A 72089-nucleotide genomic window follows, 5' to 3' on the forward strand; every position below is an offset into this window, starting at 1 on the left:
TAATTCTCCTACAAGTGAAGCGCAGTGTGGAGTGGCTGCTGATTCAGTAGCACTGAAAACTGCTGCTGGGCTCAGCATCATTACAAAAATTCATAGGCTAAATGTATCCCCTTTGAACACAGTTAACAGCTCAAACTGCAGCGACAGAGGAATCCAAGGACTACAGAACAATGATTTTGTCCATCATTGTTGCTGCATTATATAAGAAACGTTTGTCTGAGACAAAATACAGAGGCAGAAAAATAATGCTAAAAAGCTGAACTTCAGACAAACAAGGTTAACAAAAGAGAGATGCCCCCTCGTGGTTACAGTCAAAGGTGGCAAACAAAAGACAAACAGGGAAGGAAAGAGTAAAAACTACACTCAAGGAAGAGCTAGGCAACATTAACTAGAAATAAGGCTCAGCCTAACTGGCTTCTCTCTGCACTCCAGCTGACTGTAAGAGGGAGAAGACATCATGCCAGGACCGAGGTGAAAAATGCCCCCAGTTAAAATAATCCCCAAATATGCTTATAATTGCACTAAAAGGAAGTGTTAAATATTTGCTTTTCTGTAAAACAAAATCCACTTTTTATAACCCTCCTTGAAAACTAAGACAGTATCACTAGTGAAATGAACTTAAGTGCACATGTGAAAAGATTTAGATTTTGTTACTGGGAATGCTTTTATTGACTATTAGGGATATAGTAAAACCATCCATTGTGTCTAATGAGGAATGAAAGCAGATGCTGGAAATAAAGACCTTCCAGGGTCTAAGGTTGCCTTTCCCTAGGAAAATATTTTGAAACAATATCTGAAGACTCTCAGCTTGTAAAATCAGCAGGGCTCCACTAAGAGTCAATAAAAAAGTGCCATTTCTCCCCAGGTGAAGAGCTGTTATCTGTTAGAACCGGGTGCTCCAAAAGCAGAGCAGCTGTTCTTCAGAACAGCTCCTGTGTGCCTATGGATAAATACACTCCAATGGGAGCAGCTGAGAGCATCCCAGCAGGTGCCGACTTCAACAGCCAGGGTAACTCACTTCATACTTCCAATCTGAGGGAAGAATTTTAACAGAAGCAGCTCGTCCCCTCTGCTCATCCCTGCGTTGGTAATCATCACCTCCCACGCCCACAGGTTCAGCTGCAAGGAGAGAACGATGACTTTATTCACTAGAAAGAATTATTAGTCATTTCTCATAGAGGAACCAGATTCTTATATTTTTGTGGCATTTTTCTGTTTGATTTTTTTTTCCTTTACCTGTACAAGGTTTATTTTTACATAAATTTATGCATACGTTTTTCTGGAATGGCACAGTTCTACCCAATAACATTCTAGAAAATTATTAAAGTCTTAAAGGCTTTCATAAGTTTTTGAGCAAAAAGCGTAATATATTTCCATTTACTTGCATTTTTGTCCATGTAAAGGATCCTCACAACCACAGTAATAGCCTCTGGAATTCAAAAAACCTCATAGAAAAGCTTTGATTTTACCCTCAATTTTAACAATAAAGCAAATTTCCTTTTTGTATTTAGTCCAGTTTGGCTCCATCTCCTGCCCAAAGTTACAAATTACATCTTGTAACAGTTACATAAGATTAAAAATACCAAACTCAAAGGTGCTAATCTTACAAAGTACTTGAAGAATGTTTCCTAGAGATGAAAACTATCCTAAGATGTCAGAAAGAATCAGTGATTCAGCTGGTAAGATTCACATATAGATAATTAAGAAAACGAACAGTTGAACAGCTACACTGGAGACATTCAGCAGTTATGTTACATCGGTATTTTCCAGGTGACTTTCAAGTTTGCAGTGGGAAATGCAGCCCTAGGTGGACATCCAGAAAACAAGTTGTGTTTTACTGGAAGGACAAGTATAAGCAGAAAAAAAAAAAAGTAACATTCTCGAGTATCATGTTTCTGGATCATACCACTAGTGATTTTTTCCCAGTACATTAGGGCAATAAGAGCTGCACTCCTGATACTGATGCGGAGTACAACCACCAGCCCCATGTTGCCGTGTTTCTGAGAAGCATCTACCAGAGCCACTAGGCAGATCCTGCAGTCAATACATCCAAGACCAGGTTCCCTGGGCATAAAGAGTAGTGCACCATGGAGCACCCAGGATTTCTGCAATTTCTGGGATGTCCTACAGTTCAGAGCAAGTGTATAGTTTCACTGCAATCTGCCTTAAACTTCCAGGTGGGGGAAAAAAAAAAAAAAAAAAAAAGCCATCTGTGAGAAACTCAAGGACACAGTAACTCTCAGTAAAGCTTATTTTTAAGACTAGGAAGAATTTAAAGCAGACAGAAAAGGCAACTTGTTAACGTTGAGTCGACTAGATATGAACAGTCACAAACAGAATACAACAAACATACACCTTGGAAACCTATCACTCCCACCACCGCATTTTGCAATGACTGTCACACCTTCAGATTTATGCAGCAACCTGAATCATCAACGGGTAGACAAAGAACATTTTTCTGCCACTCCTGACCCTAACCATAGCCAAAACAAGGCTAGAAAAATGGAAATCCTCCTTTAGGTTGTATATACTGGCATTTTTTCAGGACAATTCTTCCACCTCTGTACAAGGACTTTCCTTAAAAACATACAGCAGTAGACCAGGTTCTGGTCGTCCTATTCTCATGCAGTTCTCTCTCACGTAATTTATTTTCCAATAGTGAGCTGGTACAGATTTTGCTAAATAACCTACTTTACTCCATCCCTGTATGAGGCCCTCTTCAATTTTAACTACAGCTTCTAACTTAGCAACCCAAGCTCGCTGTAGGGCATCCACAGCGCCACACAAAGGCCATGTGCTTTGACATCTGGAGGAGGTGCTGTATAAGTTATTTCAGCCTTTCCCATTCTAGACCCACGCACACCAGCTTTACTGGTAACACACTCACTCAGTGAACCAGACAAAGGAACTGATGCCATTAAGCTTTTTCACTCATGTGGCTGCACAGCACAGAGGCATCAGCGCATTGAGAATGAGGATGTGGGAAGGGGTATGCTCACAGGAAAACAAGGTGTCAATTTAGAAAGTAGCCTCTCTAGAAATGCCACTTTTAAAGGACAGAATAAAAACTAGTAGCCATTTAGGTAAAAAAAAACAAACACACCACCTCCCAGCACTTACCTTGAAAAAGGATTCTGAAAATCTTCATAAATCTCCCCAAGTTTTGTGCAAGTAGTTCTAAACCTTGGTCTTTAGCAGACAAGAAATTGAAGTGATAGCTAAAGGCTCGTCTGTTCTTACCCTGCACAGTAACAACCCAGTGTTCAGTTGTGTTTCCATCAGCTTGCTACTTACACATTATCATACTGTGCTTGATACAAAACTTAATGCTAGACTCAACCCAGAGGAAAATTCTTAACACAGCTGAAATAACTCGTTATTCAGCTGCATTTAGGCTCTGGTATGATGAGCACTGTACAAAAAAAACAAAAACAAAAAACAAAACAAAACAAAAAAACACACAACAAAACCAAACCCTTCTACTTTACTAATCTACTCCCACTTTAATGAGATTATTTGATAAAATTAATGATCAGTCTCAGGTGGATTTAGTATGACACTTCTTAATAAGCACAGTAATTAGCTTCATGGCCTATGAACTGCTTATCTCTTCCAAAATTCAAACTAACAACTGGCAAGCCTAATGAATTAGCTGAGAGCACAGCCTGCTATTACCGCAGGCAAATTACATATCTGATGGTCATAGATTACAGATACTTCAAGTATGTTCTTATGTGCACTGGATCAAATGGCATGAAATCAGCGGCCTTAGGTATGAATCTGTGGCTAGGTGCTTTAGGTCCTTCTCTGGACTTTGAACTCACTTGTTTCACCTGTGAGTAATTCAGGAATGTTTTGCTCTGTAGCCATGCTAAATGCATTTTCAGAGCTGTGTATGCAGAGGACAAATTTCAAGTTCTTCGGGGTTCTCAAATATAATGTCTATTCACAGGCTAAAATTCTTTTGGCTTCAAAAGTTTGTTTAATGTTTTGTACCATACCCTCTCACTGAGAGAAGTCTACTATGTAGCTAGTGACTCCGTAGAACTATAAAGTTTTGTTTACGTCAGATACAACATCCTCCTTCTTAAGACTCCTTAAGGCTTAAGACTTACTGCAGGTAGTCATCTCCTACAGAGTTATCATTCCCTGGGGAAGTTACTCCACATCACTTTAGTACTCTTCTCTTACCCTGCCTTGTATGGCAAGTATATGTACTCCTCAGCTCAGGACACTTGTAATCAGTTCATGCTTTCCATTCCTGCACTTCCTCAAGTTCTCAGTGGGGAGCAAGGGTGCTTGCAGATGAAAACCTATCAGACTGCTTTATTCTTCTGCCTCACTGAAAGTGCGCTACACAGTAAATGCAATATACAATTTCACTGTTTCTCACTGTACTATTTAAAGTTACATAAGGTACTGTTTAAGGTTATTTTACGTTTATATATACACACTATGGCAACACCAACTGATTTTTTACAACTGCTTTGCTATCTAAAAAAAAAAAAAAAAATACGGTTCATGGTAAAACTAAAGTTTTCCAGAATAACATATCAAATTATACAATACACCTTTGCCAGAACCCTAGACGGTAGGAACATGATATTCACATTTTGACTTGTGACCATCACTTGGCTCAACTTATGCCGGTCTCGTGCTGATGGGATATGATGGAGGCATTGTTACACTGGCCAGGGTGTCAGGAAAATAGATGGGGCTGTGATTTGTCTTGATACAGTTCTAGGGTCTTTTCAGACTTCTCAGTATCTTCTGATACTTAGATTTTTTTCAGTTCAATAACCAGAACACTATGAATTTGGACAAGCACAGGTTCGGGGTGGTTTTCTGCTGGCATTGGCAATGTGCCAAAGAGGGGGAAAAGAAGTAAGACTGGCTTGAAAAAAATGCTGTGTCTTGTACTTCTGAAATATGCAGCTCCAGCATGACCAAACGGTATTTATTCCATCTCAGTGGAATCCTCTAAAGACAGATAATATAACCCAAAAACTTAATGTATACAAGTTACAGCGATAAAACCAAGTCATTTTAATTGAAGCCATTAAAAAAAACATGTGAGGCAATATAAATGATAAAATTATACTTAAGAAGGAATAGCTAGCACTTTCTGAAAAGCTTTAAAACAGCAACAGACACTTTACAAAAGATTTGAGGAAAGAATAAAATTTCCAAACTACAGGTACTGTATAAAGGTAACATTAACAATTATCTTATAAAATACAGCAACAGAGACAAAATGGACACTTAAGCTCCTCTGAAACTAAGCCTTCGGGGTCTTGGTTAAAACGTATGTTCAAAAACTATTTTAAACAAGGACTAAATACTTTGTATTTTAAATTTACAGGTCCCTGGCATAAACATAGCACTATACACATCTTCCAAACAAGCAGTAAGTACAATTTCGTTTAACCATGCGTGGTGTCATCTTCTACAAAGTCTTTGGCCATTTCTGCTGTGATCACATCAATATGACTAACCTGGTGGAACAAAAAGAAGTATACAGTTATTACAGCATCTCCTGCAGAGTAAGACAGACCTATTTCTGAAGGCTCCAGGACTCAGCAACTGACCTAAAATCTATTTCTAATCTCCTTTAAAGAACATGAGAAGGGACTTCTATAGATGTAAAATTATTTTTCAGGACGGAGAGAACTTGTATACAAGACTGTGATATAACTAGAAAGCCATCATTGAAATAAGGCAGATTCACTTTGAACTCTTGTTAAGTCAAATCTCAAATGTATAACTTGGTAAGTTTTTCAGTAAATGCTATAATTAAAATATGCTATTTACCTTGTTTCTGAATTTTACACCATAGAACTTGTCAGCTGACTCAAGCAGTTCAGGCCTAAACGTTGTTGTAATAAACTGAGCATGTTCAGCTAGTTCCATAATCATATCTAAAAAAGAACACAAGAATTCTTTATTGTAATCTTTTCCATAAAGCAGGACAGGTCTTAATATGAGACAGGTAAAGAGTTTGCTATTCCTTATTCAAAATGAGGTTTTGGTCAATAAAATGAAAAATCCCACAGATCAAGAAAGGATCTATATCAGGTTTTTAAGTATTCTCACTAACTCCAGTATCAACTCTGACAAATCCTGCCACTCAAGTCATCGGACTATTACACTTCTATGATGAACACCACAGTAAGCACTTTTCCAACAATGCAATGAGCTAAAAGTTCATTTTTAAAATCAAACTACACTTCAAAACAGGACTACTTCCACCACACTGAGTGTAGTAAGAGCATCTACCTAAAAGCACGTTCCTGAAAGCTTCAGAAGGCACAAAGTTAAATTCTAACACACGCATTGGGATATTCATAAACGTGCCTTTATGATTAAAAGCTTTTATCTTAAGCATATGGGATGAGAAGACAGACTATCACCTTCAACCACAATGAAGATGAGTTACAAAGTTACCTGAAACAGCTTTTCTGTGCTGAGCATCCAAGGCTTGGTCGATTTCATCAAACAAGTAAAATGGAGCTGGATCACATTTCTGGATAGCAAATATCAGGGCTAGTGCCACTAAGGATTTCTGTCCACCTGAAAGTTGCTGCATTTCTCTCATTTCACCCTGCTTCCCTGTGAATGATACCTAAGAAAACAACGCAACAAGATGATTTCAAACTATTAAACCACAACATCACCTCCTATTATAGTAAATAAACAGGACTGATTAAACATTGGCTTTTAAAAATATATTAAAGGCAATCTAAACAACTATTCAGAGTACTGAAACACCAATACTTTTTGTTACCCTTATGCCAACTCCAGTGAACTGGTCTACGGATGGAACGCTGCTCTGAGATCCAGATCCCCTTTCACTTTCAGTGCTGCCTTCACCTTCATCTTGGGACTGACTGCCCTCCACATCTCCTTTCTTCATGACTAAGGTGGCCTTGCCACCAGGGACTAACTTCTGGAATACTTCACTGAAATTTTTTGACACCTGAAAAAGAAACAGACAATACACCAACTAATTTTTACATAATGAAATCAAATGCAGACAACAGCTGTTTTTGCATGATCACACTAAGTACCTGCTTCAAAGCAGAGATCCACATTAATTCTTAAGCACAATTGAGAAACATATACGATACAGAGGTTGGTTTAAAAACATCTGAGCCAACTGTTCTTGAAGTATGAGAATTTTAAAATTTTTAAAGAAAATGGTAGACAATATAAAACAGCAGCAAAAGCAAGTATTATATATTTCAGTAAACTTCAGATGAGCTCTCAGTTAAGCAAATGATCTTTTAAGAGAAGACTTCACATACTTTGTAGTTAAGCTACTTTGTTAACATTAAGAATTACTTTAACTTAAATTTGGAGAATGGTTTTGTTGCAGAGTTTATTATCAGACATTCCCCTGAAAGGATTGGTTGTACGTAATACAAAGAGATTCACCAGAAAGGAGGCATTTAAAAGGTTTAAAGTAAAGCTAGAGTTGTAATAGATGAGCAGCTGTTTAAAATGCTAGCCTACTTCCTCTTCAGTATTTAAAACCCCCACAAACCTCAAGTTAGAATCATAGAATTGTCTAGGTTGGAAGAGACCCTTGGGATCATGGAGTCCAACCATCTACCCTACTCAACAAAGTTCTCCCCTACGCCATATCCCCCAACACATCTAAACGTCTCTTAAACACATCCAGGGATGGTGACTCAACCACCTCCCTGGGCAGTCTATTCCAATGCCCGACCACTCTTTCTGTGAAAAATTCTTTCCTAATGTTCAGTCTAAATCTACGCTGTTGATTTACATGATACTGCCCTCTATGATTATACAATAGATGTACTTAGTATCTGCTTCTTGACATATAGCTGCTACAATAAGGGGACAATTTTATTTCAGCACCAGTGTCTTTATACAATTGTTGCCATTTTGTTACCTGTTTGAATGTCAGCTGAATGGCCTCATATTTCCTGAGCTCAAGGACATTCATCAGCTCCATGATGGATTTGTAGCCCCTGTCCAGTTCCTCTTGTCTTTTTATTAATTTTTCCTTCTGCTCCGAGAAATTCACAAACTGATCTAAAGCTTTTTTATTAACATGACTGTATTTCTTCAGTTCTGTATTGCACTGCTCCAGTTTGCGGAATAACTATAAAAGGAAAATATTAATGCAAAGCGCCTTGCAATTCCAGCCACATTTAACACTCAAGATGTACATGACACTAGTATTTCAGGTCATGAAACACGAAACCAAGCACACTCATTACCTGCTTTAAACTTAAGGTCTGATACTTTTCAAAAGCCTCCTGTGGAAGTGAACCCAACTCTCGTATTTTCTTCATGCATTCCTCTTTCTTCTTGAGGAGCATGCCTTGCCTGTTAGTCATTTTTTCAAGTTCTTTTGTATCATGGTTAATAGCATCCATATGCTCCTTTTCCATGTTCTTCCAGCGTTCCATGCTCTTTTGAAGCTCTTTAATTCCTGCTTCTGTTTTGTCAATAGAATTATCCAAATCTGAGATATTGGGTGAGAGCACAAAAACCAGAGTGTTAAGTCTTATATGCCTGCATAAAATCAACAATTATTCAGTCAAGTATTTATGTAACAAAAAGATAATCTAAGGAAAAATATTTATTAACAAATAGAAACTTAATGTTAAGACAAAAAGCTGAAAAATCCCTCTCTTTTCTTCCCCATGAGTACATGGCTTGAAAAAAAACCTTAACAAACATACTAGTCATATTGTTAAAGTCTAAAAGAGAAAGCAAAAAAGTTTGAGCCATACAGATGCTATTTCCTATTTGACAGCAACTTAGTTTTAGATAGGTTAGACAAAATTCAAGAACAACTATACAAGCATAATCTTGTATGAAGGTTGCTTCAGAAGTACTATGCCCTGAAGCCAGAAATCTGTTGTCACCAATACATACTTACTGGTATTACCGTGTGCAATTGTGGACACTTTCTTTTATGTACAACATACTCCAAAAGATAAGTCAAACAAGATTTTGTGCAAGTTCCAAAAATCTGTCACACTATGTAACTACTACAGCATATTTGAAATTAACCATTACTTCTCATATCAAGGTCTATTTCTAAACCAAAATATGGTATGTGTGAACTTTCAAAACCTGGAGAATTTTCTTTCAGGAAAAAAAAAAAAAAAAAAAAAAAGATGCTACCAACCATCTGACCGTGCCAGTGTATCTTTCACTCGTTTGTTGATAGCCTCAAGTTCTGATGTTGTGGCAGTAAGAACTGTGCCACCTTCTGTTTCTCGAAGCTCATTCAGTTCCTATGGGACAAAGTAAATGCCACCAAGCTTCAGCATGGAGGGGAACAAAAGTATAAGCCAGACAAACAAGTTATCTTCTGCTACTCTACATACAACTATTAAATATTTTAGTAAGGTTTTAGAGAATAGTTACTTTCAAAAAAAAAATCTGTCACGACGGTGGTCCTATTTATATGTAGCCTGTGGACAGGATTTGTCAAAAATTCACATGCCTAAAATATTGTGCTGAAATTTAAGTTAAACACTTAATTCAGCTTGTATATAGGGAAGCAAAACCCATCACAGATAATGAATGCAGAGTAATAAATGAGTATTTATCAAATAATTTCTATGTTAAAGCCCTGGAAATAAACCAAAACACAGATTTCAAATGTACATTTAAGGGAAAATCCTTACTTGTTCCACTTGGTCTAAGCGTTTTCTCAGATTCTCATTGAGATATGTTTCAACTCTTGTGATAATGCCCTCTAGTTTAATCCTCTCATTCAAAAGCTGTCTGTTTTCCTGAAAAAAATAAAGTGTATTGATTGCCTTAACTGACTCCTAAACAACTTTGTCTTATTTATTCCTTGTTAAAAAAAACCAAAAAACCAAAAAAACAATCCTCACACAATTCTGTGTATTAAAATATCACACAACTCTTTGGACTGTTGCTCTAATTCTAACAGGTAAAAAAACCGAAATGGTATTTTTGCAGTTGTCTAGCATGAAAGTCAACCATATGTATCGTAAGTTTCTTAAAATGTATTAGCATCTGCATCAAATTCTTAAACCCAGTACAGCTTTAGTGTGTACACTTTAGTATTTTCTTAACATGGATTGGTTTTGTCTTGTGTATCACATGCTTAAAGGCATCGGTGTCATCCCCCCGCGCTGGTCCATCATTCCTTTCAGATGATTAACTATTTGTATTTATTGCTGTAAAGTCCAGGAACAGGAGCAAGGAAGCTGTGATGATTCCAACACAAACGGCCATGATTCTCACACAATACAGCTAGTAAAATTCACCCAGTGTTTGAGAAAAACACACAAATACACTTTGCAGATGAGAAAACTCCAAAGATACTACTGATGAAATACTAATTCAATCACACTACATTCATAATCGATTTTTCATACACAAGGAAAAAAGTTTATTGAGAAGGTACAACATCTAATAGCAAGACATTTTCATTTGCTTACTTGCTGTAGTTGTCGAATTTCATCATTAAGAGCATCCACACGTTTCTGATCTTCAAGACTGAGCTGAGACAATAAATCAGTCCCCAGTTCTGCTTTTAATGATTCTCTTGTTGACTCCATAGCATGTAAACTTGCCTCCAAGCTCTGCAAACTGCGTTGCTACAGAACAGATATTACACAGAATCATTCCTCAAAGCATTATGTAGATTTATGAGTTTCACTTTTATATTTATGTAAACATATTTTTGTGACATATTTCTAATCATCTCTTCATATGACGATGTTAACCAGAATGGAATACAGGTTTATCAGTAATATTAATGAAACAACATAAAACCAGTAACAGTTTTCAATATCCTTGTACTATACCTTAGGCATAAATGTCTTTTCAGACTGCTGCCTTTTCTCCTTCAGCATTTTCATCTCTGACAAAATACTGTCTCGAGAGGCTTTGAACTTTCTCTGCTGTGTCTCAATTTGCTGCATTTGGTTCATTAGCTGGTCAATCTCATTATTAATCCATACCATGGGCTAAGGAAAACACTGTCCTCATTTTATAAGGCATTTTATACCTACTAGTACCTTCAATTTTTATTCTGTTTGGCATATTCAGCTCCCATCAAAATAAAACCCAAGAACACCCACAAACCCAAAATATTCAGTTTTACAGAAGAAATCAAGAACCATCAACAAAGATAACTTGAGCACCCTAATCAACACCAAGAACAAACAAGGAAAGCTTCATTGAGCTGTCAATTTTACATGGCACTCAGACCAACACAGGGATACATTTGAACTTGTAAGGAAAAAACTCAGATCTTACAAAAAATAGAATAGAATACCTCATAATTTAGGGTTTAACCTCATCTCTAAGCTTTAAAGACCAAGATCAAATCTTAACAGGGACAGACTCCTAAAGCTCCTTTTTTTTTTTTTTCCCTGAAGCCTACGTGCCAGCCACTCTCTGAAGCAAACTATTGAACAAGATACACTTCTTCAATTAGTATTTTTAGTCAAGTTTCCCCAGTATATAAGTTTTACCAAAAAAAATAACAGCAGTGGTATAGAAACTATTTCTTAACTAGCTGCATTGTTCTAAAAATTATTTTGAAAAGAAGAAAATGTAGTTCAAGCGCATTAACAATCGATGTTTTAAAATATCTTATTTTCACTGGTTGTACACCAATACTCACATGCAGAGTTTTTGTTTCTGTTTTACCATTGGTTTGTTACTAAAATCTCTACAGTAACATGTAGAACCAGGTTGCGCAAGCAACAGTCAAAACAAGTGCTACAACTAATATATAACATTAAGAAAAGGTAGTCCCCTGTTTTTCATCTATTACTGTAACCGCAAAACAAAAGCTTAGTCATCATGCAGCCTTTCCCAAGAACAAAAGGATATTTTCAATGTTTCTGCGTAAGTTTTCATTGAGTTTTGCTTCAAGTTCACCGAGTTCTTCTTCTGCTTTTCTAACATCTTTTTGCAATTCAAGACGAGACTTCCTTGTGTCGTAATAACCTCCAGTCAAAGCACCACGATGGCTGACTTGATCACCTAAAAGCGTAACAGAATGAGACTATACGGAGAGTATATAGCATGCAGTTTAATGTTCAGAGCAGTTTCTACAATACAACTTAGCAGATGTTACAACTAGACAATGTCAACGTACAGAAGCACTGCATTGGTATCAGGAATCACATATGTATGTTTAGAGTAATTCGGGAAATAAACGTTTATTTCTGTATGCAATTTAAAGTGCATTTCCTTTCTCAAGACCCACAGACTGGGATGATGTCCTTTAAGCATTTGCTATTTTTTTTTTGTTGTTTTTAATTAACTTCTGAAACCATGCAGCTTGAAGGGGAAAAAAAAAAATTATATTAAGGGGAAAATGCAAGTGTCTAGCACTACCAGGTTAGAAGAAAATAAATCTCAGATCTTCTGTGAAGGAGAAAACAAAAGAGAGGCTGAGTAGTTAGCAGCATCTGTGGCTTCATAACAGCATATTCAGTAATATGCTGTTACTGAAAAATTAATAAATTTCCTCCTCAGACATCCTTAGGATTTTTTTCAGATTGACTTTAAGAGACAAAAAGATAACAATAAACCTGCAGAGAATCCATCCTCCAAGAACAGGCAATTAACAAGAGCTACTAATTATTCAGAGCACATAAAATGTCAATGTGCCTGGTACACAGAATTCACCTTGTACTTATCAGTAATTGAGGCCGTATATTCGCACCCTAAACACTGGTTTAAGTTTGTAGAAAACATCATAAGTACTCCAGGAAAGCAAATGCCTGTTATATTGGATAAAACAAATTGTATAGATACAAACCTAATCTGCTTTACAATTCTCAGGATGGAGATACATAGATACTAACTTTCAGATCATTAGAAAATTTCAACGGCTTGTGAAGAAATTCTATATTTTTTAAGCACTGTACTTAACCAAGTGTGACCTTGCATGTCTCAGTAAAGTATGCAATGATTTTTAAAAAAATTATCTTGACAACACTAACGGACCATGTTTAATGAGCCTCACATTCCAGGGATCCCATTTTTACAATAAATAATTTATAAAATTGAAACATTTACCTTCCAGAGTAATACAATCCATAGTGAAAGCTCTGGCCAGCTGGGTAGACACTTCCATGCTACGACAAATTAGAGTCTTTCCAAACACATGTTTGAAAGCTTTGTCAAATCTTGGATTGTATCTCAGTTTACTGATCATAGGAATAGCATCCTGAAGTGACAGCAATTTTAATGAGAAGAACATATTGATACAAATATTGCAAGTATATTGCAACTAATTCATACACAGAATTCAAGACAGCCCTGGAAAACTACCATCAAGAGTAAAAATAGAATATGCTCTAGCCTTTATAAAAAGAATTTCTGAAAGTTTAATGTATCTCAAATTCACTGACTATTAGCATTGGCTTCACAATCAATAAATTAGAATGAAAACTTCTGGAGGTGTATACATCATCATTTACATACAGGATGTCAAACTCTGAATTCAAAGGACAATATTGTGAATGACACTTTGGAAGTAAACAGCTGTCAGTTGGTGGAAGGATGACACGCTGACTGAACATTCCTCAGACAAATACATAAACACTTTATGAAAATCAAGTGCAAGACTTTGCAATTTTAGCTTTTAACAGCTAGGCTCGAGTCTTAAGTCAACTAAGAGTCTTCCAGGAAGCTCAACCAAGTATTAAACTGCTACTCAAACAAGTAGAATAAGTATCATACATTGGCAGTAAATTTTTTCTCCTCCAAAAATTTATTCCTTTTTGTAGAGAGCAGGACACAAACATTAACACAGTTTTATTAGTAACGCCCTGCCAAAATAAGGATCCTAGAAGTCTGATTATTTCCTATTTAGTTTTTCCGATGTTTAGCTGAGGAAAAAAGCAAAAAAAAAAAAAAAAAATCTATTTTTAAAGAACTTGTTCTACTGTGATTATTGTAGTAAGCAGTTAACATTTACACAATTAATTCACTACTAAAATTGAAATAAAACCAGACACTTTCTTGAGATGTATTTCAGAACTATTTTTTAAATCGTTGTCACAGATTTATTTATGCTTTTTTAAATATAAAACCACAAGTCATTTCCGGTAACTTTGAGAAATTGTCCATGGCTGTAATATGTCACAGCTTTTCAGCTTTTGCCCATGGCAGCATTTCAGCATAAAGAATGACAAGTCAGTAATTCAGGTAATTATCGATTATCAGGTTACAATAAAATTCTACTTCTTTTTAGGATCACCTATTCACTCGTAAAGTGAAGTTAAACTTTAAAGAGCAAATACCTGGTAGGAAAGTAAATATTTCCCTATAACAGAGTTTTTTATGTCGAGAAGCACACATTAGAAGTAATACTTAATTGCAGACATTCAACAGCAAAGCAAGTGATGGGCAACAAGCAATATACACAAAAGTTCAAAATACAAGGCTTTGTAATTATGAAGTAGAAGAAAGTTCAAAAGGAACTTTAACTCACATTAGTCTCAGGATAAGCAGTATCTCTAACATCCAGCTTGTTCAGAGGGAGAAAAGTAACTTCTCCAGGAAGGTTCATTTTGTTAAATTCCATTAGGATCTTTGTACTGACCTCATCGGAATCCACAATGTGATAAAATAACCTAATTAACAAGCCCAACAAATAAGCAAAAATCTTTACTGTGCTAAAAGCACCAACATATTTGTATGGGAACAGTAAGCATGCAAGTACCATTAACTAACATACCAAAATAAAGCTTCATTGCATTTTCTCTTCAAGTCTGTGCCTTAGAATAAGCAAGTGGATACACTCTATTCACTTTCATTAAAATGGGATCAGCCAAGAATTTTACATTCCACCCCGCAGTCACAAGAGTAGCTCAATATGCATACAGCGACACCTGCGTACACAGCCTTTCTTGGTTCAATTGCAAACCTCTGTCCTCCATACCTTTTCAATATACAACATTCAGCCCTCTTTGCATGGATTTACAGAGTTTGCATCTTAAGCCTCTGTACACAATCAAAAGAAACAGAGAACCCATTTACCTCCCTGTGCATGATTGGGATTACCATCAGAGGGACTGAAATAAGTGATCTTTCTTTTGCAAGTTGAACTACAGTTTGCTTGTTAATGCTTTTTTCAAACTATGGGGCACAACAGGATTCAGAGAGAACTGTGAAGCATTTTGAAGAGACCCTTGTTCACACAGACACAGATGTTTCAGACAAGAGACAGCATTTCAAATTGTGGTAGCATCAACATTACTACATTATAGTTTGCAAGATCATGTAACTTCTGTCCTCTTTCCTGCCTGTATGGTATTATCTATATTTCATTAGAACAAGAATTTGTATGACTAATGATGAATTGGAACAGGGGACTGATCACACAAAAAGACAATTTAAATTAATTTGAAGTGTCAGATGCTGCAGGAAGTGGTGGATCACCCAACAGGCACCAACTTCTTCTACAAGACACATTAAACACAGACTCATTAACACTCAATGTTGTTTCAGATAATTTTTAAATAGCAGGTTTTGACAGTTTAGAGACCGACCTCACCCACGAGATTTTATAGTGTAAGTGAAATAATTCTTATTGATTGTTATCACTGAAACGCGAGCATTGCTTACTGTGGATTTCTTCACACTGGAAGATCCCATCCACTTTATTCAATATAATGCAGCCTCACCACCAATCCTTCCAGTAAGCATCAGGAGTGTGAGTCCAGGGACTTTGTTGGGAGTCTTTGTGTGGTTTTGTTCTAGTTCAGTTTTTTTTTTAGGCAAGACCAAGAGCAACAATGATTAATTTTTAAATAGGCAGAATTCTTCTTAGCTCCTTCTTGAAGCAGTAGCAGTTTGAATATGTTATATAGAAGACACTTTGACCAAAAAAGGACGAGAGCTCAAGTTCAAAAAAATAAAACTTTCAGTAGCAACTGGCACCAATAACTAAATTTTAACACTGCAGCTACTTTAAGTAACACTAAAGAGTATGTAATTACCTGTTCCCTGCAGTAACTTCAACACAGGTGTAGAACGCTGGTTCGCATTCAAAGTTATTCATCACAATGCCATGATAGCCATTTAGAACATGCTGGTTTATGCCTTTTCGACGGAAGTGCTCCAAAACCTTGTTTATGCTGTCTATACCATTCAAAATGGCCTGATAAAACACAACTTGTTACTGCACTGCAATTAAAAGATGTAGAAATAATATCCATTGCACCTTTGTGAAAACTGTAACCTTTTTTGCCAAGTTCCTGCTAACTAACCTACAGCTCAAGTGGAAGATACCTAAATATTTGGAGTCTGACACTTTTCCGTTTGTTGGTGGGTTTTTTGTTTGTTTTGGTTAGTTGTTTTTTTTTAAGCAAAAAGATAGCAGAAGTTTTAGAAGTATTGTATTTCTACCTGGTCTCCTTACCTCAATTACATTGAGCTTAAAAAACTAATTTCCAAGGAGTTCTAGAGCTGTAAATATTTGAAGATTTCAGCTTACAACTATAATTTTTCCATCCTAATTATGACAGTAAGACCATAACCAAAAGAAATAAGAGTCATCTCTTTCTGATATGACCATGACTTGTCCTTTAAGAATGAGAAGAAAAGCTTCCACAAAGAATTATCAAATACAAGGTATCTTACCTTTCCTGTTGCTGCTCTGAGAAGCTGCTGTTTCTTTTCCAAATCCTCCCGCTTTGCAGCAAGAGCTTGTTGTTCAGCATTCTCTTCTCTCCATAGGTAACTAGAGAACAAAAATAATTAAAGTATTTCACATGTGAATGAAGTCTGAAGCTTTTTTTATTATTACTCTCAAAGACTGCTAATCTAACGGGAAGGCGAAGTGCAGTTCATACATGGCTATATTTAAAAAAACATACCTACATGCCATGTTAACAACTACACAGTTGGGGTCCTTCACATTAAGTGAGATTCAGACATATTTCAATTATTTACTAACTTTCTTTCGCTCTGTAGTTCATCCTTTTTATTTTTCACTTCATAGTACTTTCTGTCCAGTTCTTCAACACGAGCCTTCACTTCATTAAGATCCTGGTCCAGTTTCTAATACAAAGAAAAGAACAGTATGAAACTACAGTGCTCTGTTCAAAAACTTTTCTTTTATTCAATACTAAATAACTACTTAAAATTCAGGAACAATTCCTACAAATATTTTAACCAATTTGCAACAAACTGCAAAAACACTAAGAATACATCTTTGTAATGGAGCAGTAACAAGGTGAAGTTATCAAGTAGACTGCAAGGTAGGCATTGAATTAAACTGTGTACCTGTGTATTACAGTGAAATGGCTCACTATAAGTCATGGTAAGAAACTGAATCAAAACAGTAACTATCATATACATAACTATGTGTAATCATGTCCTGAAATAACATTTAAGGTAAGAACATACATACCAGTCTTGCATACCACGCCATACTGCTACTAATCAAAAATCTCAGCCTGCTCTCCAGCAGTATCATTATTTTACCACAGCTGCTGTCAACAGCATGCTGTTTAAGCTTGCTCAATTAAGCAAGCTTAAATAAGCTTGCTCATTTAACACTTGCCATTTTCAAAGCAGCTCAGGGCTAGCACTCAGATAATGTTTCCATAGTTATCTGTGTACAGGACTAGCTGTGTTCTCAAAACATAGCCAAGTTTTTCCAACCTCACTTTGCAAGCTCTCCAGCACATTCACCTAAGACGCCTCCTCCCCTTTGAATAAAAAGCCATACAACTCTTAGCCTAAGCATAAACTGACCTTCCTTAAAGAGAAAAAGAAAACCAAGATATGTTTCTAGAAGGAATCAAAGGCTGCCCCAAATTTAACCTCTTCAATTCTACAGAATTCCTATTGAGCAGTACAATACAATTATAAACAGACAGTGGTAAATGCCATTTCTTTCATTCACCAACTCAGAGAATCGTTACTTTGCTAATGTGGGCCCCGTCCAAACAGTATTTTAGCAGAACACCATTGTCTTTGTACAACCATATTCCTAGATTTTGTCAGACTGATCCTTGATTTTGGTAGATATATGGGACAGTGTTCTTGGACTTTGTGTATCAGTACATGCAAGGTAGCAATATCGGCACTGGATGCTCTCCCATAAGTGCAGGGGTTTTCACTCCTGTAGCTCCTAGCAAGAGTGATATTTTTGGACTGTACCGCGGTATTTGCAGTGTAAGAGCTGTTTTGAATGGAAGTTAAAAATCTAAAGGTTATGCAGATAATACTGACAGAGATTAATCTTCTAACATGGATAGAAACGCAACTTCTAACCAGCTGCAATAATGGTGCAAAGGTGCAGTGCTTGCAGCACATTTTAAAAAATCCTCTGTTTAGGGAAAATAAGAGAAGAGTGAAAACAATCAATGTAGACCTCCATAAAAACAAAAATTTGTAATCTAAATGAAACGGCCACGTTCAACATAGACAAGAATAAGGCAGATCTAAGTCTCTTCCTGAAAACTCAGGACAAACGCTTTGGGGAAAGTACCAGGAAGATAGTCAACATATAGAGTGAAGTTAGATGCACTGCTAAAGGGAGTTTGGAGTCTATCTGCAGATGTTTTCAAGAATATATTTTTAAAAGACCGCACCCAATCTGAAATATAAATAGGCACTGAAGTCTAATTGTCTAAGACTAGATTGAGCATTTAACCCTTCTCTCAAAAATACTGACAATAAGCTGAAAACTTACACTGTACTGTTCCAAATTTTTCTCCTTGTTTGCCTCTGTATCCTCTAAATCCTTGTGTATAGCTGCAATCTGCCGCTTCTTGTCATTGATGGCTTGATCTAAAGACTTCAGTTCTTTCTTTATCCACTTATCCCTTTCTTCTTTGGAAGTAAACTGGCTTCCTCGACCTTGCTTTGCATAAAGATCTGTTCTTTCCTGTGTAGCCTGTGCAAGTCTATTTTGAGAAGGAAAAGGCATTCCGTATTATAAAGAAATATTGAATTTATTAAGAGCAAGCATTAAGGATTTCTTTAAGAGTTTTCAAGAAGTGCCAAACCAGTCTCTAAGACTTAAGTACTGAATCAGTAACAAAAAGAAAAGAATCATGTTGTGAACCACAAAATCACCCAGAAAACTTCACAAAACAAAAAGTCAACAATAGCCCACAGAAGTGGTTAAGCTTAAAAATTAATTTCACCAAATACTATATCCCCCCCAACAATAAAGGAGGCTTTTTACAGACTATCTGTATGTAAGTGCATATAGCTACCCCATTCTCAAACAACAAGTACAACTCCAAGTTAATTGCACTTATGGATAGTATTGTTAGTATCTCGTAGGGTTTTTTTTAAATGCTTTGATTCCTCGTAGAATGCCACAGACCTAGCAATTCCCCTCTCCTCTTTTTCTTTTACACTGTTGAATTTCGGCTCCGTTTCTGCTAATTCTTTCTGCTTCTCCTCAATCTTCTCAAGAAGCTTTTGCCTCTCTTTTAGCAGTCTTTTCTGAAAGTCAAACAAAGCAGTATTTAAAGTTAGGTAATATCAGGAACTGGGTTATTAGATAAATACAGACTTTTAGAGAATAATTTAATTGTAAGCAATAGCATCTTGCAATCTTATCTGGTACTATGCTGTTTCAACACTTCACAGAAGTGAATTCAGTTCCAATCAAGACAGCAAAGAGGGATAAAACAAAGCATTCTCTAGAATGCTAAACTATGTAAGCAAGGAAGATCTTTATGGTCCAAACAACCAAGTTCAAATTAGGGCTACAAACAAAACCCTCCTTCCCAATACTTGCAGCAATTAAGATCAAGAGAATTACAGGTGCTTGACTTTGCAACATGCAGGATGATAAATAAAGGATCGTAACGCTGGACTCCATGTTTAAATCTGGTAGAAGACATCACAAAAAACTAAGGTATCTGCCTGGCAAACCTTAGAAAATAATGAAAGGCCGGAGTCTAAAACCAAAACTTCAATGTACAAGTATACTCCCTTGTGCCAAGGACATTTTAAGACTTCACTGCTGTTACGTACCCTTTGTTCACTGTTGCCAGCTAATTCATCCTGAAGGTCTTTAGCTTTCAGCTCTAACTTAGTCCTCTGTTTAATCTGCTCCTGTCTTTCAGCACTAAGTTGTTCTTTCTCTTCTTTCATTGCCGAAATCTTTGTCTTCAGTTCTCGAACCTGCCGTTCTATTTCCTATGCAAATTTAAGTATGTATTATTTTAAACATTGCATGCACTTTTCCATGTCTATCAAAACTCACAAGATCATTATTACATAGATCAAGAGACACTAAAAATGTGAAAAACTTCTCCCGTTTCCAAACAGGATGAAAGCATAAAATAGAACTTAAAACACTTTTAGAACACCCTTCCTTCTCCCCACCTTCCAAAAAAAAAAAAAAAAAAAAAAAAAAACACCCCACAAAGCAAAACACACTTCTGAAGAGCCCTTGTTAAAAGTATTTTTACCTCCATTTTATCTCTAGCATCTTGCTGTGCATCTCTCAGCTGTCTGGATTTCTCTCCACTTGTCTCTCGTTTGGCAGAAAGCTGTAGGGAAATATCACCAATAGCTTAAATAGCAAGATTCTGTTTCAGTAGTAGAAAGAAAATAATTAGTTAAATAAGTGAAGAACATTGACAGGATTCTATCAAGGAACACAAGGAGATATTGGCAAAAAGCACATCAACAGCTTATGTTATATTTTGTATTAGCCAAGATAGTTTACCTCATCAAGCTTAGCTCGGGTTTCATTAAGCTCCTGATTATAAATGGTGTACTCTAATGCTCTCCTCATTTTATCCCATTTCTGGTACTGAGCCAGCTCCTCTTTCTCCTCTTCTAGAGTATGCAGTCGCTCTTCAATGTATTTCAACAACTCATTGATCTTCTCTCGCTTGCCCTCTTCAGAAAAGATGACAAGACTGAAGTTCAGTTAAACACTGTAATACATTCCCACACCTTTAAAGCTACTGAATCTCCTCCAGTGATTAACTATTTGTCAACAGTTATGAAATGTGAAAAGGAGAACCCATGTACAGAAGCTCCCCCCAAAAACAGCCTAACAGCAGAACTGCTGATACTAGTTATGTAATGCAACACAAGCATGTACTCTCTTGGCTCACGCAGTTAAAATAATAATAGACCATACTACATAAACTTTAGTGTTTGCATAGCAGTAGGTATCCTGATTTTTAGATCACTGCCAGCTGACATCACTCGCGTGTTGTGAACAGTACAAATAAAACTTTAGCTAGGCTAATAGGGATATTACTAAAAGTACACATGAAGTCACTAATTAAACCTTTAAAAGTATTTAAAATTCAAGAAGGCAATATGACATGTATCATTTAACATACCATAAATAAAATCTACCTGGCAATTAGCTTTACTGAAAAGCCATAAACCTTTAGAGTTAACAGAATTACTGTGGCATAAAACATTCATTTCTTAAACTATTTTTACCTGTTTCTTTCATTAGTGAAATACTCTCTTCTTTACGTTCATCGTACACTCTGGTACCGGCTACTTCTCTTAGTAATTTCAGCCTTTGAGAGTCAGGAGCTGTGGCCATCTGGTTGATCTGAAAATTCAAGATCTACGATTTCAATATACTGCTCTGGATGTATGGCTAACCACAACAGATCAAAGATTGCACTTTTTTTGCTATACCTGCTTGCCTGAGGTTTTGGCAGGAAGATTCAGATATCTAGTATATACCATACGGCTTTCCTTTTGAGACAATTACTTTCAGATGGCAAGTATTGCTTGTAATAAATTTTGTTGGTTTTCAAAGGCTACCAGTTATTGCTAAAACTCAAGATGCTAGTATTACATAAACTGAAGAAATCATTACCTGCTCAAAATTATGTTTAGAGAAACTCAAGCTTGGGCTCTTATGTCCTGGTGTTAAACCAAATAGTTCAAACACCTCCATCAAACCACATCAAAATGCAGTGGTTATAAATCTGAGAATAATTCAGGTCATGAAACACTCATTAATCCAACGTGAAATCAGCCATACAATTAAACCTGACATAAAACTCACTTTTGTTCAAAAGAATCTCAGTGGTTGCATTCTTTTCTAAGAAGGTAACTGTTTCTAATTTGTATTATATTAAAATCAGTACATATATTTTGGCTGCAAGAGTCATGCACACCAATCCCTAATACAAAAACGCAAGTGATTTTCCAGCTGAAGCTGTCTCTTCCAAATACACACATACAGCTGCGTAGGACAATTTATCCTGATAAATGTTTGAGAGACTGTACTGCTAGGTCAGCATTTCTGCTATTACGCTCCTCGAGTCTCCTGCATTCCCCTTTTAAGTATGCTCTTTGGTAATCTTTTGGAGCTAACAGTTATCAGTGCCTCCAAGGTGTCCCACCCTATGAGCCCTTACAAGTAACCTGTCCTTTGTCTCCAGATCTGGGTGTCCTTTGAAAGCTCTGTTAAGAGTGCTTGGGTTTTGAAGACCAGTTAATATAGGCTACCTTGTGAGCCCTTTCCCTGCTGCGTGTTCACTTCTGGTGCTTCCACATGCTTCCATTCATCCTCCATTGACAGTATTGAGGATGAATGGCATGGATGACTATTGAGGATGGATGACTATTGAGGCACTGAACTGCCTCATCCTAAGGCCCAGAAATCCATGAATTGACACCGAAAGTCATAGAAATTAAGTCTGCTTTGTATTTAAGCATACAGAAAAGCACATGGTTGCAAAGATTACTATGAAAAAAACTTTTCTAAATATCAACATTACAGACATTAAAACTTTTTTCTTATAATCGACATAAACTACTAAACAAAATTTGCAAAAGCAGCATCTGCACAAACTGTTTCAAACTAAAATGGATTTAGGTTTTTGTTCACTTCTGCAATAATTGAACTAAGTTTAGCATCCAGGAAACATGATACTCTTGATAGTGATTTCTTCCACTTTGTGAAAACAAATCTTACCTTTCCTTGTTTGACAATATAGTAGGGATTACTGCGAGAAAATCCAGCACTCTCAAGAAGATTCATTACATCATTTTTCCTGAAATGTTATTGTGAATCTATTAAAAACACTTACAGTAAAAGTGACAGCTGTAAAAATTCAGTAAAGTATCACAACCGTACATCACATACTATAATCACTGTGTGCAACGCATGCTCTGTTTGAAAAGGCTTCTTTATTTGATAATAGCCAGTTCTAAAATGAAATGTCAGAATACGAATGGAAAAATATCTAAAATACTATAACCTTGGAAAGAGATTAAGAAAGAAGCACCTTGAAGCAAAGAGGAGGCAAATACAGTTAAAGATATCAAAAGAAAGGATATGAAACAACCTGAAGTCTGGTAACACTTCTATTTTAAAAAGCCCTGAAAGAAATATTATGTAAGCAGTTAAACATCATGTTAATGAATGGATTAAACTATAAATTCAAAGCCTTTGCACAAGGACTGGTGTCCTTGCTGTCAAAATACCGGTACTCAGTATTACACAACTAAATTGCTCATGGAACTCATGAGAACTAATTTATTTCGGTCTAGAGATGCAAGTGCTCTGTGTGAGAATTTTACAGAAATACTACTAGTCTCATTCAGCTAAGGAAAAGAAGTACCTACGTCACCATTTTCTTGTCTAGGAAATATTGGTCCTTCTTGGCTCCAATGACTCTGCGAAGTGAGACTTCCTCTTTATCAATCTTAGGAAAACAAAACCCAGTAAATTTAACTGCTTGCAGAAGGTACGTATAACTAATCCAGAATGTTCACGGCAGTTTTTACCCGAACTGACTCAAAAGCAGTTACTGTACTGAAGACTTCTATAACACTTGGCTACTAGAGCCTGAAGTGATCATCTATTTCTGAAGCAGCGTATCCAACTTACCGGTAATCTGTTGTCTGAATTGTCAAAAATAATTTCCACAAACGCTGAAATAACACGAGGACCTGTACCTTCCTGAGAAAGAGATATTTTGGTTAGATAATTCCCACCTTCGAAGGATTTTGAGCTTATTCATCTCTTTATCTCCCCCTTTCCCTGACAGTCCTGCTTCCCCTGTCCTTCCAAGGATTTGAGTCAAGAGCATCTATGTAAGATCAATACTTATATTTTTACTTCTGAAAATCTTGGATACACATTCACTGATGTATATTATCAGTTGAATGTATTACTTTGTAAAAAATTCTCTTTTGCCAAAGGGAATTAAAAAATGTTTAAGGATGCTTCCAAAATAGTTGGCTTAAAATATCCACAGTCCAGCAATTTACCATTTCTGTAGTAACATTCAAATGCACTAGCTTATTCTTTAGTCTTGTTATACACCTTCACTTACTTACATGCAACAAAGCCAGTCTCTGCTCCGGGCGAAGATGACTAAACTCATCACTGAGGACAAACTGAATTGCTGTAATAAAATAGTAAAGAAACAGAAGATTTATGCTTTCCTTTAGGGAGATATGCAGCAGTTTCTTTAACTTGAAATATACTGGTTTGCGGCTGTATAGTACAGTCATGCTGCTGCTAATATCTTACGTTTCTTTATTAAAAACCTTAATCTGCTGGATCTTTATCACTCAACCTGCTGTACACTAGAATTTCTCTGAAGAAGTCTCAGTCTCACAACCTTACTAGTTCACTGCATAAGTATTAACAATGCTGCACAAATAGGGATTCATGAGCTCCCTCTACAAGTACATAGCACACAGGCAAGATTAAAAACATCACTAACTTAACACTTGGCAATTTATAAAGACTACCATCACAAAGGGCACTAACACCTCTGACTAGCAACTTTACTCCTCCACTGATGCTACCACCCCACAAAATCCCCCTCATAACCGTATGTTAAAAGGTGGTATAAACTGCACCATACTGCTATAGAATCAGCTTAGAATTTAGCCACTAAGAATGTCCCCAGCAACTGCAAATATCACAATCAGTTTTCAACGTCGGTGACTCTTATAATGTGTTTCCTCCTGTAAATACTTTTTTTGCCAAAGTCTTAGAAGGCCCTTAGTAAAAGAAGCCAAATACTGGGAAAAAATCTGAAGGTAAGTATTAAACAAGTGCATTGAGATCTGCTTTTCATCACTGTCAAATAATGACCGATCTGCCACTCCTTGTTGAAGAGGAACATTTGGTAAACCAACTTCTGGCAAAAACAAAGAAACCTAGTATCATCAGCATCCCCTTATTATTAAGAAATCCACACTTACCATAAAAAAAGTTGCTTTTTCCAGATCCATTTCTTCCCACTGAAAATTAAAACACAAAGTTTTACACACCTCAAGTTGACATGAGTTAACATTGCAAAGTACATTAAATTTTACATATAAATATTCAAGAACAGAACCCAAATATAACACAGCCAAACAAAATCTCAAGGAAATGAGGAAAACGTAGTAGGTGGATCACTTAGTCATTGTCTGAGAACAAGAGAGCAGTCTTTTCCCCACTCAAACACATCACAATGACTTACGAACGAATACTATTGAAATACTATTCCACAATGAGAATAATGGTTAAACCAAGCCCATTTATTCCCATCCTTTCCTCTTTAATACTGATCTCCTGGTGGAATAAAACCAGTAAACCTAAATCAAATTCTTCTGGCCCCAGCATCAAATTTTTATATTTAACCAAAGGAAATCACTTGCCTGTACGAACTTCAGGTAGAGCATGAACTTCTTAATACTCCACTTGCTAATTCAGCAATGTTTTGTTTTAAAAAGACTGGAAGAAGTACTATTTCTATTTAAAAATATAAAGGTATAAGAACACTGCACTACACTAACATACAGTAATCTGTTCATTCTGATGTGTTTCAGCAAGGCTCAGTGTCTTATCTTGAAGATCAGCACCTACTGTATGAATTTCAAAACTGCTTCCCTTCCAGCAGCAATGAGCATCCCAGGCTTTTCATCCCTTCCTGCCTACATGCACTCCAGATTCACCTCATTCCGAAAACTACTTGGGATTGCTATGAGGTCTTTAAAAAAGGCAAAAAGTAGTGAAGCCAGATTTATTTTTTATTTCCCTTTTAACAAGACTAACACCTGGATAAAGTTTTGGCTTCCAATGAAGTGACATTACATAATAGGACATGCTATTCAGGTCATACGCATGTTTTTTCCAGTCTCAGAGTAAATCCTACCTACTAAGTTTTTATGTTTTCTATTAGGTCAGCAGTCTCAAAGTTGCTGCACAATTACTAAAACCAATGCAAACAAAAGGGCAGGACCAGGCATCCATGGGCAAAAATAAGAAGAGGCATGAGAATGGTGGACAACAACATACTGTTAAGATTAGATGTTATTTATGAAACTACGCTTTGAAATTTATATTATACTTTTTGACAGTTCACATTCTAGAAATTCATTCAAAGCTGGAAGAGGATCTTCTCTGCAGCAGTTTATAGTAGCTACTGTGCTTACTTATCAGAAATGATCACACGTAGCTACCAAAAAAAAAAAAAAAAAAAAACCAAACAAACCACAGCCAATCTCAAACAAATTTGCTGCTCTTCCTGCAAGGACAGCCTTTAAAGGGGGTGCTGCTCTTCCTGCAAGGACAGCCTTTAAAGGGGGTCTGGCTGATATGGAGACCTGCACATATGAAGGAGTTTACTACAGAGCTCACTCAATTTCTGAAGACTGGGACATACTGTTGTCACAGTAAAACTGAATGCTAGCATGACTGCTGAAAGTGGAATATGTCTTGTGACTTGTTACAGACAACTGTAAAGGCATTTCCAAAACAGAAAATATAGTAATCAAACATAGGCAAAATATTAAAAACTATAAAAGATTAATGTGAACATCATCCAAAACAACACTGAAATTCTAATTAGTGTTAAAAGACAAGTATCAGAACTTACCAATGACATTGTGTTTTGAGCTAAATGGGTCCACAATGGTTTGGTCCCTGTAGCTTCGAAAGCCCTGAATGATTACCTAATGAGAAGAGTGAGTTATTTTAACAAAATTCTGTCTGTTCTTGGGCAGTTTTTGAACTATAAGATTTTAGAGAATATCAATTACAATACACTTAATTTCCCCTGCCCTTCTCGCACACACTTCAACTTTCCAGTTCAAGATAGGCAACTTACATCATAAAACTTGCCCCTCACCTTCGCATCACTTTAGAGATTTTTCTCCCCACATCACAAGAGATGCTAGTACTTAGCTAGGCCAAAGTATAGTGAACAAGAGAGTTCTAAGCCTTTTTGTAACAAGCTACACAAAAAGATGTATTTGCATCAAATATTACATACAGGAAAGAAAACCCCCGTATAACAAGCACTTACCCTAGTAGGACCAGACTTCTAATCTTTATAATTCAATCCACATACAGCATAAGAATTCTACTTGCAAATTCTCCAAACAGAGCAATTGCAAACTGCAAAAATTATACCAGACTCTACCTATTTTACGTGCAATGCATTCTTATTTGAGTTTATTGTGCAACCTAAAGGGAGAAGTAAAAAAGCAAGCTATCTTGGATCTAGTGAATTCACAATTAACTTCAGGAGCCACACAGCAAACACTCATCTAGAAGCAGCATGTCAAACTTCAACTATTCAATTTCAGTAGTTATTAGAGCTTTGCCAGGCCAAGTAACATACAAGTTACAGAGTGACAATATCTCAACACTTCAGAAGTTCTGCACAGCAGCGAAATTGATCCAACTTCCAGCATGCACTTTCCAGCATTAAGCAACCTTTTTCGAACATTAAAGCTGTGCTTAAAGGCTATACAGCAGCTTTGCTCTGCTCAGTGAGACATCAGAAAGACAGCAGCCACCTGAAAAGTTTTGATGTTTGCAGATCTTTTGGCAAGAATGCTTACAAAAGGACTAGAGTTGACATTTAATCCTTATGTCCTTCACCCAGCTCTTCCCCAGAAGAAGCAAGATATTGTTAAAATAACACCAATGTTTCACTAAGATAACCATCATAAACTAAGAGCTACTTGTATAGGAAGACAGCAAAACATCTTACAAGATATTTCTCAGTATTATTACTGCTGAAGTTATTTAGGGTTTTTTTGTTGTTTGTAAGGTCTATGGCCCCACCACCATTTTCTGTTTTTCTGAACATGTCATCCCTTCTCCCACATCTTCAAGTACTAAAATAGCCCATGTTCCAGAAGACGAGCATAATACTTGGTATCCAAGAAGCACAAACAAAAACTGCAGCAAAAAGACTAGCAGTAGTACTGTAAACATTAAAGCAAGTCTTCCCCCCCACCCACTACAAAAGCCTGTATTAACTGTACACCTAAGCAACTCAAGAAACAATTACTTTCAGAATCACATTCATATACTGTAATATTCTGGCAGCACACTATACAAACGGGAGGGGAAAATCCTGCCTATAAAATTTACTAGACAAAAGACTGGGAAAAGAAATTGCCCTGATTTATTCTTGTCAAGTTTGGTCTTAAGTCTTTCTCCCACTATGTAACAGCCCATTATCAAGGACTATCACAGAAAACTTCTCTTGGATTAAAACCATCTCACTAATAGTGAATTAAAATGCCATGCCAGACAGCAAATCAAACGCTTGAGTTTACAAAAATTGAAATGAAAAAAAATCTTAAAAGGCATTAACTAACTTTTAGTCAGAAATCAGAGTCGTTTTCTTCTCAGGCAGTACATCTTCCTTGTCAAATACTCTTTGGAAAATTATTTCATTACTGGAATCAGAAGCTAAGAATATGGGTAGGCAGAAAACTACTAATCCTTGACCATCAAACATCAGATGAAAGCAACAGCAGCTATTTTGGAAAAGAACTAGTCTGCCACTTCTTCAAACATTTTCCCTATCTAAACTTTTTTTTTTGAATTGCAACTGCCTATGCTTCCTCTCCTCTGGCAAGATACAGTTCTCATTAAGTACCTGCACTGTATTAATATCTAAATCCAAAACAACTGTATTGGAAGTAATTAAGGATTTCAGAATGTAACAGACCAAGCGACAGAAAGCAAGGTTGAGAAAATGTATTAACTGAAGACTATCCAGTCACCGTGGCTGTGTACACAGACTCCCACCTCCCCTAAAAAACCGGTCTGCCTCATCTGCCAGATGGAGACTTTTGCAGTAACAGCAAGCTCTGCCTCGGTACCAGCGGCTTTCAAAGGAAAAACAGGAACAGCAAATATTACTCAGGTCTTGCCACCAACTCTAGGCCACAGCAACTACATTCACTCATCCCAATTTTGATAAATAATAATAATAAAAAAAAAAACAAAACAAAAACCAAAACCACAATCAAACTCCCACAAACATTTGGCAAACAATGCTGTTTTCCAATTCACCAGATTTCAAGGAGGAGAGAAAAGAATGGGCAAAAAAAATTGACCTCTAGTACTTTTACAGTTTACCTATAATATTCTAAAAACATACAGATTGGAACAGTTAATCTACTTTATTCTCGTAAGAACCTGAAAGCCCCTACGAAAAGGTAAAAACAACCAATTCTTCTTGGATATTACTACAGAAGCACAAACTTTAATCTACCACATACTCAGGCACCACAAGAGTATGATACAGGCTGACTCTGAACACCATTTCCCCTAAAGTTTTTTCCTAGGTGGCTTCTCATTTCATTCATCCTATATATTCTGAAACCTCATAACTTCTTTATTGCCTTGTATATCCTTGGATTTAGACTTTGATAGTTCTAATCTTCAAACTCCAGGAATGATTTCTGGGAAGCAACAAAATAAGGGATGTTGGTGGAACCAAATTCACCCTCCTCTGTTTTATTCTCATGTTCACACCTTGTTACTCTCTTTTATAGCTCCTAGAACAGTATTGGTTATTGACCACCTAATTTTTTTTTTCCCCCAAATGAAACTCATTTTCCCTGTTCTGACTTAATTTGGACTCTTACTCCGATTCCATACATCTTCATTACTGTTTACTTTTGTGCAATTCAAATCTGGAGAACAAGAATTCTTATGGAAAGACTTTAAAGCAACGTGAGCACCTGCAGTGATAGAGTGATTTACTAAAACACGATCAAAAGGCATTTGAAGCACTCCCTAGTCGGCCAGTTGATGAAAACCTGACTTCTATGTAGAACGTGTGCTTTCAAACACGATAACTATTGTTCTTAATAAAGATACCCGTAAGGTGTCAGAGAGCCAGGTAAATTTTTAGTCCACTGAGAAAAAGAATCCTAGTAGGCATTGCATGAACACGCATTGCATGAACACGCATTGCATGAACACGCATTGCATGAACACGCATTGCATGAACACGCATTGCATGAACACGCATTGCATGAACACGCATTGCATGAACACGCATTGCATGAACGCAGCCATAAAAATGCAACCATACTGTGCGATATACTATGCAATACGACTTAAGGGATACACTACAGAACTAACATTAATGATCACCTCAATCTTAAAAACTGTCTGGAAAAGATCCATACAAGGTCCTTCTTTTTAACTGAATGTTAGTTGTAGATTACTTGTCAAGGATGAAGTATAATAAGTTAAATGGCCCACGCCCGGGGGCCTAAGGCATCACCCCAATACAAACAGTAACTGTTGCTTCTCCCGGGGGAAGGGGCATACAGAACCAGTCTGAATTGAAACCCCAAATACTGTCACATTTCCCCACTGAAACCACATGCAGATTAAAAAAAAAAAATAGTAAAAAGGAAGAGAACCCATAACTTTAACAGCTGAAAGATGCCGCCTGACAGCTGAGGAGAGCCCCTTCTTTGGGTACGAGCCTCCCGGCTTTGGGTTGGCCGTCGCTGGGAGGGCCGAGACACCAGGGCTGCCCCGTCCAAAGGGTGCCAACAGAGCCCGCGAACAGTCCTGGGTCCAAGAGTGCCTCCCCCCCAGTCCCACTTCACACCTGCAATGAATGAACCCAGCCGCGGGAACCGGGGGAGGAAAGGCACCCGCCAGCCTCCACGGCGGACTCGCTCCGTGTCTGGGCCGGGGACGTCCCCCCTCCCCCCTCAGCAATGGGCCGCGGTCTCCCTCTCGGGACAGCGGCGGAACAAGCAAAGGCCTTCGGACACGCCACCAGTCAGCGGGCCTCTTGCTGCGGGCCGGGACCTGGCTCTGCCGCTCGCCCGGAGGTTGATGACCCCGCCAGCGGCGCGGCAGAGAAGGCCGGGCCGAACCGACCCAGCCAGGCCCAGGCCGCACCGCACAAGGCGGGGAGCTTGGATCGCGCCGGCTTACCTGCTTGATGTACATGTCTGCGAAGGATGGGGGAGGCGCACGCCCCAGTGCCTCCTGCCGTCGCTCAGCCCGCCCTCAACGTCTCTTCCCGGCACGAGTGGTAGGTGCGACCCCGGGTCCCCGCCGCCGACTCCTCCCGCCCCTTCAGCCCCCACCCCGACTTCCCAGCACAGCGACCCGCTCACCCCTCACGCAAACAAAATGGCGGCAGAGCCTCCCCCATCCCGACCCGGCGCGAACCATTCAGCACACTGTGGAGGGGGAGGTGCGGACCACAGAACGCGCCCCTGCTCCGCCGAAGAAGGGACATCGCAAGGGACAGTAGGAGTCCCCTCTTTTTCATCTTCTCAACTGCCTCACTGGCTTTTCGAAGGTGCTCTGAAGCGTCGAATACGGGCGATACCGCCTCCCGTCATAGTAGGGGTCCCCCCAGGGAGTTGGGAAAAGTGGTTTCTCCCCCTGAGGGGCGGGTTGGGCGCCAAAGGCAAGTGTGAGCCGAGCGGGGAGAGCGGCGGGGTAGAGGTGGGGGGCGCGGTGCTGCGCGGCGCGCCTGCGGGGGGCGCTGTCGGGCCGGGGGCCGGGACACGGCGGAGGTTTAACTTTAGGAAGAGACACTGTGCCCTGTACTCTAACGAGGTGGAGGGCCTGTAAAAGTGCTCACACAGAATGTAAAATCTTGGTTTAAAATCCTTTTATTCTAAGATTTAAAAAAAATAAACAAACCCAACAACAACAACAAAAACCACTATTAAAAATAAAAAAGCGGAATTAGCAGCGTTAGGGCCTGCGGCAGGGCTCCAGCGTGCCCCCTCGCCCCCAGTGCGCCACCCCTCCAGGCCGGCCTGCCCCAGTGGCTGCATGGGGCTGGGAGCGCAGGGCCGCGAGCTGTGGATTTCAGTCCCCTCTCCAATTTTTAGCGTTCTTACACCCGTTTTAGCGCTTTGTTCCCACTGTGCCGACTCCAGTCCCTCTAGCGAGGCGACACGAAGTGGCGTTGGACGGGGGTGGGCCGCGGGGCTCGGGCGCCATGGCAGGCCTCAGCCCAGCTCTGCCTCCACCGCCGCAGCCATAAGCCCGGCCGAAGCCAAGTGCGTGCCCAGGGCGAGCTGAGAGGCAGGAACGGGGTGAAATGGTCTCGGGAAAAGGCAAAAATTAGCTTGAGTCTGTACCTGCTCCTTTATCACCCGGAGAGTCACCGTTCAGCTCCACGAAGGAGCTGTCAAACACACAAAAAAAGCAAAATGAAGGAAGAGAAACATTAATTTTCTTCTAATCTCTTTTAGTTACAGTAATTTCAGGTGTCACTGTGACAACAGTAGGGGCACGACGTCTCGGAGAAAACGCAATTTTCAATTTGACAGTGCTCCTTTAAAAATGCAGCTGTAGCCAATGTTTCTATACACGTGATAGAAGTCCTGTACTGATCCTCTTAAGACTGATAAAAAATAGATTTAAACAGAACGGTCTAGTTTCTGCCTCTCCTAGAATAATAGGTGGATGAATTACTTTCCTTGCTTAAAGGGAAAATCTCCCCAGTCCCCACCATTCTTAACTGCCATGTAACAAAATGGCCCATTAGGAGGCTGTTGTCACAGATTTTGCCTGCACCTTTAAAAATGGCTCGTGGTTTCTTCAGAAAACAGTGCTTAAAAACCTAAAGCATTTAATAATCACTCCAGAAACAAATTCAGAATGAAAATTTCCTGCCTAAATGTTCTGCGTTTACTTTCAGTAGCTCAGTTTAGTGGCACCTGGAGGGGGAAATATTTTCTCCATTTGCGTTTTCAAAATCCCTTTCACTTTAGGATTTTGGAGAATTTTAACTCCTTAAATGAGTCTCACAACATCTTTCCGGGATTGGTTTGTGTAATGGAATTTACTCTTCATTTTTTTCCTGGGCGAAGTGAATTACAGTACTTGGTGTCCCAGCTGCCTGGCCCATTCAAGGGGACTCTCTGGCAGGGGGGAGAATAGAGTTTAGAAAAGAAAGGGAAGTCGAATTCCCCACTTTTCCTCACAATACACTCAACCAATCCTATACCTGGTTAAAAGATTGTTTTATCAAATTTTTATGTTAAGATTTGCATGTAAATTAACTGCACATATTTACATATTCCAGATAAACTTGAAATTTTCAAAATCACCCCATGAAGCACTCAGGCAGGAGAAAACAGCAATGTGTTTTACGCATTTGAGACTCCGTTGGCACTGCACAGCAGGCAGCGCAATCTGACCTCTGCTGAAACACGTCAGCGAAGGGTTTGTCGCAGCACGCAGCTAGGATATCTCCTCACTAACAGCCTTCTCCTCCTGCTAAAGACCAAGGGTAGAAGGACCACCCCACGTTACTCATCCCTGTTTCTCAGGGCAGCAGTAGGCATAGAAACATTTTCAAATTGACAGGTTTTAAAGTTCATTCCTTTTTGTCTTTTGCTTTTAGAGGTACAGGATGCCTTGAGTCATGTTTTTGAGCTTTCCTTTGTAGTTCAGAAACTTATTTTCACTTAATCATGGACTCCCAGAGCAAGGATTTAATCTTCCTCCCCTAAAGAGGGGGTTTGGAGTCACCAGGATGACCATGACCTGAGGAAAATTTTGCCTTTTCTCTTGGCTGCACTGACATTTTTGTGCCTGGATGCACCAAGTCTTCTTGAAAACCCTGGCTTGAGTCAAAGCTCAGCCGAGATCCCACAGCCTGCTGGTCCACATCTGGTGCCCCAGACAGCTTGCTGTTGTTGTGGTATAGCAAGAAGTGCATCACCCTCTGTGTTATGAACAGGCACAAATAAGGAACTGGGATCTTTTTTATACCCAGGTGTTCATTCCCTCTTGAGGATTTTGGATATACAGCATATTTATGCAGTTTGGAGATGACTTAAGTCTGTGTACAGATCTGCACAGACACTGGGTTATATTTATTCATAGGAATAAAATCATATCTCACTGATATTTCATCAACAAACACTCCCACCAGTGTGACGTGCTTGCAAAAATAGCAACTGTATTCATTAAAGATTAAGTGGCAAACAATTGTCTAGTTCAAAGAGTGTTTCAAATACATTCATAGGCCCCCACATACAGGTTTTGTCACATAGCTTTCAGACATTTCTATTTGAGGGAGTGGAGGGTTGGGGTGGGGTAGGTGTTATATTTTTTGTTATTCTTTTGGTTTTGTAGTCCATGCTGAAAATATGCACCCAACCCAGGGCGATGCGTGTCATTTTTATTCTGTCATGCTGCCCTGGCTGTAGAAGTGCAGAAAGCTGGCAGCTAATAAAACAGCACACTTTATTCAGAACCTGCAAACATATAATCAGTGCTTGCTATGCGTGGAGTTCACCTCGCTTCAGTAGGTGCTGTAGAGCTTTATTCCATGGCCCTGCTTTATAAGCAGTGTTTTTCTATAAATATGCTAGAATTAAACAGTAGTGTTAGAAAAGAGAAAGTGGGAACACTGTTTTAATTCATCTAGCCTTCATTAGCACAAAAATACATCAAGCTTTTCTTTCATCAAGCTTAACGGGAATATATAGGTGGGATTTCAAGTCTGTAGAGTTTTTTTTTTCTCTTCTCAGATAGTAAAATTTCCTTAGAAAAAATGTTAAACGTATTGTGGGGAAAAAAGCGTTTTAAGTGTATTATTAACCTCTTCTATTACCACTTTCAGATGTGAACCAACTGTGTATAGACTCCTTTCATTAATGAATGGCTGTAATCACTGAGGTATTTGCTGCTGTTTTTAAATGACTGTAGAAATCAGTAAGCTCATCACAACATCCATCACTTGTGCTTCATCACTTGAAGTCAGTAGGAGTGACAGGGGAGGCAGAGCGCGGCTGGGGACACTTCTTCAAGTTGATGTCACAGCAGAATCTCAGGAGCAAACTGGGGAACTGGGCTTTGGTTAGAAGAAACCAGTGTTTAATGGCACTCTGAACACACGACCAGATAGTCTGATATTCTAATTTCAGCTTGCAAAACAAAGGCAGTGAGAAAGTATCTTGCCCAAGGTCAAGCAAGGTAACTGTGGGCCAGCTGAGACTACCTCTCCTCCTAAACTAACCAGGTCAAGCACGAATCTTAAGGCAGTGAGGCCCCAGCATGTCATTCTCTCACCTTTGAATTCGGTGGAGATTCTAGCAGGTGAAGTGAGAGAAACCAGCCCTTTCTCGACAGCCCTGGGCATGCACGTCAGTCTCAGTGCACTCAACCCACCAGGCTTTCGAGGAACAAGGAGCACTTATTCTGAAAAACACACAAGCCAGCCACACATAGGTTTCCTTTCCAAGATTTCTTCTCTTGAGCAAAGTTACCAGCCTCTTTTGCTCTCAAGCCCTGCCATCGCCCCTGTGCCTTGCAATGCAAGAGTCTGACCCCTCACCAAAACCTGCAGAAATGCCTCTGTCTTTGCCAGTGAGCAACTGCCCGTCAAAAAACTTAGAAGAGGAAACCCTAAGCCTGCAAGACCCTTAAAAAGTTCTGTTTGATAAGGTGTGGATGTAATTACAGGTTCAGATGCTGGCTGCACAGCGTTAGTGGTATCTGTGCTGCAATGGTGGGCACCCGTTCCCACCACCCGCAGAGCCTTTTCTTGCTCTTTTTGTCTCTGGTGCTGATGTTGCGGCAGGCAGAGGGCACCCCTGCTCCCTGCCCACGGCCACAGTGGGATCCGAGGGGTGCCAGGGGTGATATGCCATAAGGCATCTATCTACCTATATACGAAGCGTGAAAGTGCAGTCAGTGGTGATAATGGCACTTGTTCCTGCGAGTTGGGAGCGATCCAGTGCTGCTGGCCGGAGCTCCGTGCAGAGGAGGAGAGGAGAGGAGAGTGGTACCTGCTCAGCTGCTGCTGCCAGCTCAGCCCCGAGAGGATGCCGGGAAGTGGGTAGTGGTATCAGATCATTAGTGGGTACCGCATGCAGATCATTAGCTCTTCTCCACAAGGCGGCTGCCGTGCGTTTTATAAGCTGCTGGCTGTAGAAGGGCAGCCATCCTGCCAGGCGCCAGGAGACCCACCAAGCTATCCTGTTGTTTCCTCACGGTGGGTGCCATGAAAAGCACTGGAGTCTTTTTTTGCCTTTTCTTTTCTGACTCTGTTTCTATTTGCTTTAAAAAACTCAAAGCAGTCAGGCAGTTTCTTTTTTAAAAACAACAACAAAAAAGTTTCTCTTGATCTGTATGATCCTTTCAATGTGTAAAAGTAAATAATTATTGTTGACTGTTAAGTATTGATCCATAAACCCATTCATCCAACAACATTTTAAGAAAGCTAACATGCTTGTCAAAAAGAGAGTGGCAGGGTAAAACAATGGTGTAATAGGAACAATAGAAAAAGGTCCCTTTTAAAAAAGATGTATTTAATTATGAATGAATCTGCTACAGGTTTATTGAGGGAAAGCAGTTGTTCAGCTTAGCCGCTCTGTGAATAAAATGTGGTTGTGGTTGAACTCATTTCACTTGGTTCACTAATTTTATAAAGCAAGCCATCACACACATATGAAACGGATTACACCCCCAGGTGCCGCAGCGGGGCCGTGCTGGGAGCTCTGCCGACAGGCGGCGCGGGCCGGGCTGGCTCTCGCTGTGGGGCGAGAGGGGCCAAGTCCTGCCAAAGAGTGGAAACTGTCTCTGTTTTTCTTTGCTCTGATGCAACAAAGAGCTTTGTTGCACTCAGAAATTTTGTGAAAGAAACTATTTTGTTGTGTTTTTTTCTTCTTTTTAATCCCCAGACAAAGAAGGAGCCCCACAGTGGGCACCCCATGGGGTCAGCCATGGTAGAGAGCACTCCCAGATGCACCCCCAGACCTGTTTTCAGGTGGGTCAAGTGTGAAGGAGAAGCAAATCGGGGACACTGGACCCCACAGAGCCATTGCACCCAGTGGCTGCCCCACCAACGAGGGTGGTAGCCCACAGCACCCCTTGGCTTTGGTGGGGGCTGCCCTGGTGCAAGGCTGTGTTGGCACCAGCTCCTGGCATTGGGGCAGGGGGGTGGCTGCTTTTGGGGGTCTGTGTAACATTCCCGGGGTGGGGGGCACCTGCCCATCCACTAGCAGGGCTTGGGGACATACCTGGGAGGACAGGAGCAACTGGTTCTCATCAAAATCAACCATAAGCGAGGGTGGTGCCCTGGGACCTGCCTGATCCCAAACGCCAGGTGAAAGATCTCCAGCTCAGACAGCAGCACACGCCTGGGAAATCAGGATGTGAATTAACAACACTCAATTTTACTTCCAAAGAATCTCCTCATAATCAAGCGAGCAGTAAACGCGATCTTGGCAGTAAGAGAGCTACGCAGACGTATATATATATGCATGCCATCTGCAGGACTGGCTGCTTGCTCTGAAGCTGCATCCACAGAAAGACTGATTATTTGCTGTTGTGAAAGAGTGGGTGAGGGACCGAGGGGAAGTGGCAGTGCCTGTTCCAGCCCCGGAGGTGTTGCTGGTTGGATGATATCATTGACCAAAGGGATATTTTGCAACCCGTTCCCAGCAGTGCCAGGACACAGACTAACCGAGGGCCACAGAGAGTCCCTGGGGGAGCTGGCGGGTGGATGCACAGAAGTGGCTGAATGTCTGCACTCAGCATGTGTGGTGAGCCAGGCTGCAGGGCAAGGGGCAGAGAGAGCTCTCGTGGGTCTTGTTTTGGGGCAGCTTTTTCAGTCTTTGTGGTCAGTACAAAAGAATTACATTGCCAGAGATGGCAGACAGGACATCTGACTTCCACAGAGCATCCTAAAATACAAAAAAATCACCTTCTTTCTGGCTCTGCTTCTCATTAGCACCCTGGAAGTAGGTGGCTGCAGTAAATTTGTAATTAGATTAGGACAAAGACCATGATTTTGGCTGACCGCATCCATCCAACAAAGTAATACTCATCTAAACTGTCAAATCACATCAGAATCACATTGCCTGGATTTTATTCCCTCTTTGAGCCATCCGTCTGCAGCCTCCAGATCCACAAGCAAATGTGATTTTCTAACCGGGGCACCAAAACCAGCCCCAGGAAAAGGCAGACTCCTTTCTGTAAGGCATTTTCACACCAAGGCAGGTGAGCCACTGGCCTTATGGCGTCTGACCAACTTTCACAAGCTGCAGCAACTTCACCTGACACCGGGTGGCCTCCCCTAAGTGTGAAATTTCCTCCTGTCCTTTGAAGATCAAAGGACAGCAAAGATAACTTCCAGCTTTATCGTGGAAACTAAAACCACTACCCCAGGGATTATCTTGGACCTGCCTCCCGCTCAGCATTAGCGCTCAGCATTTCTCAGGCTGTTCCCAGGCTGAGCCCAGTGGCAGCAGGACATCCTTCTCCTGTCACACCCAAGCTGGCAGGCTCCACTGGTGCAGCTTTTCGCAGTTCAGTCCAGATAATGGGCATCTTTTTAATCTTTTCTAGCCCTCCAGTGAAGCATCTTGCTGTTTATTCTACATGATCTCCCCTTGCCCTGGCCCGCTGTTTCCCCTGGCATCCTCAGCTCCCTCCCACAGGGGAGCTGAAGAGAAGGAAACGGGAAGAGCAACTGAGAAACCGAGATGGGAACACTGTCTGGATCTCCTTGGCAGCCTCCCCTGCTGTCTACAGGCAGCCTCCACTTGTCCCAACAACTTTTCGCCAGGATCCCACGAGCCAGAGCACCAAGCAGAGCAGTAGCCAGTTATGAAGAAACCTTGTGCTTCCCTCCTCCTCCCCATGCACACAGCTGAGGTGTATCCCCGTCGGATGTCACATTCAAGTCCAGAAAAGCTCCTCGCAGCTGGGTTTGGTAATTGGAACTGCCAGGAGCCACTTTAACACTTAGTAGCACAGGGAACAACATACCCTCCCTTCTCCCTACCAGTGGCCCCTGATCAATTCTCTTGAGCATATCCGCCTGCATATGTCACACTGACTGCCAGAAAACCAGCTGCTCTTCACAGCTGGATTTAGTAAACTGAACCGTGTCAATGCTTTAGCTCTCGGTAGCACACAGATTTCTTGCCACCCACCCAGGGCTCCCATCGCCTGCTTCCTGGCAGAGCGGCTGCTCTACCCCACAGTGGTTGTCTGGAAGCAACGCCCAATTGGTTTTGTTTTTAACTAAGTAAAATGTTATATCCTGGGGGGGGGGGGGAAGAACAACCTCTCTCTTGTAATATGGAACATATGGCCTCATAAGCACAGTACAATAAATACATCACGGTAACGCGATTTTGTGCTTAGGGTAGCCTTTGTCTACGGGACTAATGTGCATTGCAAACATATGAAAAAAGCTTTATGCCTTTCTCAGAATGAGATCGATATCATTATCCCTGATGTAAGGCAGGATGCAGAGACATATGGATAAGTCTGCGAGAAACATTTAGAGAGAAATTCAGGTCCACTCTAGCAGCAAAATGCTTCTTGTGTGAGCAAAGCCACATCAGCAAAGCTCTGCTTTGTACCAACAGAGCAGAAACATCCTCTGCAGGAGAAATAAGCTGTGCTGTGGAAAACACAGTTTTGCTGCTACAATCCTTTTCTATATACTCAAGGGATCTGTCTGGTCAGCTTGGTCAGTCCAGGTCTCGCTCACTTCCTTTATGCTTTTGAGAAATGTGACTGTGCCAGCAGAAGCGTACGGAGCAGCTGCAGCACTTGCCCCGGAACGCCGAGGGCAGAGCCCACAATCGATCCCAGACTGCCTGACCCCGTGGGCTCTCCGTTAGCCACAGTAATTACTCGGGGAACGTGGGCATTGCTAGGGAGACCACAGGTTGAAAGCATCTCTAGGAGATGAACACACACAGTTCTGCTCCATTCCTCTTAGAAATGTGCTACATCTTGGCCAGCCTCTCGGGGCCCAGCCGGATGGCAGTTAATGGTCATGCTGGAATTCGTGTCAATTGATTTTCCAGTTAACTTGACTTAATGTGATTGGAGGCATTAGAGCAGAGAGGATATACTCGTTGTTCCAGTTTGAGACCTGTAGACCTCATATTTAATTTTGATGCAGCATCAAATTTAGTTCCAATTAGAACAAATCATTCCTTAAAATAAAGATTTAATGTAAAGATTTATCCGGGGCCTGGTCCAAAGCCCATTGTATTCAGGAGCATCCTCCCCACTGAAGGCAATAGGCTTTGGATCAGGGCCTGGAGGCAGCTTGCAATGTATGGGCAATTTAATAACAAGAGATGACTCACTATCAAATGCCGTTTGCTTTACAAAGGAATCTCAGAAATGTAGTATCTGTGTGACGGAAATAAACCACTATTCACACACACACAAAAAAGAAAGCCCATTAAAAACTACATTATTGCTTCACTTGAGAGACTTAAGCCTTGTCTGATGAGCGCTTACTTATATGAGTAACCTTACTAACATGAGTAGCTCAGTAAAACCAAGTCTGGAAAAATGGTTATGCCGAAGGGGTTTGAGGCTTCTATCAGTTTGCCTGTCATTTCTGAGCATCTAACAGTCCCACCAGATCAGACACCTTCATGAGCTGCCTGTTCTGAAACCCCAGGTGTGACTGCAGCGAGCCTGGGCTGGGGCAGGGACCCCTGTGTCATGTAGAATTTATCCTACAAGAGTTTCCCACTTCTGCTTGTGTACAGCATGACCAATGGGTCCCATGGATCCCGTGCATGCTTGTCTCCTAGAGGTGCTTTCCACCCACAGTATCCCCAGCATGGCTCCTATTCTGACATAGCCAAAAAATCCCTGACAGAAATGCTAGGGCAATGCTGTCCCTTCTCTCTCCCTTTCTACCTACCACGGTCACTCCTGGTCTTGAGTTACTGGTTTTCTGGGTTTGCTTGGTGTTTGTACAGCTCCTAGCACAACAGGTCCTGCTGGGATTCCCAAGAGCTACAAATAACAGCCAGTGACTTCCATGGAGTAGGCTATTACTTGAAAGGGATATCTAGGGGCCATAAATCCTTTTTAATAACTAGACAAAGCTGGAAGAAGTGTTGAGCATTTCAGCTATAGCCACAAAAGCCATTTCTCTTGGTAACCTTTACATTCCCTGCAAGCGTTCACAGGCAGGGGTGCATAGGGATGCAGCACTGCTGCAAATAGAAAAATGAACCCATTTGGTAAGCCTTACTTAGATGTCAGAATACTTTGAATTTTGAAGCTGAAATAAACAGATTGAAATGACCCCATAGTTTATAATGGGATGGTAAAACAAAGCAGGACTTTATGATGGATGCCCCAGTGTCAGAACTTCATTTGATTTTCTGTGATGACTCAACCTATTTCACAAGCTATGTTCATATTCCTTATTTAGAGAACTTACTCATGTCTCGGTAAAAGCCTACGATGTGATAAAGCCAAGGAACCATAATGTGTGGTACTGGTAACACCTCCCACGTCAAAAAAAATCCTACTTCCATATTTATGTGGCTCTGCAAATTGGTTCCTGCCTTTGTTTCCCCAGAGAGTGAGCTGGCAGTGTGTCTCCTGTCCAATTAGCATGAAGCTGTGAAAAGTGGAAATGGAGGGTCAAATTCGCCAGGCCTGGAGCCTTACTTATTTTTGCCATGTTACAGACACATTTGGACCTTTGACTTCCCAGCAAGGCAAGTGTTGTTTTTAGCATACAAACACCAACGTCTGCAGAATACCTTGTTCATTCAGGCTTTGTCTCCTGAAAAAAGCAGCTCTCCACCGGAAGGCAAGAACCTATGAAGAGCTACCTGCCTCATGTTGCTCAGGGATGGGCACCTCAGTATAAACTCCCCATGGAGCAGGTGAATTTTACCTGGGTTTTACTGGTCAGGGTGTAATTTCTGCTGTTTGGAAAGTCCTTTAACCAGAGCAGCAGGAGAAGCCTTTGTAACCAGCATAGGCTGCAAATCACACCAACAAGTGTATGGACTAAAAGAACACATAGAGACACTTAAGGACAAAACCCACTCATCCACCCCCACCCCAGATCTCTTCACAATCTGATTCGCAACCATGTAAAGACGTGTATTTTTTGTGGCAGTTTTTGGAAGAGTTTGTTTGTCTTGGAGGCAGAAAAGAAAGGCAGCCTCTGCAAAGCAGAGAGAGGGGCTGAGCAACAGCACGCACACTTGCAACATGACTGCTCTTTGCAAGCCTAAAAGCAAGGGACCAAAAGCTAAGTGGCACAAGCCCTCTTCAGTCCCACACCAGGATCTGAAACAGCTCCCAAATGACACCAAGGAGTCCAGGACATAAGGGTACATCAGAAGTGTCAGTGGAGAGAGATGCTCACGTCCCAGGGCAGCCCTGAACCAGCACTTCCATGGGCAGCAGAACCTGCAAAATCCCCTTTTCTGTGACATTTCCTCTCATCTTCTTTGGATTCAGGTATCATAAGGGATAAGCTCTAATCAAAGCTTTGCCTAAGGGTACAGCATTCATGGCATCTTTCCCTCACTTGCATTTTTTGATGGCTGAAAGAATCCTGCTATAACCTTCCCCTTGCTGTGACAGCTACGCAGGTCTCTACTTTCCATCAGAACTTTGTTTTGAGATCCCTATTCCTCTGCCAGGCTTAGCTGGCAGACAGACACAGGCACATTGAACCAGCCAGTTCAGCCTCCATCACTGTCATCCTTCAGCTCGGACATTCCTCATGCACCTGCCTGATCTGAACTTCATCCCTAGGGAGGAGCTACCCAAACCCAAGCCCAACTGGGCTATAAAAGCTCTCTAAATCTTCCATCCTATCCAATCTGGTGAATTTGCTCAGCACACAAGTCACAGAACACCATCAGAACAGTTCCTTTCCCAAAGGATGGAGGTAGCTGTTGTGTGCTGGTGTCTGGAAGCAGAGACCCAGGGTTCCTGCCCTGCCCACACGGGTTTGGATTCACACATCACATCTCCCAGGTAGGTGCCATCCTGATTTCACACACTCACCTCCACACGCTGGTGCTTGTGTCCTCGGCTCCTCCCTGCCTATGGGAGCAGTGTGGGCAGAGAGGGAGGAGAGCACGTACTCTCGCCCCAGAGCCCTGTGGTCGGATGTCTGTGATGTCCCTTTGGAGTGGTTAGGAGCTGCCAAGCAGGGCAAGGGAAGAGCTGAGCTGGGGGCTGAGATCTTGCATTAAGCACTGAAACAGCAAAGCAGGCACCAGCATGAGCATGGGAGCACGTCCCTCTGGGAGGCAGCATTTACATCCCTCTGTCCCCAGATGCTGGGGCCTGCAGGGAGGAGACATGGGATGGGATTAGCCAAGTAGAGGGGAACCATGCCATGGGCAGGAGCACAAACCTCAAGCTGCTGTACCCAGGCACAACAGAACCCTCTTCAGGCTTCCATGGGGCTCTGGCCCTCCATCCTTGCTGAATCCCAGCCCAGCTATCCCCCAACATGCTGTGCTAAAGCCCAGGATCAGAGCCCCTCTCCAAAACCAGAGCAGCTGCCTTACCTCTCTGCTAAATACCCAGCTCCTCCGCCTGGCCTGTGATCTTTTCCAGCTGCTGTGGTCAAATCTGCCAAGGCCAGCAGTCCCTCCATTAACCCCTTCAGCCCGCTGCCTCGTGCTCTGAAGGTTCCCATAGCAAACATCAGCTCTATCGAGGGTTTCGTCTTCCTCATCCTTGAGAAACAAAGATGAGAAGCATTTCCACTGCAACTGGCCATGGGTTTCTAGACAGCACTTTCCAGAACAATCAGATCTCTTAGAAAATTAATTTATCCGCTCTTATTAGATCATCCACCTCACCTCCCCAGCTGCGGGTTCCCATGTTCAGGTTTCCCAGAGCCAGAGCCCGAGCCCAGGCAGGGCTGCTGCCATGTCCCCCTGACACAGGGAAGAAATCCAAAGCTAATCACCAACGACAGCTTCTCACCTGTGAGATTGGCTTCCCCAGGGGTAAGCAGTTACAAATGGATGAACCCCACAGGGCATAGGTGCTTTGTAACCCAGACATTTACCATACATTTTTCAACTTGATAACTTGGAAATGCAGATTATAAACGTGCTGCAGTGATGAGCCAGAAAGAGCCTAAAAACTTCCAGCTGAAAAGGGGTGTGAAATGGCTCAGAGATGCTGGCACTTCAAATCAACTTTTTCATTAAAAAGAAAGTGAAAAGATGAGCATTGCCCACATGCCCTGGTCCCTGGGGTGATGCTCACGGGTGGGTGCCACAGCGGGTGACACACCGCAGGGTGCCACGGGCCACTCACAAGCTCACGCCAGTGACCAGGGCATGCAGCATCCCGTGGCATGTGTTCGGGAAGGAAGTGGGGGCCTTGCCTACTTCAGATTTTCATCTTCAGCAAGATGGCAAACCTTATATAAAGCATGCATGAATCAAAACAGAAGTGCCTGCCTGGCTGCTGGGAAGTGACGCCACCATGACTCATGTCATTCTGTTTAAAACAATCCTCCCCCTCACCTTCTCCCCTCAGTAGAGATGCACCTTGGAGGCTTTCCACGCAGAACCCAGCGATGCTTACCTTCCTCTTCTACCTCCTTACACCACTTCTGGGCCATGGAGTTTTTCTCAGGTGAGCTCTCCTGCCACCTGAGGTCTGCCAAAGCGCTTTTGCAGCTCGCTCAAAGTACAACAAACAGCTTTCTTTTCCTAGCATTTTTTTTTTCCTTTATTTTTTTTTTTTTCTTCACACTCCATAAAAACCATTGCAGGTTTTCTTTCACATTCACGAGATCTCCTGGAAATTATTGCCGTTTCCCATACATATTACATATTAAAAAAAAAATAAAGAGGTCGACAGACAGAGAGCCACTCGTTCTGAACTCCCTGCAAACACAGAAACCAATGTGTCCAGTTTTCACAAAGGAAGGCTGGCTAGAAGGTGACCACACACGCTAAGCAAGCCACATAACACTGAACAAGACCACTTGACCACACACGATAAACGTCAAGAACACTTGGGAGGGGTGGAGGAAGAGGTGGCTTGGAGTTGAGCTTGTCAGGGTTTTTTTTGGTGTAAAATCCAGCAGTTACAGTGTCATCTGATGGGAAGTAACTTGGATGAGGATTGTGGAGACATTCAAGTATTCTAGGGCTGTTCTTAAATAACAGATGGGAGGATAATAGCTCAGCAGGGTAGCCTGATAGCTTTTAAGTCTCCTGCTTTAGCTAAAAGCACATCCAGTACAAAGGCAAATGCAGAAGTACAGGAAATGCCACACCTGAATGGATCCATGGGCTGGTTTGGTATCCAGTTACACTGTGGTCAATACCTGACACTTCAGAGGCTGGAGCAGGAGAGGGGATTTTCACCTGGTTGTGCAACAGTGTCCTGGGGAAGGAGCTCTCTCCATCGCCCCAGCCCTTTGCTCCCTGAAACACTGCACAAGAGAGGGGAGGAGGAAAGCCGGAAAAAAAGCAGAACGAATATTCACTTCCACCACCTCTGCCATCGCAAAGGTGGTGCTTCTCGTTTTGCTTTCTTCCCTGCTGCTGCTGTTTTATTGCTTGAAACTTTAAATGAGGGTCTTTTCAAAAATAAGAAGGGAAGGAGATGGGAACTGAGAACACGCTAAATGGATTTCTCATTGCTCCCCAGGAATCTGAAAATACAGTAGTGGGTGCACACTCTGTGGATAAAAACCTAAAAAAGCACTTTCTTTTATTAAAAAAAGGATGATAAAAGTTCAGAAAACCTGCCACACTTGGAGCACTTGTGTCTTACAGTCACAGCATACGGGAAGTATTACCCACAACAACTGCTGCGTCTCAGACTAAGTCGATGAGGTTTCTCTATTGCACGTTCATGAAATGTTCTTGTTAGGGCTACAGTCCGGATCAGAGAGCCACGCCAGCTCTGGTCTCCCCAGGGTGTTCAGCAGGATGAAGACGCTGTAATTGGGCTGAGCTTCAGCTGGTGGACGGGAGAGTGGATGGGCACAGAACTCAACACTGAGGTAGGAAAGGCAAAACATGAGCCTTCAAAGTTTTTGCCTAACGTCAGTTCTTCTGCAAAGAAAGACGCAGCTTCTCTTTTGCATGAGGCGACAGGGGGGCTGGGAGTGGAAGACAAGATCTCCGACTCGTATTGCAGCAACTGGCCCATGAAACCAAAGTTTGGTGAGATCAGGCTCCGACGCTGCTTGATGTAATCGAAGGCTTCCTCCAAGCGGAGCTTCTTCGTCTTCATGAGGTACGCCATGCAGATGGTGGGAGAGCGTGAAATCCCCGCTTCACAGTGCACCAGGATCTTGCCCCCTGTTCGTCTGACATAATCTAGGGGGAAAAAAAAAATCATTGCAGATGTCAGTTGTCATCAGGGATGGAGAGGACACTGTGACACACACACACTGCTGGAGGTGGAGCATGGCACACAACCCATCCCCCAGCAAGGAGAGTCTTGCTCTTCTGTTGGATACCAAAAGTAATATGGAGATTAAAAGTGGGACAAAACCAAGCCTGAGATAGGGCTGAGTTGCATATGACACTTGGTTTCAGGGTCTATGGATCCTGATTTGGTTCTTTCTGCATTCTTTTAGGAAAGTCCTTCCCTGTCTCCTTCCCATGCGCCTACTGCTCTTTTGGAACAACTCGCTTTGCAGAGCATTGTGAGGCAGAGATCAGGTATCTGGGCAATGCTTGTGTTTGCTGCCTGTCATTTCACCTGCATTTCTCTGCCTGTGGCTCAAAGGGCCAACCCAAGCCCAGCCTGGCCAGCCCTCCCACCATCATGTCTTGTAAAGGTGAGAACTGCAGAGCTGCCTTCCTCTCATCAGTTTTGTTAGGAAAACAGGACTTTAAAGAAAAGTCCAAAGCTTGGCTGGTTAGCAGCAAATGGCAGTACCAGGAGCTGAGCCCTTGGTGAGTACCCTTGGGTGGAGAGGCTGAGCTCACTCCCTGGGGCCTCACCACAAAGCACACAAGGACTGGTAGGCAGTTGCTAATTACAGCCTGGTTAAAGGATGCTTGGACTTAAGTCAGGATATAAAAGGCTTATGCAAAGCACCCATTTTACACAACAGGAGCCACTGTGGTTACTCACACAACACAATGATTGTTATTAGATTAAAGAAAATGTGCTTAAAATAAGCCCTTTCCACACAAAAACACAGTTCAAAAATAGACGTTCTCTTCTCTATTGCCTTGAGCAATATGCTCAAGCCCCAATTTATGGAGAACTGTGCTGAGTGTAGTGCTCAGTGCATGGCACTGAAACAACGCAGAGCTGAGCAAGTTATCATTTGCCCGTCTTCGATTGTCTGCCACCACGACTAGTTATATTTAACTACTGCACAAAATGAGGAAGACATGGATTTGAGTCATCCCCAGCATCTACACCACATGCCCAATTTTAAAAGAAAGTGAAAACTTAAGTCATCCTCAAGATCTGGGAAACATCCAAGTGACTCAACAACTATCAGAAGGGGTTGGGGGTGGGACAGAAGAGTGCTGTGAATTAGCGTTTCCCCCGAAAGGTGTGAGAAGTCCCTTACAGGAAAGTGAAGGGTTGGGAGGGCACCCTCAGACCAAGTTTTTCTAATTCTGCCTGAGCTGTTGAAGGACACGAACTCAGCTGAACAATGAGTCCAACAATCAAACCTGAGGTTTGATTCTCTTTCTCTCTCTCGAACGTTCCTGGAGAGCAACAGCACGGATTTCAACACCATCCCCACCCAGGCTGAGGCTGCTCCACCCCACTGAGCCACCCTGTGCCTCTCGGAGAGGAACCTCTCCTTTGCGCTACCTGGCACGGCCTGTGTGCCGCTCACCTACCCAGCCTAACGCAGGGAGATTTGTGAGGGGATGGCCAAAAGTTTTCTGAAGGCCTCCTCATTTATTTATTTAGTTAGTTATTAGTGGTATTTCACCCTTTAATCAAATACCCCAACATGATCCAAAGGAGAAATGGAAACAAGCCCTGTGATGAGGGGAGACGCTGCCTTTCCAAGGCCTGGCTTTGAGATATCCCAGCACAATAAGGCAATAAGCTGACCCTGCTTCACCTGGCTTTTACAGGGCCTGGCATGCAAGTAAGTCCAAGGAACCAACATGGATTTTTCCTTTACAAAAAAATCAATAGGCTTTGGTGGTGTTGAACCATACTTCTTTGCTTCCTGCCGTGCTGAAGTTACACCTACGCTTGCTTTAAATAGAGAATAAAGCTAACCAGCTCACCCGCCTCGCCTACCTGATGGCAGGCAAGAGGAGGCATTTTCCTTCCTCATCCTCCCAGCCTGTAAAGTCAGGGAGAAGGACAGAGGCTTTGCTCCAAATGACCCTCTTCCTTCCTCACTGAAATCCCTCTGCCAGAACAGATGCTGGGGAAGGATGGGAGCTTAAATTTTTTCTGTGACATCTGGGAATGCACAGAAAATGTGTCCTTCCCACCAATATGTATTTTAAAATAAATGAATTTAAAATATATGAAGATTTGTTAATTTAGACCTACCAATGAAGTCGATGGCTTCCTGGAAGTGTGAGCTGATGTCTGCTGTGTGACTGTCCTCCACTGGGATCCACTTGTAGCAATACTGGTCTTTAAAGGACTCCGAGCTTTTCCTGGAGACGTTGAGCAGGGCTGTGATGTGCAGGTTGGCAAGAAACTCGCACTTGGAAGCGTGATAGGCACTACCAAGGTAGAGAAAAGGCAGGATTTCGACTGGACCACCCTGGAAGAGAAGGAGCAGGAACATGTAATTCTTTCTCGGGGGTATTTCAGTCTTGATACTAGAGAGACAAAGGCAAGGCAGCCTGCGTGGGTGCCCGCTCCCTCCCTCACGGGTGGTTTTGGACCCCGGTGCTGTGGGCCAGTGAATCACTGTGACGACAAAGCCCACACAGGAAAAAGGTTTCGTTTTCTTGTCCACATCTGCGAGGTACAAAGTCAGATCCAGCCCCCTCGTGTGCAGGATGTTTCCTGCTTTCTTTAAAGCGCTGCCCCTTGGGAGGCACCCAAAGTGCTTTCATATGTGAGGGCCATTCCCTCCAAGGCTTTACCGAAACACGGGCGGGGTGGGGGGCTGCGTCTGAGCAGGGAGGAAGAGGAGGAGGCTGCTCTAGCTCAGCCCATGGCTCAGCCCCTCCACTAACACCTCCAGAGGTGAAGCGAAGAAAAAAAAAATTAAAAGAAAAAAAAAAAATCAGAGCAAGGTTCACTGTCCGCAATGGCCCCACAGGGTTCAGGGAGGGGGCAGCCCCGTCCCCCCACGCCTCCTGGGGCACAGCACCCACTGCGTCACCCACCCTGAGATGTCATCTCGGTTTCTCCTTCCGCAGCACAAGCAAAGGCTGGGTGACGAGACCGCGAAAGAAAAAAAAAAAAAAAAAGCCACGAGGGTTTCAGAGAGCACAGGTAACTTTCCATGATGCACAAGAGCTGCTGGCAGCCTCCGGCTGCGAGAAACTAGCTTTTCATCCCCCCCGAGCTGCCTGCCCAGTGGGTCCCACACACTGGGGACACCCCGGAGCCACCCAGGGTGGTGGGACGGAGCCTGCGGCAGGATGTGCTCTCGGGGGAGCGGAGGGGCATCACCCGGGGTCTCCCCCAGCACCAGGAAACATGTGCCCCGGCGGAAGCGGCCCAACCGCAGGGTGACATCTCGGAGCACATGTATTCCCCGGGCTGGGCGAGTGCGGGGGCATGACGACTTCCTCCGTGGAAACCCCACTCTCCCTGGTCAGGGACGGTTCTTGAGAGCTGCTGCTTCTTCTCAGAAGCGGCCCCATGGCCCTGGCCCTCTCCACCAGCCTCAGATCCCTCTCGGGGTCTCAGAGGAGGCACGGGGAAAATGTGCTCCTTCGTCTGCTGGAAAAATGACATTCCTGGCAGTCTCTCCCCTGCGCGTTTTAAGTCTGCTAGGCTATGTGATAAAGATGGGTTGCAAATACAATTTTGGGGCTAGACAGGGTTTTTTCCTCCTTCTGCTGCCGGATTTTGAAGCCAGGAGGAGGCGATGCTGACCAGCAGCACACACAGAGCACCTTATTCAACACACAGGTTGCCAACCTGGGCTGTGACAACTTGTTGACAGCCGGTGCCAGCACGAGGGCCACCGGCACCCTGCCAGCCTCCGACAGAGCCCAGTGGTGGGAAGGAGAAGACCCAAGGGCAATGTCACCTGCCGCAGCCGTGACACGCACCTGGTCATAAGCAGGTTTGTGGTTGGCACTCTGCTTCTCACAGTGGCTGGCGAGGTTTCTCTCTGCCTCCGTCCTCTCCGGGGAAATGAGTTTTCCATCCACGCAGCACTCAGGATATTGTGAATTAAAGGTTTCATATCCCCCTAGGGAAGACAGACAGAAAAAAGACATGAACATTTGTGCTTCCAAAAAACGGTTTAATTAAAGTGGAGAAGAGAAACAAAGCTTGGGCTCTTTGCAATACAGTGGGATAGTGCCACACGGTGATGGGCACTGGGGGGTTAATGAGGAATAGCGCTCCCAGGGGAAATGTGTTTGGTTTTTTTTTTTGTGGTTTTTTTTTTTTTGTTGTTTTTTGTTTTTTTTTTTAAAGGCTTCATACCCGCCTGACAATTATTAACTTGCCAAAAGCTGGTGGATCCAGATTAAAACTGTTAGCAAATGTAATTCTGTTGAGTCTAGCAACCATTAACTCCAGTACAGCCAGAACTAAACTCCCTCCCCCAGGTTTTATAAGAGCGCTATTCCCAGCGTTCAAGATGGAGATTTCTCTACCCAGTAGTCATCCTCTCCAAATCTGTTATTACTATATATGCTGTGACAACATAAGAAATGTTTTATTTGCAATTTTGAATGGACATAAGCGCAAGAGGGGGATGCTTGCAACTGTATCATTAATCACCACAATGCACAAGACAGCGAGGCAATGAAGACAGTCCCACTGAAACCAATCTATTAAATAACAGCTATAAAACTTAATGAAATCCTGTGACAGCATTTGACAACTGAATAGCCCCACATGAGCTATTCTGCATGGTTAAGTACTGCATTCGTTTCATTCAGTGCACTGCTAATGAAAAGGAATTAATCCTATTATTACATTGTTACTCAAAGTTTGTCGTCAGCTAAATCGCTGCCTGTTTGCAGGCTGAGAATATGTCGCATGGAAGCACACTGTCCCCAAAATGTACACAAGTAAGTCAGGTAACAGAAGCAGCCTGGAAATGTCAGTGGTGTGCCACGTGTCTGCCACCTGTGCTTTTTCAGAATAGAAATGAATGGCGAAAGCTCTCAAAACAGCTAGGTTCAATAATCCTTCGGAGTGTGGCCCTCAAGTAAACAAGACTCAGAAAGCAAACCCTCCGACGCGATTCATTCATCTGCAACTGTTTTGCCCTGATAAGCGGTGCCGGTGTGGGTGCCCCAGCACAAAGAAGGGTTTCGAAACAAAGGAAGTGCTGAAGATCTGAGCAGCCACAGGGCCCCGCCGCCCTCGCTGCCAGGGCTGCCCAGTACGGCTACCTCTGACATTTCAGCCCTGTCACGCCCGTGTCTCATTTGTTTGCAATGTTTGAGCAGATGTGTGCTCAAATTCATAACGCACTACTGTAGCCCACTCGGTCCTGCTGTGGGGTCCTCATGTTGCAAGCAGATGGCATGGTCCAAAGCCCACTGAACGTGATGAAAGTCTGTTTCCCACAATGGAGGGCAGGAAGGCGACTTTGCAGTCAACTGGCACTCAGCAACTGCACCTTTCCTCCTACTCCCCAGCCACATTCAGCCAGCTCGCCCCAGAGCTCAGAGTGCGAGGCAGTGGGTCAAGCAGCCAAGTGACCATGGAGACCATAAAGGAGTGTGTGTGTGTGTGTGTGTGTGTGTGTGTGTGTGTGTGTGTGTGATAAAATGATATCCACAACAACAGGGTTGATAAATTGATATCCCTAACAACTGGCAGTCTGAAAAACCAACACACACAAGCAGCTCTCCAGAATCTTCTGCTCTCCTGATCTCCAACTGCCCTTCATGGAGCAGACTTTTAAATCCTCTGTTTTGCATAGCTGACCTTATCTCCCCCTTGCCCCCCAGCCACTGCCATCGCAGAGGAAAAATATGTCCAGTTTATATAAATAGCCATTATCCCCATTTACGCCCTGTGTTGTTGTTTTTACTCTTGAATGAACACAGAAATCCACCCGAGCCAAATCAGTGTGTGTGTTCGAACAGACATGCGTGCCTCATGTCTCTGGGGCAGCTAACACATGCAGCTGGTGAATGGTTAATTACAAGCCTTGGGGATCAGGATATTCGCAGGCCATTCTTACAGTGAGTCATCTTCTCATCCCATCCTCCAGCAATCTCCTCTCTTCCCCCTCCCCACTCAACCTAGCTTCCCTGAGGTCATTTCTGCAAATACTAGATTGCTCATCACACAGAGCTGGGCTGCGCTTCGGTTTTAATCAATAAATAATAGAATCCTTGTCAGCACCAAGGGAGGATCCGTTATATTATCTTTCTGCAAGCTCTTCCCCCGCCACACATCCACTCTCACCCTGCTGGGGCCGAGCTCACCCAGAATGAAAATGCATCTACACAGACAAAAGACGTAACACGGTCAGCCTATGGAAGGCAGAAAGTGAGGTGGGGGAACGAGGGGAGGAATGGGGCCCGGCACGCAGCTTGGCGTGCAATTGCTCTGTGGTAGCTGCCTTGGCCAGATCCCCAGGGTGCTTGGTGACCTGGTGGGGTGGGGGTGACCTGCTAATATCGTATCACTGAAACTTCCAAGGAGAGACCACCGTAGTCCTTAAGTAGCCAACAACTCCTCCCAGCTCCCCTGCTTCTAGGGAGAAGAGGAATATACTCCTCAAGGATTTTTTTTTCCCGGTGGTTTTACAACCCGTTATTTGCAAAGTCACTTCTACAGACCCCCAAAAGACCATTTCTTCTCATCAGTGCCCAGTGCTTCAGGATTATTTATATCTCCACTGTCACAGAGATCTTCCCCCAAACCACAACAGCTTCCTGGGGGCCCATGACCCCAGTGAATCAGCAGCGCTGTCCACTGAGTCAACGGTTCCTTGGGCCACACCGAACCCGAAATGGAGCTACAGACTTCAAGGACCTGATCCTGCCACCCAGAGCGCTTCCAGCAGCAAAGCGAAGGGGAACAGCAACAGGAAAAGGAGGAAACTTTCTCATCCACTAAGGGGGACTATTTTCAGCCTTAAATCGACAGGCTCTCAAGATAAGAAACTTTGCAATACACAAAAGGTACAAAGCAGAGCCTACATCAAAACCCCACCCCAGATAAACTGCCCTCAGTCACCGCTTCAAAGCGTGGGACCGGTACACGAGGAGGGAAGGACGATCTTGTGGCTAAACGAGCAGGCTGAGAATCAGCAGAGCTTAATTCAGCCCCTGCTTTGCCACAGACTTCCCAGCGCGACCCTGGAGATGTTTCTTCATCGCTAGTTTAATGAGGTCCCTGAGGATTTTACTGGCCCAGCATTGTGCAAGTGTCTCTGCCCTGTAGTGGCAGAATTGGTGCTTTTGGGGCGACAGTCAGATCCCAGGGCAGGCTGGCAGTGCCCGGACAGAGCCAGGGTGGAGGCAAACGCCCCTAGGAACCTCCCCTCCCCTTGGTACCGGGCGATGCCCAGGCTGGAGGAGCTTCTGCCCCGGCGGGGATGCCCTCCGGGCACTGTTCGTTATGGGAAGCACAAACTGGGCACATCAGGACAAAAACTAGTGTGCTAAAAGGCTTAATAACAGTGAAGCCGGTGAGGACAGAGGAGCAGAGTTTATTCAAGAAACATCGCCTAGTTTATCTGCTCCAATTATGGCCTCCCCATGGCCTCAGGATATGGCAAGGGGGGTTGTTTAGGAACTCCTACGGCCGGGCAGTGCCCCGCTTCGAGGGGAGGCGCGGGGGAAGGAGGGAGGGCTGAGAAAACAGAGAGGGCGAAAGGACAAAGGCGCTGCCAGGAGAAACGGAGGGGAGGCAGGGATGAGAGGGCACAGAAAGGGCGGGCTGCTTTTTTTTTTTTATCGTTTTATTATCCCCGGGTTACACGGAAGGAAAACAAAGAACCGCAATCAAAGGGCTATAATACACGTGGGGGGAGGAGAGGTTTCTGTCCCCTGACAAGCCCCGGAGTTTCGGCTACGGATTTCCCCTGACAGCCTCGGTACGCCCGATGGAGAGATAAACCTCTCCGCCCGGGGTGGAGGAGCGGGCACCGATCCCCGGGTTTCGGGCGCCCAACACGGGCCGCCTCGTGTCACCGGGCGGGGAGCGAGCGGCGGTGGCCTCGGCTCCCCGCTTACCCGCGGGGATGATTTCATTTCCCACCGAGCCCCGAACTCTCTCGTCCCCGAACTCTCCATTTGATAACCTGTAACTTTTGCCCACCTTCCCTAATATTCTGTGCTTTCCATCAGCCTCTTAAATGCGCGGCAGGCGTGAGCGGAAAGGCATTTGGGCTCAGCCCGCAGAGTCTATCCGGGATTTAGTTCTAGTGGGTGGAAAAGAAACGAAATCCCGGCGTTACCTCCGTGCCCTCCACCCATAATCAGGTTAACTCGCGGAAGAGAGGGGATAGGAGCACGGCGGGGCCGCCACCACCCCGAGGGGGTGGGGGTGTTTGAGGGTCGATCTGTGCCCCTCCCCCATCTCCTGTCCCGTCCCGTCCCCCCGTCCCCCCCTTTTCCCTGCCACCTCTCTCACCTTTCAGGAAGCAGATCCTGGCCCCGGCCTCCGGCAGGCTGGAGAGCAGGGCGTTGAGGACGATCTGGGCTGTGCTGTCCTTCTTCAGCTTCTGCCAGTGCCCCGTGCCCTGGTCCAGCACCACCACGGCGGCCAGGCGGGCGCTCCCCGCCGCCCCCTCCCCGCCCAGCAGCAACCGGGCGCGGGCGGCCGCGTCGGGCACCACGAAGTGGAGCGGCACGGCCCCGCCGCGGGCCCGCCGCATCACCACCGAGTTGAGGTTGACGTTGAGCGAACCGCGGAGGCAGGAGGCCGAGTAGGACAGGTAGGGCCGGCAGTCCAGCACCAGGCAGCGGGAGGGCTCCTTCCGCAGCAGCTTCCTCAGCTGGCGGCAGTCGAGGGAGGTGACTTTCATGCCGGCCGTGGGTCGCGCCCCGAAGGAGCCGGGGCAGCAGCGGGAAGAGCGGCGGGAGGGTGCCCGATGGCGAGTCCCGGGGCTAGCGCGGCGGCGGGACGGGAAAGAGGCACCGCGGCACCGCGCCGAGCCCGGGCAGGGAATCCCGGCCGCCGCCACCGGGCATTTATATGAATGGAAGGCCGGGCTCTGACGACACTGCCCATATAAGGGGAGTGACGCGCCTGCCTTCCAAATATGGGCATCCCCCGCCCCGCGCCGCTCGGCGCGCCGCCCCCTGGCGGGGATCCCCTCCCTCCCTCCCTCCCTCCCTCCCCGGCAGCGGGCGGGGGCTGCGGCCGCGCGGGCAGCGTTAGTCAGGCTCGGAGGCAGAGGAAGCTGAAAAACGCCGCAAAAATTCTTCAGTCATCGGCCTGAGGCTCATCCCAGCATCACCGCTCCCCGTCAGCCGGGACAGCCGGGAAGCGTGCCGGGGGGGAGGGGGGGGAGGAAGGGCAGCGCTGGGGCGGGTTTCTCACACCAGGTTGCAAAGGGGGTTTCGGTTCCCCTTGTTGCCCCCTCACTGCGTGCGTGCTCACCCCCAGCAAAGCCCGAGCACAGGCAGGTCTGCCTGCACCTGCCTGCAAGCGCAGGGGACAGGAGCTGCCTGCTCCCCTCGGAAAGAGCTGGGTCCCCTGCCTGGGCCGCAGCTTCTTGCATCGAGGCAGCAGCAGTATCCGAGCGGTGAGCGTGGACTGCCTGGGGAACAGTCCCGAGGATGTGGTTACCCAGCCCATAGTTTACAGCCTGGCAGTAAAGGAGGAAACAAGGAGGAACAGCTTGGGACAAAGCAAGATGTGCCATTTCTGCAGAATTAATGCTGTGGAGGGGGAGTGTGAGTAGGTGTTGAGGATGGGAGGACCACCTGCAACAAAAATATTGCTGGCATGGCTCTTTGGGGCAGGTCTTATGTCCCTTTCCTTGCAGCAAACTTTTAGGATGCAAGACTTTGCCTCAAGGACTTGCAAGATTGACACTACAGACCTCAGTCTGCGCCTGTGTCCAGAAGTCATGACACTAAGATGCACAGGAATTAGGAAATTTGCCACTTGCCCTTTCCTTGTAGATAAGTTTCATAAAGTGACAAAAAAAAACCCAAAACAAAACACCACCCAAAAAACCTGGAAAACTCTGGAAGAGGTTAGGCAAAAGGATGAGCTCCAGCCAAGCTCATTACAGCCAGGGCAGATTACAGTGGAGCTCTCCATGAGCAGGGTGTCATTTATTCTGATGGTGCCCTGAAAATATGTTCCCCTCAACAGCAGGCAGGAAGTGCCATCCCTGCCTCAAACTGCCTGCAGCTGAAACAGAGAAGCATGAAAGAGGCTGTGCGAGGAAAATGTTCAAGCCGATTGAAAGAATAGCAACCACTGGTTTCGAAGTACCTCCTCCTCTTCCTCTTTCAAGCCCCCTGCAGCCCCCGGCTGGCTCCTTCTAACCTGACCCCCCTTGCTTCTCTCCTCTGAGTCAGTCAGGGTATGAGATGGAACAAAAATAGAAATAGCTTGAGGGTAGGGGCAGATGTTCACAGCGCGTCTTAGTGTGGGTGTTGTCTTCACCTGGCCACCGCCGTCACGGCAGCCTGGCTCCTTCCCTTTTTCTGCACCCACCCTGGGAGGCAGATGGGCATTGCCAGAGCCGCCACGTGGCTGGGTTAGACATCCCTATGCGCCGGTGGGGTCCCTGCTGGAACTGGAAACCCACCATGAGAAGCATCACCACAGCCATGACAAAACCCTTCACATCATCCCATGGCCAGGCCGAGTCCTCCCTTTTATTTTTTGCTAGGTGGGGAATCTGGCATGGGCAGGGGCGCAGTGACTTATTCCCGCTCACACAGGAAACCTCTGGCACCGCCTGAACACAACCTGCCTTTCCCGCCCCCCAGCCCCCAGCTTCAGGACCCGCTTCTTCCTCCTCAAGAAGCAGCCTGCTCCCTCGGGGCTCGGCCTCCAGTAACAGCCCAGCTGGCCAACTGGTCCCAGTGCGGCACAAGGAGGGGAAGAGGGGCTGCGGGCAGATGTTAGCGTGCTCCTCTCTCCCGGGAGGAAGGAGGGGGCCAGCACAGTCACACGAGAGCATCATTTCCTCTCAGGAAACCCAAGTGAAATGTGGAGGGGTGGGAAAGACAGCCTCCCCCCCCTCTCCCCCTCCCACATACACACTGCTGGCTGAAGCACTAGTCTGAAGGAGGGGGCAAATCATACCAGCCCAGAAAATAAACTCTCTGGGGAATACCCAAAGTTTGGCCTGTACTGGCTGGCGGCAGGGTGCATATCACCAGACCTGACCTGCAGCTGACCTTCCTCCTTTTACACACCTAATGCTGAGCATCCAAACAACTGCCTTTCAGTAGATTACAGCTCTGCTTTTGTTTCTTAATGGAGTGAGTCATGACCACCTTTTTATTAGAAGAAAATAACAAGACTAACAACAGCAGTACTAATGCTTCCTCCGCTGCAGGGTACTGGACGCAGAGTGCCCCTGACTTCTCTGCCCACCAGCGAAATGACTCGGTTGTACTCGGAAATAGATGAGCAATCGGGGCTGGTGCTGTCAGGTCTGTGGGATGGACACGGACACATTTCCCCACTGGAGCAGCTCCTTCGTTCATCAGGTGCTCCCAGCCAGAAGGGAGAAAGGGTCTCGATTCCTGTAAATGGAGGTGGTTGAGTAACTTAAACCACCCTCGCTTTAGGTAGGAAACTCCCCTCCTCCCTGCAGCACTTTACGTCGTTCCCACTTAGGTTCTGCTGCATCTTTCTGCTCCTCCTCCCGCTTCCCCTTGATAATCTCCCAGGCTCTTGTGTCCTTTGTCTCGGGTTTTTATCGGGGCTTTCAGATCAGCTGGTCCTTTCCTTTTCTTCCAGGCTGTATTTCCCCTAACCTAGCTCATTCTTCCCTTCTCCCCTCCCCACCTCCTCCGGGCTCTTTGTTTCTGTCTTTTTCTCAGTGCTGCAAAGGGAAACTTTCTCGCTGCAGCTGGGGACGGGTGGCCCCAGCTCCTGGGGGGCACAGCTGGACCCCCACCCCAGGGTAAAAGCCCTCGGGGCGCAGCATCCATTGGGGTAGCATCCACAGGCATTGCTCAAGAGCAAAATGCTGTCTTTTGGAGAGAATGACACTCAAAAGGAGCTTTAAAAAGGGGATTGGATGAATAAATGAACACCATTTATTGGGAAGCAAAAGAGACAGGATCACCCAAGTTTCTAGGGCTCAAGTTGCCTGAGCTGAGACAAGGGATGCCCTAGTGTGCTTGTCACCCCAAAGGGTTAACCCCAAACCTCAGCAAGACTGAAGGTGAGAGAAAGCCAGCCAAGAGCTCTCGCTGCTGCTGGAAAGGAGACTGAGGGGAAGGCAGATCAAGGGCCTCATAGGAGATCAGTCAGGGAGGTGGTATAGAGGGTAACCTATATGCTGTGGAGTCCTAGTCTGGGGCTTGAGCTGCATCATATCCCTGCTGGGGCACAACCCTGAACCCGCATCCTCCGGTTAGTTGTGAAATGCAAGAAATTCCTCAGACGAACAAAGCATAGCGCAAGACAGCAGAGAAGATGGGTTGGCATTTCTTTAATGTTATTAAGTTTTCCATAACATCAGTTTCTAAATTTGGAGCGGCTGATGTCAAAACACTTAGAGCACAAGCAGTGAGATAAGTTTGTGCCGGTAAACGGAGAGCTAGAAGACAGGTAAATTTATACCCAGGGCTAAGGACAGCCGAGCAGTGGCAATAGGAGACTGTCAAGCTGAGATGTCATCAGTGTCATGACTTGGTTGCTCTTGACAAAGTCTAACAAAACAGATCAGATCATGAACTAACAGCCTGGTTACGAATTTGTCTCAATCTGTTGTCAAAAGCTGATTTTAGAGGGTGAAATGTACTATCAGATGCAGACTCTGTGGCAGGACAACCATCCCCCTCACTTTATGGCCCCATAGATATGATTTCATGTTGAACTGGAACGTTTTCCCCCAAGCCTCAGAAAACTAATAAAAGGATTGGTAACTGCTTGGGCATTTTCAGTAAAAAAGAGTTCCTACATTTTTCACTTTAAATCTACATTCTCTAACAAACCCATCATCATAAGTGACTATTCCCAAAGAATAAGAAAAACATGCATGCCACAGAGTATACAATTAGGAAGAAACAACTGAATTTCAGTTTATTGTGGCCCCAGCATCTTTCAGCCCTGGTTTACGTTCCCAGCCCTGGTTTATGTTCCCAGCTCTGGTGCTGTAAAACAGAAGTAAGCTAAATGGTGCGTTGGCTTGAATAGGAGTTGTCTGCGCTCAGCACTTCTGAAAATCAGGCTGAAAGGGAATCTCAGACTTACGTCTGATTTTTACCTGACTCATGCCTACGTGACTCCACTGACTGCTGCTGGCTGCTGTCAACAGCTGCTGTCAGGAGTGAAAGAGGAATAAACCAAACCTCCCATCTCCTTTTAGAAGCCACTGTTCTTTCTGTTCCACAAGCTGATGACTTAATCCCCGGTGCAGATGGACAGGTCATTTTTAAAACAGGGATTCCAGCTATCTGCACAATCACGTTTCAATTTCTCCGTTTGCCTGATATGGCCGAGAGCACCACGACCCATATTGCTGCAGCACTTGCCAGAGCCAGTTATGAATGCAAAGAACCCATCTTCCCATTTGCAACCACGTGCTATCCCTGGGGTAGCTGCAGTAATTGCTTACATGGGAAAATGATTTGTGTAGTTAGCTGCCTTTAATGTGAGACAAAGCCCTTTTGTTCTTTTATCAACTTGCCAGTTCCCATTTGTTCTTTCCTCTTCCTGCCGCTGTTTCCCCGCACGCATTTCTTGCCTTCTCGTCCTGTCTCTTCCCTTTTCCTGGATGTATTTCCCAGGAACCTGCTCCTCTTCCACACTGGCAGATCTCCCCCCAGTAACAGCCATCGTCAGCCTGGCTGGGTTTTCGCTCACATCTCCCAGCTATTCCTGCCCATTGGTACCCAACCAGCCTCTCCTGCTGCAAATCCTAGTCCTTGTGCATGGTTACTGCTTCTTTAGACTGCCGGGAGCCATCAAATGACAATATTCTTACACGTGCCATTTAACTGACTGTTAGGACAAGCATATCTTGGAGAAACATTGGTTACTTTGGTCCAGATCTTTTGGAAGCAAATCTTATCATTGCTGAATCCGATTCCCTCTGCCTTGGTCTTTCTGATTGACTCATTTCTTAAGCACCAGGTTGTTGCCTAGAGGGTATAATCACATAAATATAATCCACTGCGCAGTGTGTGTTACTATGCCCACTCCATGGAGAATGAGTACAGCTCTGAGGTGCAGACATGACTTTTTAAGCTCAAAATGGAGCAGCTCGTGCTTTTAGCCGAGAATGTTTTGGAGCAATTTCAGTGGGCTACGCAGATATAAGCAAACAAAAGGAACACATTCAGTAAAAACCATTACACCTCTGTTTTCTATAGCATTGCCAGTAGCAGAAAAAAAACCCCCACCCCACAGGCCCTGCATGTTCTTGGGGGTCCTCAGGCACAGCACAGACAGGGCGACCAGTGGGTCACGACGCAGACTACAAACTCCCCCTCTTACTCCAGTACAAGCCTGGCATTGCACATCCCATGCCCGAAAAGCTCTTTACCCCACCTTTGCAAAGAGAAAACAGATCAAAAGTAGGTCTAGGCTTTTGGTCTACCCTCTGGATAGCACTGTAGATGGTATTTCTGGATGGTATTTGGGTCTGCTGCAGGGTATCCAGAAGGCAGCTGCAGGGCTGGCCAGTGGGGAAAGAGGCAACAGCTGGAGCCGGCGGGCCGGGGGAGGCTGTGAACAGCCCACCCTGAGCTGCGAAGGGGGAGAGAAACCAGACCTCCTCTTTCACCAGTGGTAACGGAAGGGGTAGTGGGCTTAAAGTGCAGGAAGGCACATCTGCTGTAGGTGGAGGGAAGCTTCTCGGTGGCAGAGGGTGCCGGCGCTGGGGTCGCTCGCTGAGGCAGGCTGGGGTTCTCCACCTCTGAGGGCTCCAAGAATGGGATGAACAAAATTCTGTCTGGAAAGACTTAAGCAGAATCAGTCCTGCCCTGGGGTAGGGATGGGCTGGATGAGCTTTCAAGGAGTCTTCCTTAAAGTCCTTGTTTTGCAGACTTGTGTGGATCATGTTCAGGCACACAAATCTGTGACTTGGTAACTATCCTAAAATCTATTAAATGACAAAGTAACCTGAATTGATAACTTGATTAATTTCTTCCTTTTTACTGAGTGTCCTTTCTGCTGAAGTTGCTCTATGGTTACTTCTAGTATTGTCTTCTTCCCCTGACATCTGAATCATCCAGAGGAGAAAAAAAATAATTTGAATTAATTTTTTTTCTCAAAATAAACCTAGTGAAATAAACTTGTAAAAGAGAGGAAATAATTTGTGTCTTTTATGTTCATTTCTCCTAGGCTCCTACTTACTTAACCCCATTTAAACTTTGTATCAGCTTATGACATCCGGTGAAAGTACACTACAGCTTATTAAAATTTAAAGCTGTTACTCCAAGGGAAAACACTGAAAGCTCTTTTATGGATTAGCCAAGTCGGCAGGATGTGGCTTCCACTTTGTATCCTTTTGATGGCACAGCCCACTTGAGCATCTTTATAAAATAAAACTTCCCCATCACTTTCAGCCCGTTACAGTTTTCATTCGGTGCACCGAAGTGTTTTGTGCCAGTAGGACTATGTTCCACCCCTGCATTTCACGGGCAAATTAGGATCATCATATGCAAATTAGGATAAATCATATGCTAAGCCTATAAAATACATAACTATACTTAAGCTGAAGTAAATGTAGAAGTAAATACTAACAAAAATGCCATTCATTTAAAAATAGGAAAGTTAAAAAAATTGGATTATAACCTGTCATGCATTTGCTCACCTTTGTTCTGTAGGAGGGGCATGATCTGAGCCCAGCAGGACCTGAGTGGTGACTTATACTGGTATTGTCAGACACACACAGCCGAACCAGTGCAGCGCCTTGGCTTCTCTTAAGTCAACTTTGTATTGGAAACTTTTCCCAATACAATGCTGCTGCTTATAGTACGAGTCTTCGCCACAGTTTCCTACTGGCAGAAAAAAGCCTGCGGAGTGACATAGCTGATTTCCCCTGCAGATATGGCAAACCGCCTCTTGCGCAGGAACTCTTGCAACAGAAACTGCCTCGCCGCTCGGTTTGCAAACTGCTCCCCCAGCAAGCCCCTGTAGGTACAAAGTCGTCTTTTATTTAGCTCATGTTCCTGGGAAAGGGTGGTCTGTTCTGAGAAAGGCTGTTCCTATACGGGCTTACTTTCAGATGAGGTCCTTCAGTTGGTGCTTTGGCTCACACAAGTGCAGACAGGCCTTGGGTCCCCATCTCTCTGGTCCCTCAACTTCAAGTGCATTTAATCTCACTTCCTATGACTTCCTCCCCGAGGGCTCGGTGTCCTGGAAGAGGCTGATGTATCAAATTTAAAGGGGGGATTTCCAGGTTTATTAAGACTCTTTTGTTTAATTAAAAAGAAAAAAATTCAAAGCCAGGCACTTCCTCCATCCCTTCCCAAGTTCCTCCTGGGAAATGCCCCTTCTGACAGGGACTGCGCATGGCGAAGGATCTCTAGGGTGACCTTATAGCCTATGGCTACCAGACAGTCTCATCCCACAGTCCTGATAAGGTGAGTAATAGCCAGTCCTCCAGAGCAAGAGGAAAACGCTAATCCTATAAACTGCTGCTCGCTCCATCCCTCCTGCACCCAGAGGGTTCTGCCATCCCTCCTGCACCCAGAGGGTTCTGCTTCGCTTTCCTTTGCTTAGTTATCCACAGAAAGGTCCCAGCTGAACCAGAGGTCATCATGGTAGAGGGGTTGGACCATCCTGCACCATCTTTTCCTCCAGCTCCGGGGTGGGGAGTGTAACTTCTGGCCAAAGATCAGCACGGGGCCGTCACATTTCACACCACTGCAGATGTTTGCTGGGTCAGTGTGTGCTGGAGGCCTTACAAAACACGCCTTTCGGGCTGTGAGCTTTGGCAGCCTTTATTATTCATGAACTGTGAGCAGGGACTTCAGCCATACAGCATCACGCTGCTCTCTGCTTACATGAGGGAAAATCTAGAAATCCAGGGGAAGAAAGTGTTCATCAGTACAAACTCACCATCCCATCAGCATGCAATGAAGGGGGCATTCAGGCTGTTCTGGAAGCATCTGTGTAGGCAGAAGTCGACTTACAGGGAAAAGAGGTGGGAAGGGAATGGGGCTGAGCTGGGAAACAATTTGTCACTTGCCAGAACATTTGTCCAGCATTGCTCAAGGCGATACTGGAAGCCCAGTTTGGGAGGGGGTGGTGAAGTGAACCTCCATGACTGATGCTCAGCTCTCGTTCCCACCAATCTCCTCCTCCAGGAGTGTGGTACAGACATGCACATTCCCTTTCCTGTACCCCCGGGACCTCTTGGGATCCTCCTCTCCCCCCCCCCCCCTTCCCCCGAGAGGCAGCACTATGGGAAGTGTGGTTCGAGGGGCAGCTTTCCAGCTGGGAAAGCTGATTGCTGGGACATGCCACTACTCAGACCTTAGCGGTGCTACTTTGGGAATCGGAACATCTGACACATATTCCACTGGCTGAATCACTGACAGTTTTCAGTTGTTTACAATACATCTCTTATCTACCAGGAAAGGGAAAAAATATTTATTTAGTCTGATTTGGAAAGATCTTGGGCACCTGGACCCACGGGGCTTGGAGATAAGTGAAACAGCTTTGCCTTCAGAAACTGTTCCACCAAGGGAGGTCAGTCCTCAAGAGATCGGTCATTGCGCAGCGGTGGCGTTCCTGTCGTGCCACTTGAGCCTACAGACAACAAGCTGCTGAAACCGCCGCTCCTTTTTTTATCCTAGCAACCCCAGGAACTGGCTACCCATGAACAACAACTAAAGCTTTTCCGGGAATAAAGCACATTTGTGATATTGCTAGCTTAGTCCTGGACCTGTGCCTGGCACTGCGATGAGCTACAAATGCATGGTGACAGGGACTCTCTTTCCTATACCTATACCACACAGAGAGTAGCAGCACCCTCCGTGCATCACGCGCTGCTAGCTAGCCAGAAATACCATCAGACCACACAGGTATCTTGCTAAGAAGCACACACATGGTGTGACACCTCTGAACACAAACCTCCAGAGGCAGGGAGGGAAGGCAGCCAGGGATGTGGAAGGGATGGAGCTTCCCAGGGGTTCCCTCTATCCGCTCCCCTCTTGTGGTAGGAAGGTAAAGGGAGAGGAAAGTCGTAGCCACAGAAATGCAGCAACAGGATGAGACAGGCCTGGAGAATCACAGTTCGGCATGCATTTTTCATATGGTGGCACCATATGGCAAACTCTACCTTGTCACCAGGTCAGCACGACAAGACTGCCCATGCATTTTCTACTGGTGTGTTTAAAGAGGGGAGAAACCACCCTCACTGCAGCAGGGAGACCACAGGAAAGCTATTTACACCTTTTGGCAATACCCCAACGTCGTTCCCAAAGGCACGTTAAGTATCTGCTCCCCTTCCCCACCACCTGCCCAAGCCCTCTCCTCAAGGTGGCCTGTAGCCACACAGAGCTCCTTGCAGGGGCCATGAGCAAAGATATGAGTCCTCCCCGCCTAGGGCAGACCTACAATAAGTTTGGGTTGAGAAATACATTTCACTGTGGGATTTCACTCTGATCGACACAGGTTAGACTGTCATTTCCAAAGGGCTCAGCTTGACCAGCTCACACTTTGGACATTCTTTGCCCTTTCCATGTGGCACCTTTAAGCCCAGAGGGATGAAACGGTGTGTCTGCTTTGTGCTGGCCATCCACCCCGGTGTGGTGTAGGCGGCTGTATTTTAAGATAATACCCAGGTTGTAAAAAAACCCAAACGGGTGAGAGGTAGAAGTGTCTGCTTCTGCTGCTCTTGCTGCAGGGAGAGAAACCTGCAAGATGGAGATGGCGCAGACACCAGGGTGCCCGAAGGAGCAGCAGGTAGGCACTCTTCCTTCATTTAATGCTCACCTTCACGCAATTTAGATCAGGCCCCAGGGGCCGGTGATGGAAGGTGTTGCAGGGCTCAGCCTCCTCCCTACAGCCTTATTCCTTAACAAGAGGGCATTGTCCCTGCCTGCGGGAAGCCTGGCCTCATGATGCTGAGCAGGACAAAGGCTCGATTTTTCCAGCTCCTGTGAAAGAGCTGGAAATCAGGACGGGGCCGGAGGCAGCCAAAGCCTTCTCTCCCCGTCTGAGACACTTTGGATTTTGGTGCAACAGGACGATCAGCTGCGGGCACGAGCGAGCGGGGCTCGGGGCTGCCTGCCTTCAGCAGGGAGAGCTCTGGGACAGCATGGAAGTGGGAGGCATCAGGGGCCTTATTGCTCTGGTCCTCTCCATTTCCCGTGGCATAAATCAACAAGAGAAGCGCTCCGGATACTCTGCAGTCAGACGTGAACATACTCATTTTGTGTTTCACTTGACATTTAAGTGAAAGCCTCCTGCTTTGCACATCCACCCTAGTGCACAAGAGGAACAGTGGGGCCTGACGTTTGGAAAAGCCACTCGTGATCCTCCACACCTTTAGTGCTGCCAATGCTCTGCCTATTTTAGAGGACTGTGTACCCTGTGTTGTTCTTTCCAAATGGTTTCTGCACTCCAAAAGAGACCAGAAACTCCTGCCTCCCACCGTGTAGCAAGATAACGAAGACAGGGATTACAGGGGACATTCAAACATCCCTCTGAACACAGGGTAGGACCTGCAGAGAGAGAGGAGGGATCCCATGCCCAAAGCCATCAGATACCTGTGACGAAACACAGGACTGGCTTTCCCAGAACAAGTCACACCAGTCAGTGACAGCAGCGAGACTCTTCGATCACCTCCTGGAGGGTAGAAAGGACCCCTCGTTCCACCACCTTTAAGTTAAAAGAGTCGAAAAGGGTTGAACTTAAGAAGATGAGGGGAAAATTGTGGCATTGTCTGAGGCAAAGTGGGAACATGGAGGCACAGATCACTTTGTACATCGTAGAGAGGGAAGAGCTCAGGGCAGGCAGTGATGGGGACAACACAGGCATCGGACCTAGAGCGAGTCTTGAAACTGCTGTGAGAAACGCCTTCCTCCAGCCATAAACGGGGCAGCTTTCTAGCTCACCAGTTAATGACCTGGGCAGGTTGATCCTGACATCCTCCAGGCTGCTGTATCTAGACACCAGTATACAGACATGCAAAAAACCTCCCACAACCAAACCCCCAAAAAATCCCACCCCAAACCCCAATCCCAAAGCACTTAATTGGGGCCAGGATTTAACACCCAGCATTTTTCACAGCAGGCAATTTTATCCATTTGTGCAATTTCCATTCTATTCTGCAAATTCAGTACTTGGGTAGCAGTCATTTCTCCAGTCCAGTCACGACTGACAGGATCATTACAATACATATTTATTGCTGTGTATTGTAGCTGCCAGCCTAAATCGGATCATTTTGGACACCCTGGGAGAAGCTACAGCGAGTGTCTGTCACGTTGGCTACCATGCAGACGTGGTCCAGGGAGGTAGGAGGTGATGTGACATGCTGAGCTCAGTGCAGAAGGAGGCAGCCACACAGCCAGAAATAAGCCCTGTCCTGTGGTGGACACTCATTAAACACTTTGCTGCAAATGATTCCCTCCCTTCCAGGCAGTTCAGGCACTCATGTCAGAGACAAACCAGAGGAATGACTGACATGAGTTTTGACCCTGACATTTGGGATTATGAGACATTACGAGTGCATTGCTGTCACGTCAAATACCATCCCATGAATTCTCCAGTGAGCACAGGTCAGGGGGAGACGAAGCCCATCAGCAAGCAGCAATTGTGTTGATATTTCCTTGCTGTTAAATGCTAATAGCTCCAACTTGTAACTTCAGCCTCATTACCACACTGCAAAAGCACCCATATATAGGAATTCTGACTTTCAGCTTCTTAAAACTTTTTTCTTCTCTTTTTAGATCAGAGTTCAAGAAAGGATATGGAAGTAGAGACAGATTTGATGTCAAATTGGTTACAGCAAGCTTCTGTCTACGTGATTAATTGCAAAGTTGTTTTAGCTGAAATGTGCATTGCAAAGGATTTATAAAAACAACTGTAATTAAACTCATATTCAGGCATTTTCTTTTGCTGTCACACATAAGAAGTAGATTGCATCCGTATAGCAAGCTGTCAGCCAGCTTATTCTGCAGGACTAAAAAAGATGCTCTTGCTGTGGGCTGCTGCGGGCCTCATTTATGAAAGGTTCCTCCTAACAACGCAATCCCAGCTTGATTAGCTACATCGTGCCTATTCCTGAAAAGGGATTTTTCTATTTCTGTTTCTTCCTCCAACAGGGGATTCCCTCTTAATTATCTGCAGAAGAAAAATTGTGACAGAATCGGAGGCATAGAGGGAGGAGAGTGTGGAGGTCAATTCTTCCAAGTCAGAAGGGTTATTTCTCACCAGCTGCTGCAGAATATTTTGTCTATCACTTCCCTGGAGAAAATTAGCCACAGTGCTACAGAAAATTTTGCAGGATTACTAGAATTTGAACTCAAAATGCCCTCAGTCATCTGGACTGCTTCCACTGCATACAGTGAACGAGACCAGCACAAAAATGCAGTGATGGGAAGCAAAAGTCAACCAAGTTCATGTGAGAAATGAGACTCACATTTTTAGTAGCGAGGATGATTAACCACTGGAACAAACTACCAAAGGAAGTGGTGGAGTTTCCCTCTCTTGATGTCCTTAAATCGAAAAATGCTCTAGTCAAGTAGGAGTTATGGGGTTTGGCTCAGGAATTGCTGGATCAGATCATCACGCCTTAAAAACGATGAGATGATGTGAATACATGATGTGAAGACGTTGGGATCACATGGCTGTCCCATGTTCAGACACACTGGCTGAAACCTATTAGCAACTTTCTGTATTGTAGCTACAAATAAGCCACGTTTGTAATTGTTCAGACTGGCCCTTTTATCGCTGTGAAATGAGCAGGCAGGAGAGCGCATCCTTTAATGGGTGAGCTGGTGTGCTCTCCTGGGAAAGCAGCTATTTTACAGCTATAAGTGTTTAAAAGCTGACAAGGACATGTTCCTGCGTGCTTACAGCACTAGACGTAAACTAAATAAATATTTTTAAGACAAACCCGTAACATGTCATCAAAGCAACTGATATATGCAACAGCAAGTGAAAAACAGGTGTATGGGAACACTCGGCTTTTGCACTGAATCCACACAGAGATCAAAGTGCTTAGAGAAGGGAAATAGAGAAGGAAAAAGATGCTGTGCTGCAGAGAGAGAAGGGGAGGCAGAGCTGCCTGGAGTGATCATGTGCGGGGCTGCAGGCAGGGATCCCACAGATCCCTGGTCCCCAGGCCAGAGTCTGCACCGAGTGGCACTGTGGGATAGTGCCACTAGCCCTCTTCTAGGAGGGAGCCTACCTCCCCAGTCCTCATGGTGGAAATGGTGGTCCCTGAAGGCACCACACAGTTAGGATCCACCTCACTATGGCCACTGTCACCTCAAAGGATAAGGCTCACAGACAGTTGACCCAACAGACTTGAAAAATGTTTCCAGCCTCAACATGTCTGAATGATGGAGGATTTGTCCTTGGTGGGTCCCCATTGGTGCAGTTCCCCTCAGTCCACTCCAGTAGGTACATGGGTGGCTCAGCAGCCCCAGGGCCCGAACTCAAGGAGTGTAGCATGGGGTAGATCCTCGGGCAACACAGAAAAATGGGAAGAAAGTTCAGTATTTATATCTGTTGTGGCTACAGCCCACTTGAGACCAGCAGCCGTTACAACAGTCTCTGAACTTTCTACTTTCTGAGTAGAGCTCTGAACAGCTCTACCTTCACCCAAACCAAGGTGAGGTCTTGCTCTTCAACTTCTCTTCATTTCTCTTGCATCTGGTGTGAAGAGTGTTCAAATACGAGAGTACACAAGTACCGGCCTGCCCATGGGCAGAGAGATCACCAGTGCACAATCTATTAACTGAATCTGGATTAATTCTCTGTTTCTAACCATTTGGGTTGACACAAAGTAAGTAATTCAGCAAGTTCTCCTCTAACAGGTAGGAGAAACTTTTCTTCTGCCATACTAAGAGATGAACAGAAGACTCAACTGGGTCGTGCTTACAGTTCCAATTAAGCCTTAGCCGGCAGCTGGGATAAAGGGGTAACTTTACTTTGACTAATACCCACCCAAAAGGTCAGCAGCGCGCCTTGTGCCCCGCAGATCCCTGAGCAGTTGCCAGGATGGACGCGGTGGGCCCCAGGTGGGCCCACTGTTGACCTCCCCATCAGAGGGACGGTGCAGCCTGCTGCTCTGGGCTGGTTGCCGCGGTCGTGCCCCCGTGCTTGCAGCAAGAAACCTCTGTGGTTCTGCTTCCTCTGTCCCCCTCCAACGGCCAACCTCTGCACCAGGATCCATCCTCCTGTGAAAGGCGATGCGCATACCGTATCTGCCCATGGTGCTCCTCGTCACTTGGCCGGTCAGCAGCAAAGCCTGTGAATTGCTCTGGTTGCACGCTGAGCACAGGGGTGACACAGCCCCGAGGGGAGCAGCATGTGTGTCCTCCAGCACCAGCAGCTTTGGTAGCACATCTTCCAATTGAGGCCATGACTAATGCTTCAACTACCTTTGAATTCACTCAAGCAAATTTAGAAGGATTTCATTGTTCATCTAGTGCTTAGTGTTACTTGAAGAGCAGTATCAGCCTCCTGGGCCATTTCTGGGGTTGTCTGCAGACACCAGCCCTTCCCACTTTAATTCAGGGTGCCTGTCAGCAGGGGAGAGATGCCCTCCTGGGCAAGTGAAACGTTTCACTTTCCCCAAGGCCACATCTTGCAGAAAAGCTGGAAGTTGAACAGTGCATATGGGTCACGCTTCCTGCGTTTCTTCCCACTGCGCAGAAGGAGAGACCAATTCGCTCTGCCATCCGCTGGGAATGAACCAGAGTAGCTCAACCTGCAGAGATGCAGGGTGCCGTGGCTCGCACTGTGGGAAGCCCTACCAGGGCATGAAAGCAGAGGCAGCAGCAATCATCCAAACACCTGAACTGGCTAAACACTTGATAAGCTTTCTTCAGCATGTAATCTGTATCAGGCCTTGTCAAGAGTGGGGTCTCAAAAGTGTTAACAAAGGTGGTCTCCAAACAAAGGTGGTCTCCAGGACATCTTCCTGCAGAGGGTTCCCTGGACCCCATCTGCATGTGCTCCTGCACAGCCCACCTCCTCGACTGCTCCTAAGTGCAGACCATCCAGCAATTCCTTTCCCAGGGTAAGAGCAGCAAGGCATTACATGGATTTGGGCATCTTCTGATGCAATTTAATTACTGCAAACAAAGTGGAAGAGCATTTTCCCTATAAGGTCAGGGAGTTTCCAGGGACTGTGTGCATTTCAGAGCTCTCCAGTGGGGTCTCCTTACACTTTGTGAGCACAGAATGAAACATCACAAGTAGTGGAAAGAGACACACAGAGAAAGAGAGAGAGAGAAACAGTGCCAGAGATAACGAGATAAGAAAAGCAAGGTGTCATCATGCGCCTGATCCTGCAGTCATTATCTCAGATGGCAATTCCCACTGCTTTCATCAAGGTCTCAGGCAAGAAGAGGAATGCCGGATCTGGCCCAGCATGTGTGATGATATCAGTGGTTCATTGTCACGGAACTGGGAATTACTGCCAGCACGTTAACATCCCCTGCCACCCACGCTTTTATTCTGTATCATCACATGCTCTAGAGAGTCGCTCGCTGCTGCTACGCTCTGCTCAAAATACCGTTGGATGTAATGCTTTGGTGAAGGGGTCCCCAGCTTTGGGTTTCCTCCGGCCATTCAAGCCACTTGGAGCTCCTACCAAACCCAGCTATAGGGCTCATCCGTGCCAGAAGCCCACGGCAGGGCTCCGCAACTAGAGGCGTGGGGAGGGGAGATTAGTCAGCAGGCAGAACGGCGGGGCTCCCCAGCCTCTCGATCTGTTTGTCTGATTTGAAGCGTGATGCAACCCGACAGCGGCGCGAGGGCGCAGGGGTTTCATTATACACACCCACTCGCCACCTACATTTTCTGCCCCTGACCCACTGAGGAGCAGCACACCTGCAGCACCGACAAACATCAGCAGGTTTGGGAGCATTTGACACCCACAGCAGTATCTCTTGGCGCTATGCAGATTTGTAGTCAGACAGTCAGATTGCGTTTGGTTTTGTTTTGTTTTTTGTTTGTTTGTTTGGTTTTTTTTTAAATATGTAAGAAAACTATAAGAAACAGGAAAGAGCTTGCATCTTCTATAACCACTCATACCTGGGCTTTATATCTCTCAAGGCAGAGGAGAATTGGTTCTCGCTCTCTCTTGCCTGGGCAGTCACAGCGTTTGCTGGGAAGTGACCCGTGGGGTCAGGCTGTGGTTGTGTGTACATATGGGACACACACACACAGAGGACGAGCCAGTGCATCACTGGTTTTGCTGTTGCAGCTTAGGCTTAGAAACATTCCTCACACCTGTTAATAATAAACAGGGACTGCCCGCCTCTCAGCTCCTGGGATTTCGCTCCCCTTTCCAGTGAGAAGAGATGCGGTAACATCGCTGGTGCAGACGCGGTGTTCCTGTGGGAGGGAGCCGTGCAGGCTGCTCCCCTCCCTGGCTTTCAGCGATGCTCCCAGCAACTCTGCAGCAAACAAACAGCTCTCAGGGTTTGCCCCTCAACATCAAAGTGAGGAGGAAAGGACATAGCCTGATTGAATTTGCTCGTGGTCAACAGCAAACTTTACCTCTCACTACCACTCTTTGTATGTCAATTTACCCTTCATTTCCTCCCCTACTCTCCTCAAGGTGGACTCACTCCTGGATCTGATAAGAGCCTCACCCTCATTAGGGCAACTAATTAGCTGAAGAAACACAGCTCCAAAGAACCCAAAACTCAAGCAGGCTTTACAT

General features: G+C 44.4%; 2 protein-coding genes across 2 annotated transcripts; both read right to left on the minus strand.

Moving 5' to 3' along the window:
- Positions 1 to 5078: 5078 nt before the first annotated feature.
- Positions 5079 to 31303, minus strand: SMC3 (structural maintenance of chromosomes 3). The gene is made up of 29 exons (XM_082486025.1): positions 31181 to 31303; positions 26844 to 26919; positions 25183 to 25221; positions 24304 to 24371; positions 23852 to 23923; positions 23587 to 23666; positions 22934 to 23012; positions 21436 to 21553; positions 20699 to 20874; positions 20439 to 20519; positions 19999 to 20163; positions 19340 to 19461; positions 18698 to 18911; positions 16952 to 17055; positions 16636 to 16735; positions 15993 to 16153; positions 14483 to 14624; positions 13063 to 13213; positions 11866 to 12018; positions 10830 to 10981; positions 10461 to 10619; positions 9675 to 9782; positions 9170 to 9278; positions 8250 to 8497; positions 7919 to 8131; positions 6785 to 6976; positions 6445 to 6622; positions 5812 to 5918; positions 5079 to 5495 (listed from the first exon to the last, which is right to left on the minus strand). The coding sequence occupies exons 1-29, from the start codon at positions 31193 to 31195 to the stop codon at positions 5424 to 5426; spliced, it is 3654 nt and encodes a 1217-aa protein (XP_082342151.1). The 5' UTR covers positions 31196 to 31303; the 3' UTR covers positions 5079 to 5423.
- A 14476-nt stretch (positions 31304 to 45779) lies between these two features.
- DUSP5 (dual specificity phosphatase 5) lies at positions 45780 to 55106 on the minus strand (the record flags this gene model as incomplete). Its single annotated transcript, XM_082486343.1, has 4 exons — positions 45780 to 46341; positions 48515 to 48734; positions 50206 to 50348; positions 54713 to 55106. The coding sequence occupies 4 exons, from the start codon at positions 55104 to 55106 to the stop codon at positions 45941 to 45943; spliced, it is 1158 nt and encodes a 385-aa protein (XP_082342469.1). The 3' UTR covers positions 45780 to 45940.
- Positions 55107 to 72089: the final 16983 nt, after the last annotated feature.

The sequence above is a fragment of the Vanellus vanellus genome, assembly GCF_965231255.1.
Source record: "Vanellus vanellus genome assembly, chromosome: 7".
In the NCBI taxonomy this organism is placed as follows: Eukaryota; Metazoa; Chordata; class Aves; order Charadriiformes; family Charadriidae; genus Vanellus; species Vanellus vanellus.

What these genes read in the sequence shown, in the direction of transcription:
- SMC3 (XM_082486025.1), bottom strand. An exon ending in AAAAGACATTTATGCCTAAG is followed by an intron (nt 10,620 to 10,829) that starts GTATAGTACAAG and finishes TCTGTTCTGTAG; the next exon opens with CAACGCAGTTTGCAGAGCTT. An exon ending in AAATTCGACAACTACAGCAA is followed by an intron (nt 9,783 to 10,460) that starts GTAAGCAAATGA and finishes TATTTTTTTCAG; the next exon opens with GAAAACAGACAGCTTTTGAA.